A 55350-nucleotide genomic window follows, 5' to 3' on the forward strand; every position below is an offset into this window, starting at 1 on the left:
ATTTTAATTTCTGCTTGAAGGGGCCTCCGTGGCTCAGTTGATTAGCGCGCTAGTGCAGCGTAATGACCTCTCACCAATGCGGTCGCTGTGAGTTCAAGTCCAGCTGATGCTGGCTCCCTCTCCGGCGTAAGCAACCTGCGGAGGGCCGTGGGTTTCCCACGGGCTCTGCCCGGTTTCCTCGCACCATAATGCTAGCCACCGTCGAGTAAATGAAATATTCGTGAGTACGGCGTAAAACACCAATCAGACAAATAAATAAATAAATAAATGTATATATAGCCCTATATTCATTTAAGGACTTTTAGAGGGCATGGTTAGTGTTCTCTTGCATTGTTATTCAAATAAGTTTTACAAAAGATTAGCCTTCTATTTTGGATGACCCTGTCACACAGGGCGCAATTTCATACTTCGTACCGGTAAATCCATTTTTTCTCGCAAATGACGGTTAATGGCACTACAACCCAGACAAGGCCAAAAAACGTTACGAGAAATATGACTTACAAGAAGTTTTGTGAAAGTGAATCCAAGACTTAATTACTGCATTTCACCATGTTTAGTTTATATAAAAATGCACTTTTGGGAGCTTCACAAAAACCGCTCTTAAGTAGTTCTATATAATCATTCTGGTGGATGAATCAATCAGGAATCAAGCAAAATGGATGACTTGAAAAATTCTAAACTTTAGGTGAAATATAGTGTATGTACTCAGTTAGTACCGGCACAGTGGGTCATATTCTTGAGAGACATAACCAGTTAATGTATGCTTTGTGACTGGTTCCCCGTGCAAAGCCGTCATCCAGAAAACCCCGAAGAGTTATACAAAGTGACCGATTTGCGTTCTTGCTGCTTGAGGAGAAATCAATTAATAATTGCTTACAGAATATTATAGGAGTCTGAATGTATCTTTTCGTGCTGCATTTTTGATGGCCATTTCCTGTCTTCATTAGGTGCATAAACTAGTAATCATACATATATTTATGTTCTATTTTGTGTTATGCACTTTGTAACAAGAATTTACATAGAAGAAATGTGGATCAATATTACAGTTAGGTTAATTGAGACGAATCTTCTCAACTTTCCGTGTATGAGGCAAAACTCTCACAATATAATATTAAATTTAGGAGTCTGTTGTCTGAGTGATCCTAGAATGTACTCTGTTGTTACAGCAGTTTTGCTAAAAAATATAACAAACATGTTCTAGTCATCCAACATAAATATTGCATTAGAACATCAGGATATTATGTTGAATATGACACAGTACTAGGGTATAATGAAAGAATACATTCCAGTATCACTCAGACAACAGATGCTCTGTTAAAATTAACAGATTTTTAAAATGCATTTTAAGCAGTACTTCATGTGTCAACAATTATAGGTTTAAACCCCTGTTCAAGTGGTGGTGAGTTTGTAAAGACAAGTGCTCCCCTACGAAAGTAAGACCACACAAACGAACTCGCCATTACCTTCATCCGCTTATTACAACCAAAAACCCAACCAATAATGACAAAGAAATCTACAAATTCTTTGCTCAAGGCCGGGATTGAACCCAGGTTTGCACGCGGTGCTCCTCTTCGGTCTGAGTCGCGCATCCTATATACTCATTGAGTTACAACACGCTGCCTTCCTTGCATAAAGCTGTATTTAAATTAGCAACATCATGTCACCTTTCCCTTATTACCTTTCCTTACATACGTATTAGATACATGGTCTGCGGGCATCAAAGTGGATGTCTGTAGTGAATTTAAATACAGAACTTCGTATTATACGAACTATATACCAACAATTTGTATACATGTATTGTGAGTTCAAGTCCAGCTCAGGCTGGCTTCCTCTCCCGCCGTACGTGGGAAGGTCTTTCAGTAACCTGCAGATGGTCGTGGGTTTTCACAGGGCTCTGCCCGGTTTACTGCCCCTATAATGGTCGTCATCGTATAAGTGAAATATTCTTGAGTGCGGCGTAAAGCTCCAATCAAATCAAAAAGTATACATGTATTGCATACGACGACATGTTGACACATGTGGGATGACGTTTCCGACTTTCACTGAATCCACATGTATGTTACCTTTTCGAAGGTCATCAACCACATTTATGAGCGCACACCATTTGTAATTTTTATGTGTCTGTGGGTTTTCATAATACGCTAATTTTTTTCCTATATACCGTTAGTTATTTTACCAGTCGATAGAGTGAGTGCTTGGAGTTTAACGTCGTACTCAACAATTTTTCAGTCATATGACGACAAAGGAATCATTAGGGCGCATGTACGTGTAATGTGCCTCCTTGTTGCAGGACGGATTTCCACCGCTCTTTTATTTAGTGCTGCTTCACTGAGACGACTTACCGAAGGCAAGTAAGCCGCTCCGCCCGAGCCATTATACTGATACGGGTCAACCAGTGGCTATCCCCTTCATGCTGAACGCCAAGCGAGGAAGTTACAACTTCCTCTTTTAAAGTCTTAGGTGTGACTCGATCAAGGATTGATCCTGGATTTACCGGTCCCGAAGCGGACGATCTACCAACTGTGCTATCCGGGCCGGTCCGGTCGATAGAAAACATCGGCGTATGCACGAGTTTCGATAAACAATCTACTCATACAGCATGTGTCGTCAAAATCTAATGAGGCAAAGGCAGTTTTTTTCATTAAATATCTCAACTGGGTCACATTTCATTGTGATTTGCAGATTCTGCTCTATTCCCAAGAAATGAATTCAAGGTGTACTTTACAAGGACTGTTCAATTTTGTTTAGTTTGGATTAAATAGTTATCAGTAAAACTTATCAGCAAATCTCGCAATTGCATAGCGTGAGTACAAAGGCCCTACAGGATGTGGCAGCCGCTCTGCAGTGAATATCAGTAAATCCATATATGGGAACTGACCAATCATATATCTAGGCGCGTATCCGTTAAGAATTACACCAGTCTCTTTAACTGACGTACTGCAGCAGATGTGCAGCATCTGAACACAGGCACCTGGATGCATGGCTACTTGGGATAGCTGTGACATATGACCTACCAATGACGTTGTCACCTGAGCTGTGGCTCTCTATGTGGGAAGGTCTGCCCGCTGTAACCTGTAACCTGTTCATGGTGGTGTGCTTCCATCCCGGCTCTCCTTACCATGATCCTCCACCGTAATGCCGATGGAGTATTCTTTTGGTGTAAAACATTGAATCTACGCGGACAACCTGTATTTATATATATATATATATATATATATATATATATATATATATATATATATATATATATATATATATATATATATATATATATATATATATGTACATACATTTTCAATAATATGAAATGCGCACGTGCACTGTCTGTTGTGTAATACTAACATACAAATTATCCACTGACTGTATAATTTCACTTTAAGGCAACATTTATAAGAAACGCCTTAAATGACAGTCTATGATTTTGCCTAGGTTGCATATTGGTAAAACGGGCAACAATAAGTATCATGGCTGTATTCATTTATTTATTTAATTGATTGGTGTTTTAGGCCGTACTCAACAATATTTAACTTATACGACGACGGTCAGTCTTATGAACACAGGGGAACTCTCTACCATCCGCAGAATGCTACCAGACCTTCGCATTATCATGCCTGTAAACTTGGTGTGATGTACTGTTCAGTGCTGTACGTTTATTCATTTACAGTAGGAATCCGCTTATAGAGGACTTCGGTTTTGGCTGGTTTCCGCATATACATTTGTCTCAAGAATACGATTTCGGCTGCCATTCTTCGGCCTTTGATGTGTGTGAAAAGAGAACACCTTGTATGCCTGTCTTTGGGTTATACAAATGGCTACAGATGACAACTGGAGTTTTATGGTAAAACCTAATGAGAAATAGGGTATAAATATCTTATACTAGGTAAACCTAATGAGAATCAGACCGTAAGACCCTTTGGGCTGCAAGACACCAGTTTGAAGAAAGAAGCCCCAGGGGGGTTTGCCATCAGCCCCTTCTAGAACCTCTTGGCTTCCCATTAGGACGTCGCAGTTTTCAGCACAGAAATTGGCAATTATTTTAACTGCGACCCCGGTTGTCTCAACGGCAACCGGTTATTCAGAGTCCGTCAATTTCAGCAGAAAACTAGATGGTCTCAACAGCAACCTTTTATTTAGAGTCTGTCCATTTCAACAGAAAACTAGATGGTCTCAGCAGCAACCCTTTATTCATTCCGTCAATCTGAACAAAAAACTAGATGGTCTCAACAGCAACCCTTTATTCAGAGCCCGTCAGTCTCAACAAAACACTAGATCGTCTTTACGAAAACCCTTTATTCAGAGTCCGTCAATTTCGACAGAAATCTAGAAGGTCTCAACAGCAACCCTTTATTCAGAGTCTGTCAATTTCAACAAAAAACTAGATACTCTCAACAGCAACCCTTTATTCAGAGTCTGTCAATTTCAACAAAAAACTAGATACTCTCAACAGTGACCCTTTATTCGGAGTTCGTCAATTTCAACAGAAAACTAGATGGTCTCAACAGCAACCCTTTATTCATAGTCCGTCAATTTTAACAGAAAACTAGATGGTCTCAAAGCAACCCTTTATTCAGAGTCCGTCAATTTCAACAGAAAACTAGATGGTCTCAACAGCAACCCTTTATTCAGAGCCCGTCAATCTCAACAAATAACTAGATCGTCTTTACAAAAACCCTTTATTCAGAGTGTGCCAACTTCATCAGAAAACTAAATGGTCTCAACACCAACCCTTTATTCAGTCCGTAACTTCAACCAAAAACTAGATGGTCTCAACAGGACCCTTTATTCAACACAAAACTAGATGGTCTCAACGGTGGCCCTTTATTCGGAGTCCATCAATCTCAACAAAAAACTAGATCGCCTCAACAGCAACCCTTTATTCAAAGTCCGTAAATTTCAACAGAAAACTAGATGGCCTCATAGCAACCATTTAGTCATAGTCTGTCACTTTCAACAGAAAACTAGATGGTCTCAAAGCAACCCTTTATTCAGAGTCCGTCAATTTCAACAGAAAACTAAAATGTCTCAACAGCAACCATTTATTCAGAGTCTATCGGTTTCAATGGAGGATGTTTCAGAAGTATACGGTTTCGAAGACGGTACTGTTTATGTTTTGCGGAAATTCACACACACCTATGTGAAGAAGACTTGACTACGTTTGTACATCGGCGCAAAGGGATGTACGGGATTATGCGAAGCTGTCATACGTCAGTCTGTCACCACAGCTGCCTGGCGGCGATCTAATTGTTTTGTATACCTGTCCACAGCGGGATGCTCCATTAATGAATTCATGCCTGTGCAACCCGTTCCAGGACACGACAGTCTAATTGCCCAAAAGCCGTTTACACCGAACTGTTAGTATATTAGCCGTGATCCTGATCTTATATTTGTATAAAAGCTGGTTGTGTTTCCGATATAGGCAGTTGACCATAGGACAGGAAGCTGGATGCTATACCCTCTTGAAATATTAATCGATGTATTAGAACGGTTGTACAGCCAGAGCTGTTCGTTTGCGGCCCCATTCGTTGGTATAGCCGCTGTAATGGTGCTCAGCCTGTCATAGGCTTACATACAGCATAAGGTTTCCTGTAATGTCACAGGTGGAGTGTGAGGGATGTTGACTTGGAGGACGTTCTGTTACATTGGGGTTCTACTTTCTGTAGAACATCACAGCCTGGGCCACACCAACTATACAGGTAAATAGTTTGTCTTATTAATAAGTTAAGATATGCATTGTTAATTATTTTAATTTCGCCTTGATGTATAACATGCTGTTATTCATCAACTCCCTTTCGTCCAGTGGCCTACTGATATCGTTTTACTCTTTTCTGTTTTTACACAGTTTCACCAATCAAGGAAAACATTAATCAAACAAATAAATATTATTGTTGATTTTGTCAGCGTCTAATGCTTCCAATAATTGCAAAATGTATGCCTCGAGCGAAAATAGCATGTACTGTGCCATAAGTGCGTGACATTGTTACATATAGTCCCTTTCCCGTCATCGCAGTTCTCAGATAAATGCTGTTTCCGGTCGGTCGTGAGTACATGATCTGATTTTCATCTGAACATGTTCTGGATTTAGGTCAAAAATTTTTGATCTAAACATGTTCAGGTATTAACTTTGATGAATAAGATATTTCTCCAAAAGAATGCGGCATGTTTCGCCGTTACATGTGTGGCGGGAATTTCTTCCAATCGTTGCCACTGTTCAACAAAGCGATTATATTTCATTTTTACTCTGAAAGTCTGTATTGAGTACTAGTTCTCACGAACTCATTCATCCTTTGGTAGCGCCTTGTGAACTTCGGTACAAACCATGGATTGATGTAAACATTTACACCAAACTTGTGGAGGCACCGCTATATAATTTTGACTTCGAGGTAAATTCTATTCTTCCTTATTTAAATAATCCGGTTTCCAAATTTAGGATTGGAGAGAAACCAAGGATTCCTGTGGTGAAATATATATGAACTGGTGAAGGTCCAGACAAAATGTTCAGTTCAACAATAAACAACAACAATTTTATTTCCCCTATGTACAAGTATGTCGATGATAGAGATGTTGTGGTGTTTCTAATTAGTGTCGACCTAATTAAAATTGAGCCAATATTACATCACCGATTATTTTCTTTTAAGTACTAACTGATTATAATAATCCACATTCATAGTGAAAAACAGTACTTACAAGAGACCAGATTTCTCGTAACTTTACCAACAACAGTTAAATATCAAATAGTATGCAACCATAATGATTGAAATATACTTATATCCAGTCAAAGAGTTAAACGCTTCTATAACGAGACCAGTTTTGACTTCAAATTTGGTGATTGTATCAGTCCCGAGATATTATATAAATATATCGGTTTAAGTTCAGTGTTGTGTTTACTGTCCATAAAAATGTTCCTGAAATTATGAGTATAATTAAAGTCTTTAATTAAAACTCTCTTACTATGTTACTACGTAATATGTATGGACAGATATGTTAAAAATTTAAATTTGTCACACATGTTACACTTCAAAACAGAGCAGGATTCTCGTTATTTTAAAAAGTATTGAACACCTTACAAGACTGCATTCAGATATCTTTTGAAAGAAAGATCCTTAAAGCGGCATGGAAGAGCCTGTATTAACCATTGTAAACAAAGTGCTATGAACATAACTTTTGTTGAAATTTTCTTAACCTGCACTATTTTTGATTTCTTACCCTAGAAAAATCATTAAAACGGCATGGAAGCGTCTGTATATTGAGATATTATGAAAATCCTTTTAAACAAAGCGGATTACAAACAGAGCAAAGGACTTTGTTGGATCTGTCTTTACCGAAACTCTGATTTGTGGCCAGTGTGTTCATAGCGTCCGGTTAAATCGAGGTGTCCCTAGACTTGAGCTGTAATGGTGGCTATGTTAGTAAAATTGATGATATTTTCGCCAATAAGAGCTTCTTTTGTAGCCTTAAGATTCATAAAAAATACTTTAGCATGCATCTGCTGAAGAACAGGAGAAATCTACGATAATAAGGAAAAAACTGAGCATCCCTTTCATTGGATATTCTATGTCGTCAAGACCAAACCTGAAGAATCGTGCGATTCCAATTAATTAACATATAACTCTGGAATTGTTGGCTGGAATTGTTCTTTGGATGGCATATCTTCCGATGGCTATGTAAAATATTAGTGTCAAAGAAACAAAGAAGACTCATTTTCTATTTCAGAAGATTCTATTTCATAAGGTGTCTAATCTATCGTTAGGCTAGTAGAGTAAAATGTTTGGGTTGCCGTCAGTCTTACTATAATCAAACCTGGTAACGGCTCTTTATTGGCTTGAAGATCACTGATGTCTAGTTCTGTTGTAATACTTCTTTCCATGCAGTTTCTCGGATGACCTCTGTTTGGACCTGTAAGAGGTCAAAACCAAGCACCAATAGGAATCATTGTTAATGCACAAAGAAGGAAAAGAGTTGACCTCACTTTCCAAAATGTTGAAGAAGGGAACTGGACCGGCAACTTGGGGCCGAAGTGTTTCATTATATATATGTTTGTATATATATCGCAACAAATAAGCGGCGATTGTCAAATGTGACATTTGTGACAATGGGGCTACGGTTGATGTTATCAGATGTCCTGGTGCCTTTGGCATGTCTGTATAGCCATAATCCCTCTTGCACGCCCTCTACACAATCATCTTATCGGTGATTATTTCAGACTGCCAACATCGGGATGTTTTCAATCTTCCCATCGCCTACAAGCGTTACTCCCACATGGGAATATTGACTAAATACGTTGGAAGTTAATACTACGATTTATTGACGTTCACAAGTTACAAATTCTGTTGCACTTGTTCTGTTCTCTAACATTCTATATATTCCATGTTATCTTTCACGTCATCGCCAGCTAGCCACTGGCGCATACAAGTGAATGAAGTACCCGGATATGCCCGGTCTTGGATACCAGCCTAGAGAATATACCGGCAACCAGATCCCAATCAACACCCATTATTCACAACTTCATTAAGGATGTGGTTAACTCAAAAGTTCAATCTTCGTGGGATCACAGAATTGTGAATGATTTCTATCTCCGGCTCGCTATGACAATAGGGTAATATTACTGTGTCTCCAACACAAAGCCGAGGCATTGTCCAGCTGAACTCTGGATATTTGTGGTTACTAAACTAATCAATACCACGAGGACTTCGAATACATATAAAAATGCATGTAAACCTATATCCGTGCGTCTTTCGAATACATCAATGTATCCATACATGTGGTATGTCAACCAATAGCGCAATCTGTTAAACAACCACCAAGTTATGTCTTTGTTAAGAAAACATCCTGGGTGTACTTGTAACGTTATAAAGGCTTCGTACCAGGGGGCCCAGGTAGTCAAGCAATACAAAAATGAATAAATCAAAAATATCAACTGATCAATGAAAACTGTATCACTTTCAACCAGCGATTAAAACCCAGGCAATGGCACAACTTAAGAATCAGTCAATCACTGAGAATTTAATCAGAAACTAAAATCCAGGTATAATCAAGAAGTCCACATATCAAACAAGCAAACAATTAATTGAACCATGGGGACTGCATCACATCAAAGCAGAAATTAAAATCCAGGTGTAACCAAACCGTCCAAATATCAATCATTCAAACAATCAACTTATCCATGGGAATTGCATCACATTTAAGCAGAAATTAAAATTCATCCAACAAAAAAGCAGTCAATCAAACAATCAACTGATCAATTAGAATTGCGTAACTTCCAATCCGACGGGCGATAAACAATACAAAGATCAAAGTACTATAATAATGGTTGGTGCTAATTGCACGTACAACGATGAAGAAAGTCTCATGTGTGTCTAGGCCTACATGCCTATATATTTGGGGGGGGGGGTGTCTTTGTCTCGAATTTTAATAAAATAAAAACATGTAATACATCTTAACATCGTAGGTTGCATGTCGTCAATAAGACACAGCGTTAACTGTTTTTAAGATCTCAGGGTGTCGTATTTCACCAGGGGGAATCGATCACAAGTCAATCCTGCAAAGATGGTTGCTCTCTTTTAATTGTAAGTTAAGCAGGAATTTAAAAGGTATGTTGTTATTGACGCCATTTTACCCACTGTAGGACTGCAAGACCATTTTCCCGCAACATTCCACTTTCTGTTTCAGTCCTATGATATACCTAATCACATATGTCAAAACACACTAGATAGACGGAAAAATGCATCCATAATTAAACAGCACTAGGCTGTTTTAAATGGACCTCATTCGTTTTAAATTAAAAAAAAAAACGCTGGAGATGAAAGCTTATCTTTGTATACATCAGCCGAAATCACTCAGGCGTGAAACTCCAACCAACTAAATTATACAGGCTATCGCCATTTGCAACACAACCATGTTTTGTGTTATTTCCGGTGTTTGGAAACCCGCCGCTCTTCTTCTGTTATTATAAACTAATTTATATAAATGTATCGTTAACATAACGTTTTACAAATGAAACAAGGCTATTCTACATCATCAAAGTAATGCCATTTTATATTGTTTTTAAATATTTTTACTTATCAGAAAGAACCTTATTAAAACAAGCTAAATAATATCTATTCCTTGGATGTATATCGTTAACAAATATACAGTCTATATCCTATTGGAGATTTTTCTTAAAGAACATATTTTCAGATCACCGTAAATATTTTAGATATATTTCTTCTGAATTATATACTCGCTGAATCTAGGCGTCAGATCATTTGTACTACCAAATCTGTATCTTCTCCCTTAACGAAGTCACTGCAAGAAGTAGGCATTTTGAAGAAAGTACTGTGCGGGAATTCTTTCACAAAAATCCAAAGATCTCACTTAGGAACTAGACACTCAGATACACGTACCGTGTAAGACCATATCCACTTGGGATTTTTCTACTCTCTATACTGTAGCGATAAAGCCTCGCTAAAGCTTTAGTGAATTACACATGAACCAATCAGTTAAACATCATATCACGTACCTGTAGCTAATTACGCACTTTCTATTACGCCATTCACCAGCTTATGGAACAGCTTGTGAATCCCAATTATCAGATAGTGATAACTATGTAGGAAATAACTCAACACGTTGATCTCAGCTAAACCACAACATTTTTATTTACAATTACAGCAACTGATGGATGTGCAGATATATATGGTTCTCTCAGGTGTAAATGATGTGACGTGATCATGAATGTAGAGTTACTGGGGTTAGCTCTTTGATGTGCTTGTCTAGTGTACATTAACCGGGACTTTCCGTACTCAATGATTTCTCGGGGTTGATGGTCGGGTAGCTGCTACTATCCGACGATCAACCCCGAGTGAAAAGGACATAGGACATGTCTTGGATTATAACCGAATTACTATGACCCGATAATTTCTAGGGGTGACTACTCACATAAGGGAAGTACACGTGCTATCTGAACTGCACTGGGACCTAGTGATTTCTAGGAGTGTCCCCATGACTTAATATGCGAGTGTACGTTAACGACAGTAATAGTAAATTCCCTGTGACACTGAAAAATTTATAATGTAATAATGTCTTATGCAACCCCGATAAATACCAAAAGGTGGTCCCAATACCCACCACAAAACTTTTTGCAAATACCATCTCTCCCTGGAAATAAAATCGAAAAAAAAATAATAAAAACTGACAAATTTTGACGCTCTTTCGTCTGATTTTGATATGATTTTTGTCTTTTCTTCTCTTTTAAAACTTAGCCGTATAATCAAAGCCATAAAATGTGGATTTATCTGCATAGCGATCAATCTATTACAACAACGACATGTTTACAGTTCCATGTGTTCGATGTTTAACACATGTCGTTTATCAAAATCAGGATATATTAACAGTAACATGCACTGTTAACTCATACCATTATCTTAGCCTGCTGACGACTAGACATTTCATCCGACTAGAGGTAAACTAGGGGTAAACAAATTTGTCTCAATACTGCTATTCGTTACAAAGACTAAATTGATAGAATTTCACCACTAATTCATCACTTGGTATTAATTAAGTCCAGCCTGACTTTGACAGTTTTGGTTGACAACTAGAATAAAATAAATATTTGTAAACCATCCGTCAACGAAAATGGACGTCCCGGTTCAAAAATTGCAAGACTAAACTCCAAACAAGGTTGCACACGAAGCAGCAAGTATCTCAGAAATTACACAAAATATTAAATTAGGACGAATTCAGCAACAAGAAGCAGTGTTTGCAAATCTCTCTAAGAAATTCTCAATTCAGGGAAAACACCTTAAGCAAATCCAAAAGGTTCTTAATCGGGAACCCTTTTTACTCCAAAGATAGAACCAATCCAAATGGGTTTAATAAAGAATCCATTGGAATCTCTGTATTTAGGCTCATGATCATTTAATAACTACCGTGGGATGGTCTTCCAGAAATTTGCGTATGGTCGTGGTTTTCCCCTGGGCTCTGCCCGGTTTCCTCCACCATAATTCTGGCCGCCGTCGTATAATAATCTTGAGTACGAACACAAATCTAATTAAATAAATAAATAAAGATAAGAACTATAAATAGCTGATGAATCTTATCTGCTATTGTAGGTGATTTCAGGGTTTCCCTATGAGAGAATTCACAAATTTCGTAGTAAACCATGTAGCTCAGGGTGGTGCTCCATACAGACACACGTATCTTTATCACGCCACGATATAACATTAAAATTGCTAGTCGCTAGCACTCTCAAATGCTGAAACTGTTCATTTTGGCCATCCATAAGAAAAAAAAGGTTCTATCAGTATTGCAGCGATCCATAAAGTACGGGTTACTATTCGTCAGGAATCTTCTACGATTATTTTTAGGAGGGGTGTTGTGATTTTTTTATGGTTTAGGGATCACTGCAATTAGCTATCTCATAAGTGAAACATTCAACAGAGCCGTGCGGCATGAAATATAAATGAAATAAACAAAGAGATAATCTGGGATTGCCCCGACCGGAGTCTTTCCACAAATCATAAGCATGACTTATGGGTGTGACCTAGGTGATGACATTTGGAGCATGTCGCTTACATGTCGAGTTCAACGCAAAATGTACATCAATCAAATCAAATGAATGGCACTCCCAACAGTTGCTAAATTTAATGGTACAAATTAAACGCATTCAAGTAAGGAAGAGTGTTAGTTCCTGCTATAAAACTTATACATAACTTTAATAATGTTAAATCCAACATTTCGACAGTGGTTTATACGAGGAAGAACATTTGTAATGCTGGATTACTATTTTCTACAGGTTTAGAAATTTAATAATTTACATCATTCTAGGGAATCGTATTCGCAATTAACATCACTGCTTAAAGTGACATGGTCGCCCAAAATTTTGATTTTTAAACAAATTCTGAGTGCGACGTTCTCGTTCATCCCCAAAGTCACGTTGAAATAAAAATATTCATTGAGTATGTAGCTTGTACGAGCCCGGAGAAGTCCTGCCGTTATTCGAATTTAACACAAAGACTTTGTCTCATTAATATTCAACCGGAAGGGCCCGAAGCATATGCGCCTCGTTTTGAAAGTTCCGTATGATACCGACTTTCGATCAGTCGACGTACTCGGATAACTTGGAATATTGATACACATAGATACATGCAGAGTACAGCAGCTTTAACAGCATTGAGAAAAGGTTACGACTAATCTTCTCATTAAACTAAGAGTCAGAACCGTGTATCTGTTCGAAGTGTAACACCCCCTGCTCACAACAACACCAACATTTGCACGCACCTAGCCCAGCAGTAGTTTTGCGGCATCTCAGTGCTTCGTCAGACCCTATTCTTTCTTCAGTGTACTCCACCGTTTAAACTGATCACAAATTACCACTCTAGACTTGCTGGTCAACCTGTCGAGCTCTTTTTTACGCCTCTTTTGGCTGAGCCTGCCACGAGCGAGCCGTAAGTCGTTCTTGTACGCGTGTAATCAGCCAAGTTTGTTTACATAAAAAGTTTACCGAACGCTGTGCGCATGCTCCATTTCCAATGAATTGACTGCGCCTCATTTAAATGTTCTGGCAGAATTTTCAGTTTTGAATTTTTTTGTTATTTTTAAACATTCACTTAACGCACTATGCTAGGGGTGGGATTAAGGAAAAGCGTGTGACTTTTACTTCTTGAGAAAAATACCCGATACGTCATTCTGTAATAACGGAAAAATACCTAATATTTGGGCGACCATGTCACTTTAAGCCGTGGTGCTAGGAGGGGCGTAAATTGCTGTTATGTATGCATTTACACAAACAGAACAAAACCCTGCATGGGAGTAAACTGACAAGAGGCCACATTCCCCATTTACGTGGGACCATTTGCCATCTATCACACTGTTGTCACCGATTCTACTCTCTACGCTGTACGTCTTTTAATTATATTGTATTCCTGCAAAAACCTACACCGGGGACGTCTAATAAAGTGGAGTCTCGAATTATTCCATGCGCTGTGTAGTCATTACGTTTAACATTCAAGAACATTAAAACAATGCAAAGGGACCAGAAGACAGGGTTTTCTTGGTGAAAAGTCAGGTTAGCTAGACTATGTACTACTAGAGCCGCCAGGATGTAACAGACAAGCACTAGTGTTAATCAACCTGTGCTCTTAATACCTAGCACGTGGGTGATTTGAAAAACATTTAATCAATGAGTTAGAAGGTATAGGCTATATCATCAGTGTCAAATATCCCGTTATCAGACGAGCTGCAGTCTAGATTCAGAATAGCACACGGTAATGTGTGACCCTAATTCATTTCCTTGCCGTTAAATGCGGCATCTTTCCTGCCTTAAGTCTTTGGGGCCAAATCTATGTAGTCTGTTGTTGGTGTGAAAATCCTGTATAAGGAAAACTCACGCTTCAGAGCGAAATGTGCATGTATCGGAGTAGTAGAGTAGGAAATGAGGGCTCACCTGCAGCCCGCCAAAAAATTCTTTTTAAATTAATATACCCCATATATATAGTAATCTTTAATTAATGAATTTTGGTGCTCGCAACTCAAAATATTGCCCCGTGGATATTGTTGGCGGGCATTTGGATTAGGTGGCAGTCATATATACATGCATGTTATTTATAAGAAAATTTGGAATTTCGGATTACGTAAACTGTATTTTCGGCAGACATCTTAACGGGGATTTTGGATCTTGCGTCAGTCGCATAAATCGTTTTTTTAAAATAAGTCGCGACTTGGCATTACGTAAACTGTATACTCTGTTGTTTATTCATGCCTTTGCTATGACCATTTGTGAACATAGTGGTAACCTATTACTCATGTCGACCAGTTATCACTCTGTTATCGCATGAAAAACAAAATCATATTTTTCATAAAAAAATAAGATATTTTGTATCGGTGACAGTAAAGAATTGCAACTTCACTATGATACATAAATTTACAGTTACCTGTATCTATGACGTTTTGCCTATAATATCCGATTACATATAGTACACACTGAATTTCTCCGTCACACTCCAACACATCTCTGGGGTAAGTGTCTTACTATAAGTAATCCTTTATTTGCAATGAAACAGTTTTTCGTAATCGACAGCTAAAATTATTTATTTATTTGATTGGTGTTTTACGCCGTACTCAAGACGGCGGCCAGCGTTATGGTGGGAGGAAACCGGACACAGCCCGGGGGCTGCTGGCAAACCTCCTCATGTACAAGGAAGACAGCATGCAACTAAAACTAGGATTAATAACTTTAAAAAATTGCATTTGCCCCATGGGACTTTCACTTACAGGCAGTGACGTTTTGTTCATGAGGCGATTATGTTGTCCTCATTGTATTGATACGTCACTTGTCTTCTCCTTGCCTCCGATGGGTTTCCTTCAGTTGATTGGCTCACCGATAACTGGGTGAGCAAGTTGTTTAAGCGCAGATTTAGCCTATGTTGACCAGCAATTACAACGAGCATGGTTAGGTGTTGCCGCTGATATTACGAACAATTAAGCAAAACGTCCTAGCTACCACTAACTGTAAGTTTATGTACCATTACAATGTTACAATTCTTTATAGTCACTCACACACAAATGCTGTAAAATATTGAAGTTTTTGATAAAATAAAGGAGTTTGTAGCATTTGACTCCTGGCCAAGGAATGTTCTGTAGTGTAACGGTCTTGTCTAATGAGACACATTTCCACGCTCAGTGGAGATTCGGGTCCAAGCTGAATTGACCATCGTTCGGCTCCAGTTTGAACCTGAATCGCCGTCAGACGGGAAAAGGTGGATGCGCTGTTTTCATAACACTGACTACCCATTCAAAACCAGTCAGTTAGGCTTGATATTGGGATCCCGGCTGATTCCCAGCAGTGTAATAATGCACTGCATGTACAACGCAGTCGATTACACTTTACCGTTGTTGCCAGTGATGGCCATCTGAATTTGGTTTGACAGTAACGACGTAGGCTTGCTGTATTGGCGGAAATGACTTGTAATACAGATTTTATGGTACATGTACGCTTGCACTGTTTTAATCGGATAAATGTTTTAGTTAGAAGTTATAACCAATAGCTGTTACCAGATGACGTCACACCTGGATATTCAAAAAGACATAACTCACTAATGAGCAAACGGCGAAAAACTCATAACGAATGCTGATTGCGCCACGCGATGATTTACCGTTGTTTAGAGTAGTGATTTGATGGCAAATGTAGGTCGATGACAATGGAACCTAATGAAGGCGCGTGACTGTAAGGTATTTCCCGAGATCATTTTTGCTTATAAGCATAAAGATGAAACATTAAAATATGCAAGACATATTTGTGTTCAGAACTAAGAGCGGAATACACTGACAAGGATGATCTGAATCATAGTGAAAAATATCGTCACGTTGGATGCATGGACCTCTGCAATTAAAATGCAAGAGAGACATATATTCTGATTAACGACAATTTATAAGCTAGCGTGGTATACGATTTGAATACTTTGATTATGCCTAAATCATTCCCTGCCTCATTAAAACATCATTGAAAACTAATGACTGATCTGTCATAATGTCTTACCATGTATACTTTCCTCTAGTTATTTCTTGCTTTGTACAGAAGGTTGCTTTGGAAATTGGTCTTTCAATTATATAGCCTGGATCGTACATTATACGGTTGGGTATTTGTATACAAATGCCTGTTTCGTTTTGTGCTAATGCTTTACGACCCTGTCCAACCTGACCCTGATGCCTCACAGTTTAAGCTAACCTAAAAATATATTATAAAGGATTTTGAACAAGTCCACATATTACAAAATGTTAGGAAACCTCACTATTAAGTTTTGGGGTGTTTGATTGCATAGTAGGCCTACAGTACAGCGCGGACACGATATTGGCAGATCACAAGTATCTTAGTACAAAGGTTAAACTGAGATAGCCGCGACACAGGCGTCATCGACCGCTAATCACAACCACGAACAATGAGAGCATTAGCCACAAATTCCCTGTCTTGTATCGTACAGCGATTGGAAGACAGGTATGTTAATCACATGGCATATGCTTGGCTCAGACCCATTAGGAAGACAGCGACTTGGTCATATATAACTGACATAGCAGACTGATGTACGTCGTTGGAGTAACTGCAGCTGCGCAGTCATGCCTATTGTGTCATTGACAGCCTTTTGTTTTAGCTGGGCAGCATTACAACGGAATATTGGGACTCAGGGTTGGGTAGTGGCCGATTTGTATTTCAATGGCTAAGACACAAGAGTTGTTGGTTCAATCCCAGCCTATGGCAGAAAATCATTCTTGAAATACACTCCCACCCACATCCCCACACCCACCACCGGCTTAGTGCCTTGAAGACAATAAGCAGTGGGCAGCGCTTGTTTATTTGACTTAGCATGAATATCAATGCAGCCTGCCATTTGACATTCCACCATAACATTTGTTTGCCTCAAGTGGATAAAGCTCGTTAGTTTAGGAAAATATATTAGATGCGTATAGATGTAGATGTGTATGGAAAAAAATAGAATTAGTATTCTCCCTTTTATTATTGTTATTATTAGTATGAAGTTTTAGCCCTTATTCAATCTTCCAGCAACCCTATCCTTACAGTGATATTAGCGTTTAAAAGTCATTAACATAAGCACTGCAAACAATTTAGTTTTGAATACCATTACACGCGTTTTTAAACCAAACAGAACATGATAAAGACCTTCACGAGGTAACCATGCATCGTTATCGGCCAAATTCATTATCAATATGGACAATTAGGAAGACTGTTTATACGGATATATCTTGAATTATTTAGACCCACAGCTAATTAAAGCGTGTTATATGGCCTTTAAAGCAAACATTGTGGGGACACTTCTACATCCAATCTGTCGTTGGTAGTGATTATCTTGAGACCACGAACAACATGACCAGTTCATTTGCTATTAAAATATTGGGGATATTAAATGTAAATGGGCCACATCTATTCATATTGGATATATTTAATTAGATAGGCTTTTTTTTTCAATTACACTAGCTGAGACATCTGACGAAGGGACAACATACGGACACCGTTTTAGTCCTGACTTAATGCGCTAAATACATGTAACCTGACTTAATCAGCCAAATACATGTAACCTGACTTAATCAGTCAACGACATGTGACCTGACTTAATCAGCCAAATATATGTAACCTGACTTAATCAGTCAACGACATGTAACCTGACTTAATCAGCCCAACACATGTAACCTGACTTAATCAGCCAAATACATGTAACCTGACTTAATGAGCTAAACACATGCAACCTGACTTAATCAGCCAAATACATGTAACCTGACTTAATCAGATAAATATATGTAACCTGACTTAATCATTCAACGACATGTAACCTGATTTAATCAGCCAAATACATATAACCTGACTTAATCAGCCCAACACATGTAACCTGACGTAATCAGCCAAATACATGTAACCTGACTTAATGAGCTAAACACATGTAACCTGTCTTAATGAGCCAAATACATGTAACCGGACTTATCATTTTTCAGTGCAAGGGAGCTGGTATGGTAAGGCTGGGAAACTGGCACCTCAAGAAGCGAAACTGACTATAGCTGTGACTGACACCTGCTGACACATTCGTTAGGCCACTTCTTCAGTCAGTCCTGTTTTTCCTCCTCTTTTCTTGTAATATGATAAGCGACGGAAGCAGTCTATATTCGTGTCAGCGATGTGAAAGTGGAAAAAGGGTAACCTACTTCAAACTGATATATATTTGTATAAGACATCGTGGAGTGAATTACTTTGTCACAAATGTAATTTTCTGAAGGTTTATTGAACACGACGTTGAACATCAATAAAATAAATAAATACATAACAAATATAACTTTCACCATTGTAGTTCCGCTACATATTACACATCACATGACAAGTTAGTGACAGACGAAGGCATGGGCTCTCAAACAGGATTTAGGTAATGAAGTCATTACAGTTGCCACATGTTACGTATTACCATATCTTTACTCACACAAAAGTATGCTTCCTACGAAAGATGAAAGAAGCACAAAGATTTAAGTTCTTAGTAGAGGTGGAACCTGCTGTTCACAGTGACTTCGCTAGTTCACTGTACTATGAAGGATGCCTGACAAACTATGGCAGAAAAACGGATTTTAAACTTGCCAAATTATGACAAAACTGATCTCATTATGTTTATGTTTTACATATGAAGACAAACGTTAACCAATACGAGACTGACAGCATCTAGAAATACACAGATGAAAGTTTCAGTAAACGTTGATCTTCATACTGAAAATTAAGAACACAGTGCCGCGTGAGAACGAAAAATTGGGCTTTTTTGATTGACAGTGCATTTTTGTTGGGTTATTACTAAACAACCTTCTTATGTATGGCCATATAGATTTTATGCTTGCCTTTTTAAGTTTTATACGTCCGATTAGAAAATTTACAGAAATGTGCTGGGATTTTAAAATTTGCACTTTTTTTACCTAGCTGGGGCCTATTCTCCGCCTTACCGCACCAGGTCCTTTGCACTTTCTTATAGTACCTCTCTGTGACATGTGTCACGAAGATGTACATGTACGATAATCGCACATCTAGGACAATGATGCAGTAATAGAAATATCGTACGACAAATGTGCGATTGAACAATTCACATACATCTCCTGCAAAATGCCTTTAGGGTAATAGGGCTATGGTTTGAATATCGTCATGGTATGTCATGGGCAGCCTAACTGTGTTTTTTGTTCATTCACATTAATCGTCATGAGAAGATATACTTGAAGAAAAAAGAATATCTCCTAGCGTTTTTGGTATAGTATAATATGTTTGCCCGGGAATTGCAAAGTTGCCCATTAGCTTTAAAACGTGTAAACTGTTTCCTAAGCATGTACCCCAGAACCCATACACAACATAATACCAGAAGCTTGGTAATAAATTAACACCAACGATAATCAAGATGCTCTTCAAATAGGGACGACTGTGGTCGTACGTGAGGATGTCTGTCAAGAACCTGCGACTGCAGATTGTTGTGGGTTTCCTTCACAATAACGTTGATCGCCGTGAAATATATACTCGATGCCGTTTTCAAAAATGGTGTTCACTAATCACTAATGTTATCTATACATGTACATGACCACTTAATTATAGCCTTTTGTTATTATGAGTGGAAGGCAATGTATTGATATCTATACAATCTATCTGACTGATATGCAGTGGACTGACATGCAGTGAACGACGTGGATTTCTAAGTCATCTCCTTGGTTTTTCAGACTGTTATCTGTTGTGACGCCGCTGCGAGAGCACTGTCGTGTATGAATAAAGGCTGGTAGTCATCACTTCAGACAGAATTATTAAGACGTGTATGTTAATGGACATTATCAACTCGAGGGGGTTTGTTTGCTGTTGAACGACTGATTTCTGAGCGATGCAGCTTTTATTTTGAAAGTCTTTACTTTTCAGGACTAAAGCAGGCATGTGAAAGTCCCATGTATTTTACACAACAACGCTAATGACGTTTACGTTTTGGCCATTCTGCCTCCGTGGCTAGAATGTTTGTTTTAAAGGAGTCCTTTTGGTGAAATGTCATTTTCCTGTATTCACCATTTTTTTTGTGAAATCGCCACAAAGAGGTTGGGATAACATGGACATCCAGAAAGTAAAAATGCATGTATTCATCGTGAAACAGTGTCCTAATACACATGTTCTAGACTGCGCTGTCTTTGATCGAGTAGTTGAGGCATTCCCTTCATTCTGTGCATTAGGTCACAAAAGACCTTGTCGTTTGTCTTTTAGTTCACTGCTTGTTTACGAGATCTGAAAATCTTTCATGAAATGTCACACGTTGCGACTTGTTACATTCTACAGATCGTATTAAGTAACGTTTATCATTTTTCATTGGACTGACCGAAATCTGCGAGTTTACAAGATCATGTCGAAGTGGCCTAGCTAGTATATTGTTCCTTCTTTTCCAGAATGTGCCGCCGCCAGGGCATGGCGGAAATATCCGGACGCCGACCAAAGCGGCTATAACCAATCACTGGCCGTCGTCTCTGACGCGCAATGTGGCACAGCTGTGACGTCATCGCTGGTGGGGAGTCTGGATTCTGGAGCCAGGCAGAACTATATGCAAGCTTTCACTCAAGTAATGGCAGGATTGAAATGGACAACGGCAGTACTTATCAGCGACGAAGCCACAGGTATGCATATTTTACTTCCAGTCATATCTTAGTATTGTTACATGTGGGTACGCGGATGCGATTTTCGTTGATGACATCACAGTAAACATCACAACATACATGTATCAAAATATAAAGTTTTAAAACAGGACATAATGCTGGCCGCAATCGAATAAGTGAAATTTTCTTGAGTACGGCGTAAAACACCAATCAAATAAATAAATAAATAAAGAAAGAAAATATGACCCTGATGATAGACATCTATGCAGATTTCGTATATAAACAAACGTGCTTTAAGAGATTCTTTCCATTTCATAGTTCTGTTTAGTCGTTTGCAAAACTCTTCATTTACTTAACGCCCTCCCCAGTGAGTTATTGCGACCTGACACGAAATGTTAACAAATAAAACCATTAGCATACTGCATGCATCTGTGCAGTGTAAACATTTTCAGAAAATCTGGCTATGTGGCAGCAGCGTTTTATGGTTCCAGGGGTAAAAGGTAAAACATTTCATTAATGATACTTAATTCTGTGTGAAATGTATCCACTGTATAGCATTTCAGCGTGGGTTGCTGAATGGCCGCACAGCAACCCACACGGGGCTGAGCTCTATGGTTTGTCATCTTGTATGCGCTTTAGGGCAACAGCTAAACATAACAATATGTATAGAAAATGTCAGCCTGTGATTGTTGAAATTTACTTTCATGTGTGTGGCATTTTTAATTAATATTTTATTGCAAAAGTTTGCCCTAACAAAATATGTTATAGGCCATACCGTGGCGATGTAATAGAACATGGTGTATTTTTACTGTAACAATGAGTATGGCGCTAAGCAACGATCAGATAAATAATAATAAAAAAACAACAAAACAAGACAAAAAATATTCTGTTTTATTCATACATAGATTGGGCTACAGAGCAATTTCAGCTGTAATAACCAGCTCTCTGCTGAGAGTAAAATTGTCTAGTTGCATATAGGTAAGATGTTGTGTGTCTAAAGTTATAGCTAGGTTGAGTGAGTATAGGTGTCAGGACAGGCGTCAACAAAAATTTTGAGTTATTTATTTATTTGATTGGTGTTTTACGCTGTGTCTAAAAATATTGAACACTTATACGACGGCGGCTAGCCTTATGGAGGAACAAAACCGGGAAGAGTGCGGGAGAAAGCCACAACCATCTGCAGGCTGCTGACATGCCTTCTCATGAACGATCGGAGAGGAAACCAACATGAGCTGGACTTGTACAGCTATCTTTGTAGATCTACTATACTTGCCTTTGTAAAATATTTACGGCACTTATCTCTGTTGTAAATTGCAGGAAAATATCGTGTATTTTATACAAAATGTTTATAACGTGTCAGAACTGTTCTTGCGTCACGCTGTTTTCTGTTAGAAAGATGACGTCATGCACAGTATCTTGCTCCTATGATGTAAGGAAAAAACGAAATGCCATTCAAAAACGCGCATTTGACCAGTCAAAATCAACATTATTACAAATGGGTCAGCCGAAATTCCCACACGTTGGGTAGAAATACTCAATATTTATGTGAAGCCATGACGTAACAAAAGGGGAGTTTCGAGTTCAAACTATTTTGTCGTTAAAGGGACAAACCGCCCTTTTTGAGTTGGTTCAGCTAACTACACACATGAGTCTGACTCCTAACTAAACTCCCCTGGACCCATATTTTCTGAAAAATGTCAAGTAAGAGAAGTAAGGGGACATCCATAACTGTCCTAAACTGTCCGCCCGACGATATAACAAGCAGATAAGGTAGCGCAAAGATTCCCATAATGTAACGTTCCCTCGTGGATCGCACATGTAAACAATACAATAGATTGAAAGCGAATTATAAGTCTAGCAAATCAAATACGATCTTTTTCTCTATCAAAAATGTTTTATAAAGTATTCGTAATTCGCAATGATCTGTACGGCAGAACTGAAGTGACATGGTAGACCGCATAATTACAACACAACACCTTGCCGGACATTTCAAGTTCGCTGAACCTCTTTCGTCGTCTAGACAACAAGGGGAGGTAAGTGACTCAAGAAAATCAGCAATTTGAGTGAGTTGATTATTTGAAGGGAAACCCCGGAGAAAACTGAACATTTGATTATTGATTCAAAGTCAGACAAGTGTCAGTAGACATCTGGAAGTCTCTGTAGATGACGTCTAAAATAACACCACAAATTTTTCGACGTCGGTCGTTTGTCGGTAGCGCTGCCATGTATCCAGTCACGCGCGACTTTTCTCTACGCGAAAACGCGTCTGTTTCCGCTTATGTCACATGAACCCTTTTTGCTTTCACCATATATGCGCGTGGCGTGACATTGTGTATTGGTTGTAATAGTAAATGTGATCAAATATTGTTGTCTAACATCTCTGACCACATACAGTAGGACTTTTTTTACATTTAGCGATAAAAGAGTTCGAACTGGAAACTTCCATATTGCTTTGGTGTGCGTGTGGGACCATCCACGTCATATCCTTATCACCGTATATACAGCAGAGATTACTGTGTCAATCATACTCTCTTTAATCAGAATCAACGTTTATGCATACTTTAGCGCCGACTTTCATCTCACCGCCAAATGACCCGTAATTTCAGCTAATGACGAACCTCTCCTATGACATTGTCGTCGGTAATCTCTTGCTTTGCGTGACCACCATAAAACCACGAGGTCCAGTGAACCTGTGGTTAATCCCTCTGACTGATTCTGATTAGCAGATTAACTAAACCCACAATCACCTGATACTTAGCTTACCCTCAGATTACCGCGTGACTGAGTCCATCCACATACATCCAATAAATAATGTACAATTTACAATGATGAAAACTGTCTGTATGAACTAATCTTTTTAGCTACACCGTCGTCGTTGTTGTTGTTTGTCGGGAATGTCTTTTCTTGGCTCTTTATCATATGGTGAATTTTAAAGAAAAAAACGTGCATACAATGCAGTTTGACACCGCAGATCTGTCATTTTTTTTCTCCTGGAGTTATGCTTCATAATCATTCTTAAACATATTCATAGTTCGAAATAGATCATAACGTTGGGTATGTAAACAGTTGTAGTCAAAGTGCAACTAGGATATCTATTTTATTATCGGCAACTTATATACTAACATGATACCCGATTTGAGTACTGATTTCACTCATTCGCCTAGAACATTCCTTGCGTTTTCCAACAGTTTAAAAGTGTTGACTGCATCTCTTTGTGTGATTCCGTCCTAATTTCGTACTTTTACACTTTCTTAGTTCTTTGGTGGTTTGTGTTAAGGTAGTTTTGGGAATTGGCCTGCGATTATTGACCTGGATTATTGACTGCTGGCACACAAATGTCTGTTTCGACTCATAAATTCCCATACGGTGTCAGTCGTTACTTACTGAAAAAAAAATACAACAAAAAGTTATGTTTTGTGTACGAACATTAGGCTCAATTGTAGCTATGCATTCTGGTCTACTCAACACGTACATTTTGTTATTATTACAAATTCCGCTCCCCACATACTTTGCACATTCTGACTGATAACCAGGTGTCATCCCACATGAATAACACCCACATGACACATCAGTTACCGTTGAGCCGTTTCCGATCGCGCGTGGCCAATATGGACAGAAACACCGGCATACCGGATCAAATGGATGTTTGTAAAGAAACGTGCATTGCTACCAATCTGCATATTTTATGAGGGTTTGAAGCTTCACGCCAGATGACTGTTATACCTGAGGTGTATACATCAGGTGTGGTTAGTATCACCATTGTCTTTGATCTCGACGGTCATTTGCATTGTGAAATCCCTGTGGAATATATTGATTTGTTTGGTAGGTAAACCAAATCCAAAAGTTTGATACATTATTGTTTGATACAAACTGTGCAGTGAAGTTTCGTTCTGTACGGTATGAATGCTTAATGAACTCATTACTGGATACAGCAGGAATGTAGAACTCGCCGGAGCGGAAACTATCAAAACCCAAGGGTAGCGAATGACAAGCAAAGCGGAAGTGGATAAAGGTACGGAAGAGTTGATTTTGCATGTGTTTGAAGTCGCTTACAACATTTTTTGAGTTATTTTACTACTTTAAGAAGCAGGCAGGTTTAATTGCCGAACACCATGCCGAAGGCATTTGACGTAACACCTTACTTCACCCCACAGTTATACCATGTACAGACAGACCTGGGTCCGATTTCTCTATTTATTTATTTCATTGGTGTTTTACGCCGTACTCAAGAATATTTCACTTATATGACGGCGATCAGCATTATGGTGTGAGGAAAACGTACAGAGCCCTTGGGAAACCCACGACCATCCACAGGTTGCTGGCAGACCTTTCCATGTACGGCCGGAGAGAAAGCCAGCATGAACCAGACTTGAATTCACAGCGACCACATTGGTGAGAGGCTCCTGGGTCATCACGCTGCGCTAGCGCGCTAACCAATTGAACCACGGAGCCCCCCACCCCCCACTCCCCGGACCGATTTTTCTAGCTGAGGACATATTTTCTGAGTTAAGGAAAAGACTGCGCAGAAATCTGAGAAAGCTCTCGTACTGAAAGGTAAATGAATTAAGTGAAATGAAAGCAAATGCACTGGACGTGTAAACTGGTATGAGACGGGATGGTGTGGGAACGTGAGAATATGAACACACCAATATCATGACAAAGTTACGTAATGGCTCAGTAAAATTCACGACCTGTGACCACGAGGCACATGAGGTGGGGGTCGGGGTGGGGGTGGTTGGGGGGCAACGAGTATACTCAGTCAAACCTCATGGTCGACATTATGTTTAAAATGGTGACGTCACGTTGTAACTATAGATGGATCTTTAATCTTACACCTCTCAATGTTGTGTTACCACTGTTTGCTAAGAAGTTTTTTTTCGGGTCCACGACAATGATAAATGTGCACTGCGCTAGGCTACAGGCATTTTAAGCACTCATGGCCATTGGTTTTGACGGTATGGCGTTCAGTAATTTTGATCCACTCTTATCTTTTGTTTAAAAAAATTAGTTTTTATTTGTTTGTGCTTCTTATACATAGACGTACGGCTTTACAACAACGCTTTTACATCTTCCTGTCTGGAACTCTCCTGTAAAATGTCATTAAAGGAAAAGACCTCCAGAAATCGAAGTAGGCATCACGAAGTAGACCATTATGGTCTAAAAACTATACATAAATATACTTCAATTTATTTTTTCAGATTCTTGTGAACAGAGTTAAATTATTTCAAACATTTGAATTCTAAAGAGGGCTCTGTGTCTACAGAGTTTAGGAACTCTGACATCACAGGAAGTTTTTCCAATTCTCATTACGACACTGAATGTTGTAATAACTCTTTTTATCATGAGTAAAAGTTTACTGAAATAATGTTCCCCAAAATTCCTTCCTTTTGCTGAACATCAGGAAAAAATGTGGAGTGACACCAGAGTTCCTAGATACCGTTAGTATGGCTCATAAAGCCCCCCACTGTATTCAAATATGTAAATGCCTTTCAAAATCTAAATAAATAAATGAAAGTATTTTTAAGCACAGGTTTCAGTTGTCTACATGTGTGATGAACCCTACTTCATATTTTACCTGTCTTTTACTTTAAGATGGTATAGTTAAGACATGCCGCCTGGAACGAGATGTCTTAGTAAAGGGCACTACTCCTAACAACTAGGCACACGAGGTGTGCGTTCGGTTCCAGCCTTGAACAGGGAATTTTGGGATTCTCCCGCTCCAATTGTCTGCAGGGCACTGCGAACAGAAAGTGGCCTATAAAGGTTGTCGGGTCGTTCTGCAAAGTCTTACGTTCGCTGTATACTTCTGACCCTGCAGCAATTTAAAACTCGACTGAATATCTGGATAGGAATATACCTAAGCAATAATCGTTGTCATCCATTGATTTTCCGCTTTGCTTCAGATATGGTCATTGATGACATATCCCAGGTGTTGGTTGACATTAACTGTCGCTACATCCATTACGTCATCCGCGCCAACACATCGGCGTTCCGCCTGCGCAGCTGGATTAACGGGACTTACCACGCGCGACGCCACACCGGTCTTCACTACATCCTCATTGCTGACGACCGCAACATGCAGCGGGTCATGGATTTGGTAAGAATCGTTGTTGCGTTGAATTGAAGGGGAAGAAAATATTGAAGCCAAATAGCATCAATGAAGAGACCAACAAAATCTTTATCTGAAAGTGTTTATCTATTATAATTGTATGGTGGGTTTCACGGACCATATTGACATTTATGATGTCACTGCGACTTTGGACAGGCCCTAAAACGGGTATTAAATGTGAAGGTTTTTGTTTTTTCGTTTTTTCATTCACATTTTTAGCAAAAACATTTACGGCATGTAACTCAGTGAAAAAACTAAAAACGTAAGCAAAGACATTTTCAGTTCCCAATGGCCTTTCCACTGAAGAATTCTTCATTTCTACATTTCCTTTTCGTCTTACAAAGCAAGCCTTTCATGCATCCTGTTCCACAAAGCCATCGTAGACAAAGTTGATCATAACTACGGTGACAATACATGTCAAAACTATAGGTCTAGCTGTGGTTATAATAGCCACGATCAACTTAGAAATTGAGGGTTTCGTAGCACAGGCCGAAGAGGTATAATTTAATGTTACGGTGCATGTCTCGTTAACTCTGATGCAGCTCAGTTAATGCATGTTAAGGTGATCTTCTGGATTCATGTGAAGGAGAGACATAAGGATTTTTAGATAAAACGGATACCAAATGTAAACATGCACATGTACCAGAGTGAAGCAAATTATTTAATGGACGTGTCAAAATATTGGACTGCGTCCGTATGAGCATTCACTGTGGGTTTAAGTGGTACGTGGGAAGGTCTTCCAGCAACCTGCGGGAGGTCGTGGGTTTCCATTGGGCTCTGCCTGTTTTTCTTCCCAGTTCGAACTCTTTCGGTGTTAACAGGCCATTTCGTTACAGATTTTTACATCTCATGGTAGTGCTATATTTACATAATGTTATTTATTTTTGACAGGCGGGAATGTACGACACCGCAGACAAAGGGAAGACAGCCTTGTACTTCTTTTCCAGATGGCTTGTCATTTCTGGACGACACGGGGTGGAGCTTGTTACTCAGAACATCGGTGATCTTGATCATGTGGCTATCATGACGCTTCAAGACGTTGGCGAAAAAACGTTGGTGAACAATCAGGTATTGGTAGGCGTGTATGTACATACATGTATACTGTCTTGACTATGTGTAAGGGGCCTCCGTGGCTCAGTTGGTTAGCGAGCTAGCGCAGCGTAATGACCCGGGAGTCTCTCACCAATGCGGTCGCTGTGAGTTCAAGTCCAGATCATGCTGGCTTCCTCTCCGGCCGCGCGTGGGAAAATCTGTCAGCAACCTTCAAATGGTCGTGGGTTTGCCCGTTTTCCACCCACCATAATGCTGGCCGCCGTCGTATAAATGAAATATTCTTGAGTACGGCGTAAAACACCAATCAAAAAAAAAATGACTATGTGTAAATAAAATGTAATCTACCTAACAATTTGGACAACAGTACAAATCCGACCTTTTTTGGACGCCCTTGAAAGCATTCTGGTAGCATTTCCTCTGGAAAGAACACATGAATGAATGAAATAATTTTCAATGTACAAAACATTTTCGGACAGGTTCCTCACCTAAAAGATCACATATATCTTAAATTGTGTCCAAGTATACGTTTAAGTTAACTGAAGTTAAACAAATAAAGCTATTGAGAGACAGTCTAGCAAAACAGAATATTCTTGATGTAGGTAATAAACTGATAACTTATTTATTTATTTCTTTTCTTTTAATTTTGGATCTCGGCCAGGCTGTAGGTTTACGGGTAAGAGTTTTAATTTAGCAATACTATCCCTCGGCGCTTAGTTTGTGACAGCATTGCATGGGTGTACTGCAAAGAAAACCTCGTAGTAAGCCATGGTAAAAAACACATTTTTTAGAACGTATAATTACTATAAATTACAGTGGTTAATTAACCATGGTAGTATCTGGCAATTACCATGGTAACCTGTAGTAATTACCATAGTAATGTGTGACAATTACCATGATGATTTATGTGGCAATTAACCATGGTAACGTATGGCAATTACCTGTTCCCAAAAATTTGGATTATCATGGTTACCATGTCATAGATTAGCATGGTAATTATCATAGACTACCATGGTAACTAAGGTAGCTAGATGTCTTAAAACACAATGGATTTGTCATGCAATTGCCATGTTCCAAGGTAAAGTATGGTTAGTTCTATGGTAGTAATTACCATGGTAATTTCTATTCACTCTGGTGAAATATTATCATAACTTGGGAGGTTATTAAAATACACAAAGTAAAAGTAATGATCAAAGTTAAGGTTGATTTTGTAGAAATTAAAATACAATAAAATGCAAGATAATAAACCTACTGTTTCCGGGAAAATTGATGAAATATGACAACATGCAGTCAAAATATATTCATTTTATGAATGTACCTGTACATAAATTCACATGTAAGGCTAAACTAACTTGTAGTAAAAATCTTCATATATAGAAGAGCACAGTTTAGAATATTTTTAATCAGACCATTGCCTTTTAATTTGTTCAGAAATAAAGTTTCTTGATCCAAGGATTAGAAAGAGCTCTACCATCAATATCACCACTTCCAATTAGTTCTGACGACAGGTTAGCGGAGAATCACAGAAAGGTGTGACTGAGATTATCAGTTGTATTTACACATATTGACACTTCCTGTAGTTGAATAAGGGTGTGAGTACCGTTGGTCTTTCTTACCTTGAGCTGTATCCTCCACAGATACCTTCCCCTAGTTTTGTTTGTTTTCATCTGAAAATATTTGGCTCTCAGTTGTCTTCTAATTCTATCAATTCTGCCTCCCCCTTCTAAGAAACAACCTTTATTGTTGAGTAATCTCAGTGAAATGTCCAGATAGATCGGATGGTACGTTTCACAACTTCTTCAAATTCCCCCCCCCCCAAAAAAAAAGCATGAATATTGTTAAAATATGTACAATAGGAACCTATATCCTTAAGTTTGAGTTAATTCCAAATTTTGATCAGTGCATAAGATTAACACCAACCGAAATATATATGTATATTGTATACACTTAAATACAGTGAATTTATTATTTTATACTAGTAAGAGACAAAAATTTAACTGATAATGAAAAAAAACTTCTGTGCTTCATTTTCACTTTCGAAATAAACTGATAACATTCCTAATAGAGTTATCATTTATTACTCATATATTCAGAAAATTCACAAATCTTATACTGTATCTGGTCATCTGCCCTTGCTCTCTCATTTTCTTCAGACATCTTTGATACGGTTGAACTGGTACAAATTAACTGTGCATGGATGATAGCATCATCATTTGGAAGCTCTTGCACTGAGAAATCTTCATATATCTTGGCATATGGCACATGCACTGCTTTTACCGGTTTACTGCATCGTTGTTGCAAACGTTGGAACTTGATATAAAACTGAACATTTCAACAACTTCAACACCGCCTGCTTCAAACCGCTCGTCCGTTTGCTTTGTTCAGAGGAAAATTGTCACGCTATTTTGACGGTAAACTTTATCAGATTTCTAGTCTGTTTGACTGCAGTTGTTCAACACATAACTTTAGTTCATCCACTGCAAATCTACGCTTTTCTGTGCTAAAGTTGCCTGTGTTGTCTGTCGCCTGTTGTATGAAATTGCGCCTCCTATAACTCTATTCAAAGGGATGTAACTCCACAAAAATATCTTGAGAATTTTTTAATGCCTGGGTTTGAGTTGATGATCTCTTACATCTGAATGAATGATTATGGCTTTCTCGTACATCAGTGTTAGTAATAACGTTATACTCAGTTAAATCTTACAACCAACTATAATACTACAGTTTATCACATCATGGATTACAACCATCGATTCATACTTTGCCTCCCATTTTACTGTACCTAAACTAGGGTAGCCAACCACCAAGTACCTAAACTAGGGTAGCCAACCACCGAGTACAGTTTACCATAGTGTATCTACTATGGTTTACATTACCTGTACGTTGCTTTGATATACATTACTAAGCAATGGTACTACTACAATTTACGTTGGATTACCACGGGTGGCATTACTTCCCATTTAATAGACACCATACTTATCCACAGTTGACAGGCCTATTAGGCCTAACGCAGTTCTTACCTTAGATTTCTATGGGTGATTGCCTCCCAGTTGATTTAGCTTACTTACCATGGTACTAGGCCTACTACAGTTTACCTTGGATTACTGTAGTTCACATTACCGTATTTTTCATTTACCTTACTCAACCATGGTACTACCAAAGTTCACCACGGATTACCACGGTTGACATTACGTCCGATGTCATTTACCTTGTTTTACCATGGTACAACCACAGTTTTGCCTTGGTTTGCCATGACATCGTCTTCCATTTCATTTTCCTTACTTTATCATGTGGTACTACCACAGTTTATCATGCACTACCATGGTTTACCATACTTAACCGTGCATTACCTCACTTATACCTATCGTAACCATATAATCCACAGGTGTTTTTATAAGGGTGATGAACGCACAGAAAAATCCATTGCTGATATTTTAGTGCAGAAAAAAATCCCCACAATCTGCAGTATTTCACTTAAATCGCTTTGTCCTCAAAACTGAGGATACATCATTTTAAGTCTCTTTACAATGTGTGACCGTCTGATGAGGACGGGGAAGGGTTATATTCACTTATGTGATCGTTATTTAACGCCAGACTTAAAACTTTTTGGCAACCTGCAGATAGTCGTGAGTGAGTTCAAAGAGGTGGTCCCAAATACCCACAATACAAAATTATGTTCAATTGTGTTTCTTTTTGAAGAAAATTCGGAAAAATTATATTGAAGACCACATTTACAACCAGCTTTCTGAACTCTTTCATCCGAAGTTTGTGAATTTTCATGGGGTTTTTTTTTCCACCTCTAATGATGAGACCTTAAGATGGACACTGACTGGTCACAAGGGCGTCTTCACTCTTGTGCTTCATTGGTCAATACTTGCTGCATGTACCTAAATGAATTGCTTCATTATTAGTGAATGGCAAGTGGTTTCCAGCCAACTTCATGTAAGGCCGCACAGAAAATACCATCGACCTCTAATTATTAGAATATCTGCTTACAAATTGCTACAGATCAGCGCGTTGCGATATCTAGAATGTTGAAAAAAATTAAAGTTTCCATATCCGCTGTTTGTTTCAGGATAGGCCTATAACCTATTCCAGGCAGTGTCCCATACACGGCAAGGATGACCCTGACAGTTGTTACTCTGACAGCGTTAACCTCTTCACCCTCTACTACAAGCCCGAGGGGAAGGTGTTCTGCTGCACGGGCGTCTGGAACAACCACAGCCTTCGGCTTACGGGTGACATGTTCCCCAATACCAAGTTTGGTTTTAACAATCGCACTCTGAAAGTGGCAACAAATATGGTAGGTCAATCCGAATAACGATCAAGGTCCGAATAACAACAAGATAACTATACGGGCAACGGAAAGGGAATCCTTATAACGAGATGATCTAATCCGAATATTTAAAATGGTGTTAATCCGAATATATATAAGATAACAATCCGAATATTTAAAATGGTGATAATCTCAATGTGCATAAGGTAACAAACCGAATAACGATAAAGTAACAATCAGAATGAGGATAACAATCCCAAAGACACAAAAAATGTTCTGGAAATTTTTTTTTCAGTTTTCAAGCCATGTACTATTCTAATTTATAAGTTGTCGTTAATTAGAAATGAGTATCTCACCTTGGGGCTATGGGTCAAATGGGGCAAATTCTAGATAGTATAAGACGCCGTACACAGTGTATTTCTTTTTGTTTCAGTGGCCTCCGTTTGTGTTTCGCAACAAAAGCAGTACCGAGGAGTTCACAGGGTTTACAATGGAGTTGCTTCGGGAAGTGGCGAGTTCGATGAACTTCAGGTATGGTGTACATCCGTATTCCACGAAGATTTTCCTCGTCTGGCATGATAGGGGTTAATCTAGAAGGCTTGTCCAGCTGACGCACTTCAAGAGGGCCAACCTTGGCTACAATGATACTCTGCATTTCTGTCCCATGTGCCAGTAGTGCTGAATAGTTCTAAAACTTCCTTCATCCAAATCTCCACAAATATTTTATGCATGGTTCCTTAGCACAAGGCAAACGTTACACAGATTTTCAACCAAATCCTTGCAGAACTTTTTCCGAAACATTCCTCAGAGACAGACAGCCAGACAGATTGACAGGTATACAGACAGACTGACAGGTAAACAGACTGATAACCAGGCAGACAGACAGATAGATAGACAGACAGATATGCAAACAGACAGAGACACAGGTATACAGACAGACATGCATACAGGCAGATAGATAGATACACAGACAGGTATACAAACAGAGAGACAGGCACGTAGACAGACAGATAGGCAGACAGGTAGACAAGCAGGCAGACAGACAGTCAGATTAGCATAACCTTCTTGGCGGAACTGCACACCTACTCTCGAAAACGTCGAAATCTGGACCCATCAAAATTTGCCCCTGCTCATGTCCAGGAAATGTCAGGGTCCCCTGGCTCTCACCGATGGTGTGTGGGGTGGGGGGGGGGGGATATCACCACGACGCTAATGTGGCCCTTTGATCAGCCTAACGGTGGGCTAGTGATAATGTCAAGATCATTTTAAAATAATTAAACACGAACAGCGTAGAGAGTATAAGCAGAGCAGCGACGACAGTGTGACAGCTGATAATTGGTCACACGTAACCGCTGAAAAACGGCCACTTGTCAATTTATCTCAGTTAGGTTTTTATTATAAATATTCACGTGAACGCTAAAACAATAACAAATTACACGCAGAATTTGGGGGGGAAAGCGGTGATGTTAGTTGCAATTTATTATACGTCCCTGGTCTATAATTACTCAATGTTTAACGTATGTATGTGTTTTGTAAGCTACTAGACTACAACTACTAACTACTAAACATCTGCATATCTTTATCTGCTCCTTCTCGTTTATTTTTGTGACAGTTATACCCTCCAAGTTCCGGCAGATGGGGAGTGGGGTATGAAGGCAAATGGACGGTGGACGGGTCTGGTTGGAGACCTGTACTACGGCGTAGGTAGCACACAATTTATTTATTTATTTATTTATTTGATTGGAGTTTTATACCATACTTAATGGTGAGAGGAAACCGGGCAGTGACAGAGGGAAACTCACGACCTTCCTCGGATTGTAGGGTAAACTTCCCACGTACGACTGGAGAGGAATCTAGTAAGAGCTGGACCTGAACTCACAGCGACAGCATTGTAGGTAGTCTCCTGGGTAATTGTGCTGCTCTAGCACGCCAACCACTAGGCCTTGAAGGCCTCTTACACGTCTATATAAGCCTAAATATTTATCTATCTGATTTGATGATTAACTCTTTATGGAAGTATGTAGTACTTTAATATCCACTGAATTGATTAATTTCCTGACCACCTCCTGGTTAAAGCTGAATACGAACCAGCGAGAGCTGGACTTGAACCTATACCTCACTGGGAAGCCGCTGCTTCGTCACTGGTGCTGCGAGAAAAACGCTTTTGTCGCTTGAGCCATAGAGGACCCACTGTAGAGGTCTGCCGATATCGGTTACCTGTCAGTGCGACTTGAGCGGAATAATCCTGAGTGCGAGGAATAAACCACCGACCATTGGCGCGTTTGAAAGCCAACTCTTCTACGTCATATTGGTGGAAAGTTAGTGACCTCCTTGACCTCCATAACCTCCAGGGTCCCAGAACAATGGGAGCAGGGAAATCTCGAAAATATCCTGTCCTAGAATGGAATTGTACCGACGTCTTGTATGAAGGCAGGCGCCTTAATCACTCGAACACGGCCTACTCCCAAGAGAAGACACTTTACTCGCTGTAGTTAAAGGTGTATATGAAAACTAGTCCCGTCGGAAGCTGAGGGTTAAACGACTATTATATTGCCTCAGTTAATGGACGACCTCAGTGTACAATGAGCAACCCACGATCTAGCATACATAGTGATATAATATTTGCGGCAGTCAAAGCATGACTTGTTCCCAAGGCGGCCACAACGGTACGGTGTTTGCCGTCTGTGCTACAGACCATGACATTGAATTCCCGAGACGTAACATTTTGATTAAGTAATGAGTGGTACTATTAAAATCTAATTTCTAGTAGACAACTGTCATTAGTTTCTGTCTGAGGAAGACAGGCCGGGTGTTTTTCAGTCTACTCGTCGCGGATCGGTTATGACGTTTCTATTTACTGAGCTTAGGGCGCGTCAATACAGGCCACATAGCCATTGTGAACAAATTAACGGTCCAGAAGACGCATACAAAGCCACTATCTGGATCGTTAAACATTGGACCCACTACATCTATATCTCTATAGTCAGGCCGTGGACTCACTACATATCTACTCACGGAAGATCTCTATAGTCAGATCTTGTACCCACTACATATCTACTCACGGAAGATCTCTATAGTCAGGCCTTGGACTCACTACATATCTACTCACGGAAGATCTCTATAGTCAGATCTTGTACCCACTACATATCTACTCACGGAAGATCTCTATGGTCTGATCTTGTACCCACTACATATATAGTTAGGAAAGATCTGTATAGTCGAACCTTGCACTCACTACATCTATACTTACTGAAGATCTCTAAGTCAGACCATGAACTCACTGCATATCTCCTTATGGAAGATCTCAATAGCCATACTTTGGACTCACTACATCACTACTTACGGAAGATCTCTATAGCCAGACCTTGTACACACTACATCTATACTTAAGGAAGATCTCTATGGCCAGAATTGGGCTCACTACATCTTTACTTAGGGAAGATTTCTGTAGTCAGACCTTGGATCCACTACATCTATACTTAGGAAAGATCTCTATAGTCACCCCTTGGACTCGCTACTTCACTACTTACGGAAGATCTATAACCAGACCTTGTACCCACTACATCTATCCTTGGGGAAGTTCTCTTTAGTCAGACCTTGGATCTACTAAATCTGTACTTGAGGAAGAGCTCTATAGTTAGGCCTTGGACTCACAACATCACTACTTACGGAAGATCTGTATAGTCAGATCTTGGATCTACTAAATCTATACTTACGAAAGATCTCTATAGTCAGACCTTGGACTCACTACATTTCTACTTACGGGAAGATCTCTATAGTCAGACCTTGAATCTACTAAATCTATATTTACGAAATATATCTATAGTCAGACCTTGAACTCACTACATCTATACTTACAGAAGATCTCTATAGTCAGACCTTGGACTCACAACATTTCTACTTACGGGAAGATGTCGATAGTCAGACTTTAGATCTACTAAATCTATACTTACGAAAGATCTCTATAGTCAGACCTTGGACTCACTACATGCATACTTATGGAAGATCTCTATAGTCAGACCTTGGACTCACTACATGCATACTTATGGAAGATCTCTATAGTCAGACCTTGGACTCACTACATGCATACTTATGGAAGATCTCTATAGTCAGACCTTGTATCCACTACATGTGCACTTGTGGTAAACATCTAAAGTCAGATCTTAAACCCAATTCATCTATACTTAGGGAAGATCTCAAGTCCAGACCTTGAACCCAATGCATCTATACATATGGAAGATCTTTACCGGTGACCAAGCCCGAGACATGTGATTTTACCACCACTCTAAAATAGTCATTAGCGTAACAGCTTGTGTTCATGGCCGTAACTGAAAAAAAAATCTGGAGAACGGCGTTAGACCTCAATCAAATAAGAGGTCTCCTTGGCCGAGGTGTTTAGCGTGCCAGTGCGGCGCAAAGATTCAGGAGTCTTCTCAGCAATGTGAGTCAAGCACATGCTGGATTCCTCTCCGGTCGTAGCAGCAGCCTGCGGATGATTGTGGGTTACCCCCGTTATCTGCCCGATTTCCTCCCACCATAATTCTGGCGACCGTCGTATAAGAGAAATGCTCTTGACAACGGCGTAAAACACCAGTCAAATCTAAACCAGTGAAACAAATAAATACCTGTAAATTTAGGTGTGAGATTTACTTTCAGGAGACTGTCAGGAATCCAGTGAGATGCAGGTGTTTTCTTGGCGTCAAAATAATGTCCTCTATCCACATCTATCCTCATATCTGTCTTACATTTGTTATGACATAATGTATTTGGGGCCTCCGTGGCTCAGTTGGTTAGAGCGCTAGCGCAGCGTAATGACCCAGGCGCCTCTCACCAATGCGGCCTCTGTGAGTTCAAGTCCTGCTCATGCTGGCTTCCTCTCGGGTAGTACGTGGAAAGGTCTGACTGCAGCCTGCGGATGGTCGTGGGTTTCCCCCGGGCTCTGCCCGGTTTTCTCCCACCATAATGCTGGTCGCCCTCGTACAAGTGAAATATTCTTGAGTACGGCATAAAACACCAATCAAATAAATAAATAAAAACATAATATATAGATTTTTTTATCCTGGACCTGGACGCCATTCATGATGATAGTAAGTGGTCGACGCCATTTGTGTGATGGAAATATGTATACATCAAACGTGGGAAAGTCAAGGTCGGTGGTTGACACTCCGGTTGTGTTCTTTATTCTTTTATCCATAAAACTGATAGCCGTTGGATATACGTGGAGAATTCTTGAGTCAAATAAGTAAACAAATAAATATAAATATATCACACTTGACCGTAGATCTATATGCAGACTTTGCATGAGGTATTATATTAAACCACAGATGTTTCGGAAGCTTCTGGACCCTCTGTGGCTTGGTGGTCAGCCCACATGGACCCAGGGGCTCCTCATTAATGCGATTGCTGTGAGTTCAAGTCCAGCTCATGCTGGCTTCTTCTCCGGTTGCACGTGGAAAGATCTTCAGCAACCTGCCGATGTTCGTGGGTTTTCCCTTTTGTTCTGCCCGGTTTGCTTCCATTATAATGCTGACCACTGTCATATAAATGAAACATTCTTAATGTGCAGATGCAGACTATATTGGTGGAAGACTAGTGGTCTGTAAAGAACGTTAGACTGCCAAAACAGCCACATGAAGGTCATCCAATGCTTACTATGACCAGCAGTACATAGTGTAGTAGGACACTAAGCAAATTAATTACAAAAATCCCCTGTTTTCAGAACGTGGACCTGGTCGCAGCTCCAATCGCTCAGACAACGTTCAGGGAAGAAGCCTGTGACTTCACGTATCCTTACTTCTACGAGTTTAGCGTCATTCTGATCAAGATGCCGGATCCTATGGGTCAGAAATGGCGTGCTTTGCTGGACATATTCTCCTGGCCTGTTATGGTGTTAGTGATAGTATCTCTGCCTATTACGGCACTGGTCGTGTATTTCGTGGAGAAGGCAGATCCCGTGCCCAAACGCCGACAGATCTACATGACGAGATCGGGTGTCAGCAGCTACACCGTGGCCACTTGGTATCTTTTCGGGGCATTGCTCTCCCAAGGTGAGTTCGAATCCCGCATATACGCGGCTGCCTTTTGCTCTCGATGGGTTTTGTTAAATACGGTCTTTACGTTAGTCCACATAGATCTTTAGAGGTTACAATTTTGTTTACATAATAATTCTGGAGAATGAACTGTGTAGTTCTAAGCTATATAATTTGCTTTCATATACATATAAAGGACAGTGTTACCTAACCATTTATACCTAACCCCCTCGGCCACGGAGGCCCCACATTGTTTGTGAGGTGTTGGGAGTAATAGTCTGTCGACTGCTCTCGTGGGGCCGGTTTTACAACCTTTCCTAGACTTAAGATCATTTTTTTGTCTTCCAACAATATAGCGTCGAAATATGTAGGTTAGTGATGGGAAAACTCATCAGTCTAAAGACAGCGGTTTACGCGGAACATTCCTCCACCCATAATACAGGCCACCATCTTATAAGTCAAGGAGTCTTGAGTATGTCTTTAAAATAACAATTGAATAAATAAATAAACTGATACCCATTCTAAGACAGAAATGTACCAATATACCGTGAAAATACACGTAGGCCTATGCCTATCAGACTTGTGACTTTTGTAATGACTTTTGTCAAGGTCGCCAGTATTTAACTCAGGCACACCTTGACCCACTTATCGGCCATGTTCGAGAAGTGTGAAAATCTAAAAAAAAAAAACAAATTTCTTCTCCAGAACCGCTGATCCGATTGTATTGAAAATAAATATGCATGTATAAGCCTACTTGGGGTATCAGGATGGAAAATTTTATGCAAATCGGTTGAGAAATGTGAAAGCTCACTGTTGGTCGTTTTAGACACGTGATGACCTGTTATTGAATTTTGAAAAACCAAGATAACAGTTAGATGTACATTGACTTGACAACCATGATTTTAGTTTTTTCCTACGATGTAGATCTTAGATCTACATCCTAGATCTTCTTTAAATTGCAATTAATGCTCATTTTAGTGTCGTTATTCAAATGGCACGTGACCGGACAACGTAATAGCTATGGAGCTGAAAATTGGTCAGTAGACAGATCAACTACAGATCTTCATTTTCTGACTTCTGACTAATATTTTTGCCATTAAAATGCGTTTAAAAACTTGCTATACTTGTTCATAGTCAGCTTGAAAAATTGCAATATCCCCAAAGCCGGTTAAAGTAGAGAAAATAATCTTGGCATTTATAATATCGAACATATGAAGCAGCTTTTGACGTTTTGTGCTGTTTGGCCAGTCACGTGATTTAACAGCCATTTTTAACTTTATTGTTAAGCTTAAACCATTTTTCCCCGTAAAACAGCTAATGACCTTTCACTTGAAATTTCACTTGCAACTGTTAGGTGGATCGCCGTACCTATATTATAAAAAAAAAGATTTTGTTTGGTATGCAAGTTGTGCTGTGACTGACCAATGAAGTTAGCTAAAAATGCTAGGTCAGTAGGTCAAGTCTGAACATTTCTTTAAATAATTAAATAAACACACTGTCTAGAACTTCTTGACGTCAGAATGACAAATCTGTAAGAATTATTTTTGTACTATTACTAATTATTTTTTTAGCTAAAAATGCTAGGCTAGTAGGTCAAGTCTGAAAATTTCTTTAAATAATTAAATAAACACACTGTCTAAAACTCCTTGACCACAGGATGACAAATCTGTAAGAATTATTTTTGTACTTGGTATAGTTTTCAGGTTATAACCAAAAACCCCCTCAAAAATGTGAAGTATGACGTTAAACCCAGCAGCGTACATACATACAAAAATTGACAAAACCTCCCATTCAAATAACACGGGAGCTTCATGCTTGACTACATGGAACCCGTTGAGTGTAGAGTGCTGGCTACAGGGCGTGTTTTCTGATTCTGTTTGGCGACAGGTGCAGTACCTCAAAGGAACAATCTATCTATACACGCGGCCAAGCACTGCTATTTGAGAGCGGTGTTTTTTCCCTTTTCGCTGTCTTTCATTCCAGCCCCAATGAGCATTGTCCCTAGCAGTCATTTGTTCAAATCCAGTTCATTCCTGCCTGTCTTTGTTCTCATTTTTTTCTTCAATTACGATGAAATTGTTAGGCACCAGACTACCAGTCCTAGCAGCCTGGGCTTAAATCCAGTCTACTCCTTACCGTTCTTACCAAATTCATTCAGGATTTAAGTATAGAGGCCATGTGGGAAATCGTTTCGCCGGGTATTGCTGAAGTTGTTTTGTTTTCATTGAAAATACGAGATCTGGTTTCGTCAAGGTACATTCAATTCACTCTTTCGGAGACTTCATTGTCTTGTTTCTCTTCATTGTATTAGAGAAACCTGGGGTATTTTCAGGAGAGGATGGAACTGATTTGAACGGTCTGTGGTGAAGAAAGTGCAAAGTGAAGAAAAGTGCAGTTTTGGAAAGTGGGCACCAAAAGCTGTGTGTACATACCGCTTGGAAGCCGTATAACTGCATGCAGTTTTAGTTTAATTTTAACAAAACTCCTATTGGTAGCTATGGACAGAAAGCTCAGGATTTCTGGTATTCTCGTTGTGGACCCCCGTGGGGTTTCCGGGGTGATAAGAATAGGACCTCAGCCCTCTAGGCAAGCTTGTCGTAAAAGTCGACTAACCTAGAGCTCTCCTGTGTGAGCCCGGTGAATATAATAGGCTCACATCTTCCCGGTTGTGTGAGAGGCAACTGGGGAGCGACCTGTTTGCCGTGGGTTGCGACCCGTAATCTACGAGGACGGAATCCTGGTGGCTGAGGGTGTGTTTGTCTTGCGAGATCCTCACGTCCAACACGTCACTTTGGCCCTTACTTGGGGAGAGACGGGAGATCGGATGGGCCCGGTCCGATCAATCGGCTTGGTCACGCCTTGCCTCTGCGTGGCCCCAAAATTTCTCCATAACACCACTCAGTAAAGAATAAATGTTATTTCTGAAATTTCGTTTGCGGGACTACGTTTTGAGGCGGTGGCTCATGGGTCAATCGAGTAGTATGTGTCTGATGTGTGACCTTATTCACTTAATGGGGTTTGCTCATTAGGGCCATCTATTCGAGTATACCTCACGTGGAGTCCTTGGTGCGTTTCTTGTTGGGTATCCCCAGGTTCAGGCATCGACCTTGTTGGCACTCCGCGGTGGGTGGGGAACACGTGGGGTGAATTTTTATTATATAACAAATATGTCTAACCCAAACCTTTTCGTTAATGTTTCCAATATAACAACCCAATCTTCCTCTCGGCCCACTCCAGGCGCTGATAAAAAGAGGAAGCTGGAAGTATTATCCGATTCACTTGATAATGAACAGAACAATTGGCCGGCTTTTATAGTCCTCTCCACTAGGAGCGAACAAAAGCCGGCCTCTAAAATTCAAAATTCATCCTTTTTTGTTAAAAAGGGCATTGGAAGGGGCGGCAGGGACTTTGAAAACTGTTAAAAAACTACGATCCGGAGACATCCTCATCGAATGTTTCCGGAAACAACAATCTAAAAATTTATTATCACTTAAAAAAATCTCTGATATACATATTTATACATCCCCTCACAGTTCCCTGAACAGCTGTCAGGGAATAATACGTGATAGGGATGGTGATATCATTGATTTATCCGAAGAAGAAATCTGTTCTGAATTGAAACCACAGGGTGTTGCCAGAGTAAAACGTTTCACATCAAAAATAGCTGGCAACATCATCAAATTAAATACCTACCTTTTGACATTTAATAGTACATCTCTACCGTCACATATCTACATTGGCCCATATAATGTTAATGTAGATTTATACATCCCTAATCCTACACGTTGTTTCACTTGCCAAAAATTTGGTCACGGCAAGGGACAATGTAAAAATAAACTGGTTTGCTTCAGATGCGGCAGTGAGGGTCATGAGGGTTTCGACTGCAGCAACACAGTTAAGTGTTGCAACTGCAGTGGAGATCACATGGCCTCGTCTAGAGACTGTCCGCTTTTCGTGAAGGAAAAACAAATAATTAATATTAAAGTCAGAAACAATATATCCTACCAGGAAGCCCGAAAATTAGTCTCACCCTTTAATACTTCTCCGCAGACTTCGTTTGCCAATGTGGTCAAGCGAGTAGCATCTGTTGCTACTCGAACCTCTTGGACTTGGCCCATTGGAGACGACAAACCTACTTCTATATCTTTACAACCTGCTGCTCAACCTGCCCATAATTCCTGCTCAACACAGACCACTACAGTACAGCAAGTAAATATTACACAAAAAACTGATAAACCTGAACAAGATAAAAAGAAAACTACCAGAACTAAGTCCGGAAACAAACGTCATAATGAAAATAATAAACCTAGTGGTCCCACGGAGCGTCCCTCTAAGGCCACTAGGGATCCTGTCCAAACTTTCAATAGGTTTGGATCGTTGGAGGACGTTGATCCTTCAACATTAGATGCGGATGTGATGGATACATCACCCGCACCAGGGAGATCTAACAGCCGATCTCCAAGAAAGGGTCGTCCGCGGTCCAAACACAAAGATAAATCGCCTATACGTCTCCCTCCATAATGGCGATATACGATAAAATTATACAATGGAATTGTCGAGGTCTTAAGGTTAATTTTATTGAAATAACACAGCTAGTTGAATCTTTAAACCCTGCTGCCCTCTGTCTTCAGGAAACTCACCTGAAGACATCTGAAAAAGATAAATTATCTCTTAAAAATTACACACTTTATAGCAATTATTCTGGTGAAGAAGAGCGAGCTTGTGGCGGATCCTCTATTTTTGTAAATAATAATACAATTCACAGTCCTGTTGATCTCGTTACTGAGTTTCAGGCTGTGGCCGTCCGTGTTTCTTTGTCGGAAACAGTTACTTTATGTTCGATCTATATTCCTCCTCATTGTTCTTTGTCAATCTCTCAATTACATAACTTGAAAGAACAACTCCCATCCCCTTTTATAATAATGGGGGATTTTAATGCCCATAACCCTCTATGGGGCAGTAATAATATAAACGGTAAAAGCAAAACTTTGGAAAATTTTTTATCGAAAAAACTGTGTTATTTCAATGATGGTTCTAATACCTTTTTACATCCAGGTAATGGCGTTTATTCTGCTATCGATCTCACTATCACGGATCCATCACTTCTCCTTGATTTTTCTTGGAGGGTGCATGACGATCTTTGTGGTAGTGACCATTTTCCTATAATCCTAGAACATATCACTTCTAATTCTTTAGAACGTGTAGCTAGGTGGAAATTCGATAAAGCAGATTGGATCGCATTTGAGATGTTCTGTGAGGCTGATATCTCTCCAGAGACTCTCAAAACAGCAGATGATCCAATATTAAAATTTAACGAGCTTGTATTACGAGCTGCCGATAGAACTATCCCTAAAACCTCGACAAATCCAAAATCCAAAAGTAAACCCTGGTATGATCAGGACTGTCGCAAAGCCATTAAGGACCGCAAAAACGCCGAGCGAAATTTTAATATATGTCGTACTGATAATAACTTAAACCAGGTTCGTATTTTTCGAGCTAAGGCTCGTCGATTACTCAAGTCCAAGAGACGATCTTGTTGGCGGAACTTTGTTTCGGGCATTACGTCAAAAACACCCATGCGTAATGTCTGGAGCATGGTTCAGAAACTTAAGGGCAAAAATAATAAAGCAAAAGTTCAGCATTTAAAAGATGGCGATAATACATTAACCTCTCCATCTGATATAGCCAACAAATTAGCTGAAACAATTTCAACAAAATCTTCTTCTGAGAACTATACTAAAGAATTCCAACATATTAAAAATCAGAAGGAGAAAACCAAATTGCCCTTTTCTTCTAAGAATTTAGAAGATTATAATCATCCTTTTAATATCAAGGAACTTAAGACTGCATTAAAAAAGGCCCACGATACTGCTTGTGGTCCTGATAATGTATATTATGAGTTTCTGAACCATTTACCACCTGAGCCACTGGAGACTCTCTTGGATTTGCTTAGTGATATTTGGATAACTGGTAATTTTCCACCGTCATGGAGGGAGGCGTGTATTATCCCGGTTCCCAAACCGGGTAAGGATGATACTGATCCAAATAATTACCGTCCCATAGCTCTTACCAGCTGTGTCGGTAAGACTATGGAACGGATGATTAATGATAGACTTGTTTGGTTTCTTGAAACCAACAAGCTTTTATCTAACATTCAATGTGGTTTTCGTCAAGGTCGATCTACCTTGTTCGATTTGAAACTTTTATTCGTGATGGTTTTGTTAATAATGAACATGTGGTGTCCATATTTTTTGATCTTGAAAAGGCCTACGACACCACATGGAAATATGGTATTTTAAAAGACCTCACGGATATGGGTCTTAAAGGTCGATTACCTATATTAATATCACAATTTTTATCCGATCGTCAGTTTAAGGTACGGGTTGGGTCCACTCTTTCTGACTCTTATGAGCAGGAAATGGGTGTACCCCAGGGCAGCATTCTATCACCAACTGTGTTCAGCATAAAAATAAATAGCCTAGCAAAAACATTAACATCTGGCACAGAGGGTTCTTTATACGTGGATGATTTCCTTATATGCTACCGAGCTAGGAATATGAATAATATCGAACGTCAGTTGCAGCTTTGTCTCAATAAAATCGAGAAATGGGCAAGTGAAAACGGTTTTAGATTTTCAACGTCTAAAACCGTCGGTATGCATTTTTGTAACAAACGGAAATTTCATCTTGATCCTGAGCTTAATTTTTGTGGTGAACAGGTTAAAATTGTTGGAGAAACCAAATTTTTAGGCATAATATTTGATAGTAAGCTATCTTTTATACCTCATATAAAAATGCTTAAAGTTAAATGTACAAAGGCTCTCGATATAATTAAGGTCGTGTCTAGCACCTACTGGGGTGCTGACCGATCAGTTTTACTTAATTTATATCGTTCTCTGGTGAGGTCTAAATTGGACTATGGATCCATCATTTACGGTTCCGCTAGGAAGTCGTATATTAAAATGTTGGATCCTGTTCATCACCAAGGTTTGAGGCTCAGCCTTGGTGCTTTTAGAACCTCACCAGTAGAAAGTTTATACGTGGAGGCAAATGAACCTTCTTTATATAACCGACGTATAAAACTGAGCCTTCAATATGCTACAAAGCTTAAAGCACATCCAACAAACCCTGCCTACGACTGTGTTTTCAATCCATTGTATGTAGACAAATATACTAAATGTCCTAACAAGATCCCTTCGTTCGGTCTTCGAATACAGGACCATATTGTGGGAACTAACATCAAGCTGGAAGATATAGCTCCGGTGTCTTTTCCGGAGTCTCCTCCATGGCTTCTCCCACAACCTAAACTAATATTTGATCTACGTAAATATAATAAATCGAATATAAATCCTCTTATAATTCAGCAAGGTTTTGCTGAAATTGAAGCTACCGGTAATTATATGGATTATAAATTTATATATACTGACGGGTCGAAGGATGGGGACAGGGTTGCGACTGCGGCTGTCTTAGAGCAGCGGGTCTCTTCCTTTCGTCTTCCATCCTCTTCTTCAATATTCTCTGCCGAGGCCAGAGCTATACTCCTGGCCTTATCATATGTTTCTTCTGGGTGTGCCCAGAGGGCAATGATATGCACTGACTCGTTGTCTTGCTTATTGGCAATACAGAATAATAAATTTAAAAATCCCTTGATCCTTCAAATTTTAGCTATACATAGGAAATTAATCAGAAGAGGTAAAGATATTATATTCTCCTGGGTACCAAGTCATTGGTATCCATGGAAACACAGTCGCAGATATGGAGGCGAAAGCTGCCCTAAATAAACCCATATCTAAGATAAAAATCCCTTATACTGACATGAAGTCCAATATTCTTAAATATATTCGTTGCCTTTGGCAGGGTGAATGGAACTTGCAGGTCCATAATAAACTGCATGCTATTCATCCGGTCATTGGCTACAACAATTATACTTGCGAAAAGTCTCGTAGAGACCAAGTAGTTTTAACAAGGTGTCGTGTTGGGCATTCTCGTCTAACGCACAATTTCATACTAGATGGGAGCAGTGCTCCCGAGTGCGTTGGATGCGATGCCCAATATAGCATCAAACATATCTTGGTTGACTGTGTGGACTTTGCCCACGTTCGGCAGAGATTCTACACGGTCGACTCTATATATGATTTGTTTGACAACATCGCTGGCGATGTTGTCATCAATTATTTGAAGGCCATTGGCCTTTATCATAAGATATAATTTCTTAATATATAAATATTTATCTATAATGTTATATATACATTTCTTGATATATTTTTTTAAAACTATGAGGGTTTTCGAGTTTTAACTGTTTTTGTTTTTTCTAATCTGGTTTTAAACATGTCCAAACATTTGTTTCCATTTTTAATGTTCGCACCACCATATCGGAAACCTCAACCGCTTCATGTTTCGACCTTGCTCTCGCCACGATATGGCTGAAATACTGCCGATGTGGCGTTAAACCATAATCATTCATTCATTCATTCTCGTTGTGGATGTGTATTTAGTGCTTGCAAATTGCTAATTAGAATAAAATCAGCGTATCTGTGAGGTTAGAGATTTTGTAGATATCCTTTGGACTTGGGGGGACAATGATAAGCAGGGAAACTCATCCGCCCCAGTGGAATAAATGGGAGTTGCCCTGGGTCTGTAAAGCCGATTTACGGTCGCCGTCTAGACACAATCGAACGGAATCCCTTCCAGTTACACCCTCAGGAATATCTTGTGCTACATTCGCCAACGACATCCGACTCTTGGTGATATTCACTGGATTTGAAATGTATAAAAGCCTAACGAACAATCCGTGCTTTGTATATTGACCTCAACACGTCTCGTTTGTCAAAATTTATGACTTGTAAACCTGATCCCGTTGCCCTGGTAATGGGGTATTTACATGTAAGATCGTAACTCGTGATCTATAGTTACTTTTCAGCCGAGATAGAGGCCAATCCTGACTCTGTTACACAACATAGCGTCATTCCGTTTTACACTAAATAATGTAAAATAAATGTGTACAGATAATATGTATTATATATATAATATATAATAATAATAATAATAATAATAATAATATAATGATCGAATTTATATCTGTAAGTTTATAATAAATCAGGATGAGAACCCTTATCTTTGTGCGCTTTTATCAGAGATCAACGACAACCTGCGAATGGCTGTGCATTTCCTCCCGCCGTAGTGCTGACCGCTGTCGTTTAAGTGACATATTCTATTCTATATTATCATGGTACGGCATAATACACCAGTCAAATAAACAAAAAAATGAATAAGAGGTCAATAATTCTTTCCAAATAATAGGTGAACTAACTAATGACCTCTCGTTAATTTACCTCAGTTAGTGTTTTATTCTAACTGTTCAAGTAAATGCTTAAATAGTGGCAAATTACACGTTCCATAGTATACCATGGCTTAAGCAGAATTAGGTAAAAAATATGCATTGATGTTAGTTGCAATTCATTATAGACGTCACATGTGGAGAATCACTTAAAATGCTATGTTCTCATCACATTTAATGCACAATCTACGGATCTGCTTCGGAGCTATGTACGTAAATTTGTACGATTAACTTTTCTACTTAAACTTGCTTACAGGAGGCATTTTGAACCCCAAATCTGTTTCCGGACGGACCCTGATAGGTTTCTGGTGGCTCTATTGCATCGTGGTGACGGCCACGTTCACCGGCCAGCTCATGGCCACTCTCACAGTGACGTCAGTTAAACCTCCGTTCAACAGCATCGCCGAGATGGTCGCGCAAGACGGCTACAAGTGGGGGACGGCCTCAGGCGGAACAGTCATTTACGTCAGTCTTAAGGTATATTTTGCATATACGTCAGTTCCGGTTGATGATCCGGTGCATGGTGAAAAATTTTCACCAATGAGGTCGCTGTGAGTTCAAGTCCAGCTCATGCTGGCTTTCTTTCCAGCCGTACCTGGGAAGGTGTGAAACAGTGGATTTCCCCCCGAGGTTTGCCCGGTTTCCTCCTACCATAATGCTGACCGCTGTTGTATAGGTGAAATATTCTTGAGTACAGCATGAAACACCAATCAAATAAATAATTAAAATGAAAGATTTTCAAATTCCGTTTAACACTAACACGTATATGCGTACGTGTTAACTCAAAATAACAATAATGTGATATACAGGAACACTCGTCAAAACGTCAAAATTTATTTATTTACTTAGTTGACTGTTAACGCTGTACTCAAGAATTTTTCAGTTATATAACGGCGGTCAGATATATCGGTGCGGGGACACTGGAGTGCACCGAGTAAACCACCGCCCTTCACCAAATACCTGACAAACATCCTGACTTAAAGGTGCAGCATCGAGAGGTGAATTCGAACCCGATACGTCATCGGTAAAGGGCTTTGGTCGCAAGGAGCAAGCGTTTTAAACGTCTGAGTCAGCGAAGGTCTCGTTGCATGTTTCTGATTCAAATTTCATAGCAAAGTTATATGTCCTATTTTTGAAAATTTTGTTTTGTTTTTATTCTCAAATCTTGCATCGGCATTCAGAAAAATTTAACCTACACTCATTTATCTGGTAGAATGAAACCTTTCCTGTTCTAGTTACACATTAATGTGTTTAATGAGAGAAAAACGAACGATATAAAAACAACTTTAAATCTTCGCTGCCCAGGGATCTTATCAAAGATCTTCTACCTTTTAAGTGGCAACAAATTGTCATATGCCTAATGTTAAAAACCATAGCTAACGTTTATTGACAACTACATTCTGTTACTGCTCTACGCTTTTTTCGGAATGAGTACACCATCCCTTATCACGGTTTCCATGGTAATCTTTGCAATTTGACTACACCATCTGAGTCTGCACGTAGTTTTCTCATCGTGTTTCCGTGAAGCACTACCTCTTATGCATTCAGTACTCCTGTAGCGTTCTTCAATTATTAAAGAGTGGATAATCAAGGTAAAATGTAAAATGGAGTTATACGATATCCATATTAAGTAATTCAATTCAAATGAATGCAAAAAAAATCCTGAGGCCCACATTTTGAATGATGTTTTCATTGAATGAAAGATGGAATCTGAAAACAGACTAAACTGACTGTCGATCAAGTGATAAACACATTTTCTGAGAACTCAGTCAATGCTACTCCATCTACACATATGTATGTTTATACACATGATAAAAACCAAAGCAGTGCATTCGTATTTCATTCTATCGGAACCCAAACAATGCTAATGCCCATCGAATGCGGAATATTTTGCTTCTTTAGTTTACGGCTAAAAGTTATTTTATTACGAACGAAAGTGGATGTAAAAATGTTTCACTTTTGTATTTAGACACGTGCATGGTTCAGATCAAAATAACTGTTGTTTGTAACATGCATGGCCTATCACGAGATATATGCACTCGTGTGCGGAGCAAATCCGTTAGGACTGAGAAACTTTTATGACAGCAACAGAAGACATTGTATCCTAAAACAATCGCAAACAAAGGAATAAAGACTAAAACACTGTGATCAGCAATAACCACAGCTTTCAGACTATTGTAGGTTATAAATGGTTGTCACGTGGATTTACTGGTTTTGGCGTTCAAAATAGGCGTGAAGGCGTTATAGAGCAAGTCCAGTCCAATTATCCTGGAATAGCCTAAATGATTATCTTTCACAAATTATCAAACTCTTTTGTGTACATGTTACCTTTCAAAATCGGTAATACAGTTCATAAAACCTATGAAGCCGGTAGCATTATAACTTTTTCCAACTTTACAATCTTTTAAACACTATAAATAACATAAAATCTTAGTCTGATATTCAGTGAAAGGCATTAATTTGAGCTATTCTTGGTGTAAATATAGAGAAAATTTGATCTGATTAGCAAATATGGATTTAGGGGGAAAAATCTCCAGTACAGCCTATTTAACGTGTTGATTTAATATGAGAGCTTATAGATAACCAATATGGATCTTTCAGCAACCTGCGGATGGTTGTGGGTTTCCCCTGGACTGTGCCTGGTTTCCTCCCACCATAATGCTGGCCACCGTCGTTTAAGCTAAATTTTCTTCAGTACGATGTAAATCTCCAAACGAATAAATAAATAAATAAATAAGCCTAACCAATATAACAATCTTTTTTCTCCGCAGTCATCTAAAGATCCATCTTTTCAAGCTGTCTGGCAAGGAATCCTAAAGTTTAATAACACCGACCCGGAAGTGCTGGATGATAGCATGTACGTCCATTTCAGGAAGGTACAGGAAGGGTCATACGCCTATCTAACGGATAAATCAGGAGTACTTGAGCTACTCAGCAACAACTGCGAGCTCAAAATACTCAAGGAAGAATTCTTCCCCACTCAGTATGCATTTGCCTTGCCAGAAGGATCGCCCTTGGTGGACATGTTTTCAGAACGGTAAGCTATAAGTAAAAAAGAACGTAACAAAATGCTAACTCCTCTGAGTAAAATGGAACCTTGAGGTAAGTTTACAAAAGGTCGGATTTCACTACCTATGTGTGAAAATATGCCAACTATCACACTGGTGTTGTTGCTCTGATTTTATTCTCTGTTCTATTGTCTTGCATATTTTATCAACGGTAAAATAACATATTGGTTATAATTTCGTGATGGTAATAAACTTCAGCTTTTTGTGATGATTTCTTTTCTGGCGTTTCCCGTTATATGGATATTAGACATATTTCGTGAAGATCTAAAAAAGCAACTGATTTAAAAGTGCATCACAAATTTCAAGTTTTAACAACCGGAAGCAGGAATACAGAATCCCATACGTTTGTCTGTCAATGAATATTTCAGGCTTTTAAAACTGTTGCTGTTTTAATAATCATTTGTGATGATGAAATTTTCATGGTTCGTGCAGTGTTTTCATGTCACCGTTTAATAAGTGTAATGACAGCCCAGCATTGGAGTAATTATAGACCAGTGACGTCTAATTAAATGCAGTTTACGTATTCGTATTTCTTAAACTAATTCTGCTTATGCTGTAATCGTAGGGTGCGTAAATTGTTACTATTTAATCATTTACCCAAGGATAACCATAACTGACAGTAGGCCGTATTTCACCAGTTACGTGTTTCTATGTGCCAAACACCATAATGGCGTCACTCCTGGCTTTACACTCTATGTTGTATAATCGTTTACAATGTGTGAAATATTGAAGTCTTACATTTAAAACATATTGGGTATTTAATAAATAGGGTTGTGGTTTCTTTCTGACTCCAATACACAAAAACACACAACATTGGCTTCGGAAAGAGGAAAGCGTTTCATGCCTAATTGGGAGGAAAAGTAAACTGCAAAGATCCGGGTCATTCTACTCGTATTTAACAAGATAAACCACTCACTTAATTAACTATAGCGTTAATGGGTTCTTTTTGATTCAAAAAGCAAGTTTTGTCTGAAGTAAATTTTTCAAACATGATTATTAATAACAGTGTTTGTTTTGCGATTCAGTGAGTTAATTTTATGGCCACAAAACAAGTATGGCCAAGGGGGTTAGCACGCCATCACGGCACAGTGATCCAGGAGCCTCCCCGCTAGTACGGTGGCTCCGAGCTGAAGTCCAGCTCATGCTGGCTTCCTCTGTGGCCCGCGGATGGTCGTCGGTTTCCTCCCACCATAATTCTGGCCACCATTGTATAAGTGAAATATTGTTAAGTACAGCGTAAAACACCAATCAAATAAATAAATCACAGCGAGTACAATCTTAATAATACCAGGCCGACAACTTCTGACACGATCCAGTAAATACTCTGTTCACTCCAAAAATAATATGTTTAGTTTAACAGAAAGTCTCTTATCTGAGTGATGTTGGAATGTATTCGGTTAACGCAGAAGATTATTGTGTTAAATGCAGCACATCTAAACATGATGATTGTATGAGACTAACGGCATATTGTATTAAATATCCCACAATATTATAAATTATAATAACAGACACGAGATTTTCTGTTAAAATTAACGAAATTTTTGTTGAGTGTACCAAACGGAAATCTGATAAAATCCCAGAGCGGACTAAACCGCGGGATCTGTGCGTTCAAAGCATAGTAAGGCTCATTTGCCTCTAACCAATGAAGCCAGCACATCATGCACCGCATGTGAGACTTGTAACAGAGCAGGCGGATGGTACTTCTTATCTCTCAGTATTTATATATGTATTTATCTTTCCACAATATACACATATATACCGTGCCTGTTCGCGATTTTCCGCGATGATAAATTAATTATAACTGGTATCGATCATAATACTAACTAAATGAAATGAGTTTTTCTGTTAACGTTTCTCATATGGCTATATTATAGTATGTAAGGTATCAAAGAAACCAATCCTCAGTTCCACCGGAACTAGGAGGGTAAATAGATGTGATACTTATCATTCCACTCTAATTGCATTGCCGTAGGGAGAAAGACCAATACAGTTGACGAGCCTCATTTTACTACCGGTCGCTGTGAGCTCAAGACCAGCTCATGCAGCTTTCCTGTGAGGCCGTACATGGAAAGGTCCCCAGCAACCTGCGGATGGCCGTGGGCTTCCCCCATAAATTTACTACAGGTTGATGTTAATTGTTAAGTGGGGGAAATTTGAATGCCGCATGACAGCTCCACCGAAACTTTCTCCACTGGGCTTGTGGCATGTGATGAAATCCACTTATTATTGCATACCCCAAGAAGATAAAATGAATATCAAATAGATCATTGCTTCATGAGTTCAAACTGGACATTTCAACCTCTGAAAATGTTTACATTTGTACCTTGTCGGGGAAGCTAGCCATTGAGCTAATGTTGAAAACATGACAGTAAATGAAGCGTGAATGGAGTTGAATTGAACTGAATATTTACATGTTTGTATGTTACGGAATATTTGCCTTCATATTTGTGTGTGACAAATTATTTACCATCATCTTTGTGTGTAACAGATTATTTTCCATCATTTTTGTGTTACAGAATATTTACTATCATGTTTGTGTGTTACAGAATATTTACCATCAGCTATATGTTACAGAATATTTACCATCAACTTTGTGTGTTACAGATTATTTACCATCAGCTGTGTGTACATAATATTTACCATCAGCTATGTGTTACAGAATATTTACCATCATCTTTGTGTGTTACAGAATATTTACCATCAGCTATGTGTAAGAGAATAGTTACCATCATCTTTGTTTGTTACAGAATATTTAGCACCATGTTTGTGTGTTACAGAATATTTAGCACCATGCTTGTGTGTTACTGAATATTTATCATCAGCTTTGTGTGTTACAGAATATTTACCATCAGCTTTGTGTGTTACAGTATATTTACCATCCAGGAAAGCGGCTTGCTCAAGATCTGGGAGAAGAATTGGTGGCCGAGGAATAACTGTACCGGTCTACCGCGGACACAGGCTGTCATGATGGATATGAAAGACGTACAGAGTGCCTACTACGTGCTGGTCATCGGAATAGGAGTGGGACTTTTTGTACTTTTGGTGGAAAAGACAAAAAACCTTATAGACAGAAGGAAATTACGAGCGCCACCATCTGCCAGAAAGCAACCTTCTAGGAATGATTCTTTGGAAAACTTTGACCGTGTTGAAATGGAGAACACGGACGCCATGACGGTCACATGTATCCCAGATGAGAATTGTACAATGTATAACAGCATTAGTGGCGAAAATTTGAACATCAGGCAGCTTAAACAACCGGACTGATGAACGAGTTGTCTAAAGGTGGTCACTTAGCAATGTGAATCTCTGAATCCATGTTCTCCGGAATTTTTTGAATGCTTCAGGGTCTTAGAACTAAAGATGAATATTGGACGTCACGTGCTCAACGATTTTGAGAGCATGCGCGTGTTCAAAACATTTATGCAAGACTGGTAAAAATGTATTTGTTTATTACGTGAATATGGTTGTTTTATCAGGCCTCTGGATGTCAACATGTCACCAGATATTTTAAAAAAGTACTGTAGGCCTATACGGTCAATCTTGTTACCTATGTACAAACGCTGCTATGCATTTTCTAGGGAGTTTGATAAGCCATACCACGTTTTGTTTTTAAGGTAACTGAAAATGATTTTGTTTTGTATTTTGTTTATTTTCAAACAATTACAGCACCTAAAGGTTCTGTTTGATATTATAGTTGCCCCAGAAAATTTTCATTAATCTTAGGACTGAAATTGAACCCGAAAACGTGGATGGCTATACCGTCACAAAACGGTATTGAATTATGCAGGGTATATATTGTATCTGTGAAAGATACCTTCGGTTCTAAGAGAGCAGCTTGATCCTCGATTTGCAAATGTACAAATGTTCCCCATACAGACCTTGAGAAAGGGAGTTAATCTTACCGACTGAGATTAAAGTTCGGATTATATATACGGGTTATCCCCCTTGTCAAAGATGACAACTTTTGCAATGAATTTTGGCTTGTGAGTCTTCAAAAAGAGTGAGAAGAATGCTACTCATAAATTAATTTTGTATATCCAGAATGTCTATGCTAATTTACATGTGGATATTTCGGAGATTCCCTGACCTGCATTGTTTTTGGACCTAATTGTAGTCTGTTATATTGGTGGCAATGAACAAACAGCCGAGAACCCTGGTACATGCATATATACTTAAGTTTTTAAGTCGTTTTACATGAAGTTCGCAGTAAATCACACTTGTGTTGCATGAACACAAACTTAAGTTCTTTCCAACAAGAGTCTTGTATCGTATTTGGAGAACTCTATCTTGTGTTGTGTCTTGAATTAACACAAGGTCTTGTTTGTGTTTCATTGTTTTGTATCACAATCATGTGTAGGCCTACTTCAC

At 39.2% G+C, this 55350-nt stretch overlaps 1 protein-coding gene across 1 annotated transcript; it reads left to right on the top strand.

The window, feature by feature from the left end:
• The first annotated feature begins 27019 nt into the window (after window positions 1–27019).
• Window positions 27020–54246, top strand: LOC135466008 (probable glutamate receptor). Its single transcript, XM_064743393.1, has 9 exons — window positions 27020–27211; window positions 28115–28291; window positions 32349–32576; window positions 32983–33080; window positions 34162–34249; window positions 38269–38596; window positions 48171–48391; window positions 50686–50951; window positions 53820–54246. The coding sequence occupies exons 1-9, from the start codon at window positions 27020–27022 to the stop codon at window positions 54244–54246; spliced, it is 2025 nt and encodes a 674-aa protein (XP_064599463.1).
• Window positions 54247–55350: the final 1104 nt, after the last annotated feature.

This window comes from Liolophura sinensis, chromosome 5, assembly GCF_032854445.1.
Source record: "Liolophura sinensis isolate JHLJ2023 chromosome 5, CUHK_Ljap_v2, whole genome shotgun sequence".
In the NCBI taxonomy this organism is placed as follows: Eukaryota; Metazoa; Mollusca; class Polyplacophora; order Chitonida; family Chitonidae; genus Liolophura; species Liolophura sinensis.

Bases quoted from the DNA above. Each gene is read 5' to 3' on its own strand.
- LOC135466008 (XM_064743393.1), top strand. From the start codon at position 27,020: ATGGTCATTGATGACATATCCCAGGTGTTGGTTGACATTAACTGTCGC. The intron at 28,292-32,348 runs GTATTGGTAGGC...TGTTTGTTTCAG, and splicing joins AAACGTTGGTGAACAATCAG to GATAGGCCTATAACCTATTC. The intron at 34,250-38,268 runs GTAGGTAGCACA...CCCTGTTTTCAG, and splicing joins TTGGAGACCTGTACTACGGC to AACGTGGACCTGGTCGCAGC.